Source organism: Eublepharis macularius, chromosome 3 (assembly GCF_028583425.1).
Source record: "Eublepharis macularius isolate TG4126 chromosome 3, MPM_Emac_v1.0, whole genome shotgun sequence".
NCBI lineage: Eukaryota > Metazoa > Chordata > Lepidosauria > Squamata > Eublepharidae > Eublepharis > Eublepharis macularius.
Window position 1 is genome coordinate 147,981,084 of NC_072792.1, and position 72,089 is coordinate 148,053,172.

Genomic DNA, 72,089 nt, shown 5'->3' on the forward strand with positions numbered 1-72,089 from the left:
AGTGTCCTCCTGAGTTAAAGAGCTGAACCTCCCTACCCTGTGTTGTGGCCTCAAATCAAATCACTTTTCCATAGCTGCTTTTAAAGAAACTGGGAAAGCTGCTGCATTTTTCTATAAGTCCCATTTTTAATGCATATGGACATACTGAAAAACTGCAAATCTTTGTCCATCACTTTGTCAAGAGATAGATCCAGAGGGGTAGCTGTGTTATTCAGGAGCAGTAGCACCTTAAAGACTACCAAAACGTATTCCAGCATACACTTTTTTGAGTCTGAGCTCACTTCATCAGAACATTGAACCCTATGAGTCCCAAAAGGTTATGTTGGAATGCATTGGGTTAGCTTCTAAGGTGCACTGGATTCCTGTTTTAGTTTAGTCAAGGAAGGTATAGCAAAATGTCTGCAGGCACTAAAACTGGCACTTGAGTGACTAGCTAAGGAGTCATGGAAAGACTATGCATGCAAATCCTATCCATATGATATCCACTCGCATTTGTTATTATTTCAAGGAGAAAATAACTAAGCAGCGACCACTAGAGTGGCTGTTCTGGAAACACACAAGTGCAGCATTATCCTGTACATCATAGAGATGAGTTGAGAATAATATAGAAATTGGGCCCATAGTTGATATTACAATCGAATATGACATGGTAGGAGCTGGATTTATCTGCAGTTGAGTTTTTTGGCACAAAGGTGATGATCAGGTTAATTACTTCTTTGGGGCTACAATATAGATATAGCTGTAAGCCATTCAAACACAGCAACACAGACAAAATTTACATTCACTAGGCTTGGCAAATGAACTCCAGCCATTTGTAAAACTCACCTTCATTATGTAGTGGTATGATTCCAGTCTTTTCTGACTTAGATTGCAAACCAACTAGAGAAGAAATTCTTTTCCCCTCACCTACCTTTCTCCCTCTCAGACCCATTTGCCCATGAAGGCTATTGTGACAGAAAGAGAAACCCAGCCCCATACTATTCCTTTCTCTTTGTCATCCTCCTGCCCCAGAGTCTCAAAGAGTTTTACAGCATCTGAAGTACCAGGAATGACAGGAAATGCAGCCACAAGGAAGTTTGACCTTAGAACTACATTTTCAAGAAATCATGGTGCCCTATATTCTGAGAATGGGGGATGATTCTGAGTAGGAGACTTTATTTGGGGAGTGAGTGGGAAGCAGAGGTAGTTGGGAAATAGTGGAGGTGTCTAGGGGCTGGCAAATCATAAGTGAGTTTGGGTTGAAAAATAGATTGTGTTTTTCCCCTAAAACTCTCCAGCACCATTTAGAATTTGCCAGGATGTTTCCATTTGAAGTCCTGGAAAGTTCATCCATTGCTATTCATATAAAGCTGCCACATACCAACACTTTAAAATGTGGATTAAACCTACAATCCTAGCTGCCTAATGCTAGGCATTTCACCCAGCATTAAGTTATGGAAGCACTCTCAAATAACTTGGGGCCTAAGACATCTGAGTTAAAACCATCACTGTCCATTCTTAGTCTTTTACTATAGTTGTTCCATGTTGTAGAAAAGGCTTTTGGAAGTTAGGAAAGCATCCATCCTCATGGGTGGAGAAACTGGAGCAAAATTGTATTCAAGAGGACATTTGAGGGTAGTTATATGATAAGAAGGCTGGCTTTATCATAGTGCTGTACTTTTATTGTTTTTCTGTTCTGGTATCTGTGTTGTTGTTAACTTTTTCCTATAATTGAGGAAAAATCGTTGAGGCACTTTACACACCAGGGGATATTACAACCAACTGAAAAAAAACAAAATGCTTAAAAGCAGCAGAAGTAAAATACGCACAAGCTTTAATCTAAGATTTATTTGAACAGCCAAATATAGATTATTTTTTAAACAGGAGAAGAACTGAGAAGAGAATGTAGCAGGGCTCTCCAAACATTAAAAAGCACCCCCAAACCCAAAATTGAGAACCCCCTGCCCTATGCAGGAGAATATGTAGTTGCATGGAATTTATATTACAATTAGCTTGATGCCTGTGCTTCGCTATGGTATTTAACTACTTTAAATCCAGTTATGATATTTATGGGTAAGTAATGTTTTTGGTTTGGGGGTGGGTGGGTGGGTCAAGTTGGTTTTGTTGTATAATAGGATAGTACCCAAGCTTCACAAAAGTGTTTGAATAAAGCGAAGAATGTTGATACCTAAAACTGATAAAGTAAATTTTGAAATGTAACATGTATTGAAGAGATTTTTAAAAGGAAAAGATTGTAGTGCAAGAAATAAAGTGAAAAATACGTCCAAACTTATTTTTCTACTGAAGGACCTCTTTGTAGACCTCACTGGTGGTTTCCCCCACTTTGGAGCCCCCACTTTGAGGAGAAGCTTGTGAGCTTGGAAGCCAGGAGGGTTGAGCATGTTGAGGAACTCCACAGGGTAGTGGACCGCACAACCAAGTCCACAGATCTGTACTCCATTTCTGCCCCTTCGAGGGAGTTAAGTTGTGTTTCATTAATGATGGCATTGTCTTTCTTGGGGGTCAGAGTGGCACACTTGCACAGTCTGTCCATGGATTTATTCATGATAGTGACGATATCAGGGTATATCATGGCTGTTAGGTCTGCTAGGGTCGTCACTCCTGTACCCAAGCATGCATGGATGGTCACCTTTCCCTTGGACTTAGGACTTGCTGGTACTTCCCCACTGCTGCTCATTGCACTGCAGGAGTACAATGTGCACATTTCTTTGCCGCAGCTCTAATTTGCTTCCTCCTTTTAGCATCAGTATATCTTGCACAACATCTGCCAGGAGGCTTCTTTGGGGCAGTAAAATGGAGGGGTGGTATGGCAGGCCCTTTGGCAGGTTCATATGAGAGGTTTGCATTGAAATGACCCCTAGAAAGGTCGTGCACCATCTCCCCATGAACATTTAAAAACTCAGCTGCCATACTGACTTGTATATAAAATCCCTTTTCAGGAGTCTTGTACTGTCTTTCTTCAACTGTCTGCAGTTTCTTTGACGTAATTTTTACCTCAGAACACAGAGTTCCACAGCTGACCCATCAGCCTGCCAGCCACACAGAAAAGCCAAGCCCCACAGGGAGATTGGCAACCCTAGAGGGGAGGTGTATTTTTTACCTCAGGACACTTTCAATGACTGGGATGTCATTGAATGTGTCCTGAGTACTGCATGTGTCCTGCCTGCTGTTTAGAATGTTGGGCTGATGGCCAATCAAGACTGCATATGCAAATGACCTCAAGGCAGAGTGGTTGAGTTGGCAGGGGGAGGGGGATGAGCAGCCACACAAGGAAGCTGTATTCCTATAGGAAAACACATTTGACCCATTTTTATCCCCTTAGGGGGCGAATTTCTTAAAATCCCTTCTTAGTGAGCCCTTACATCACAAAAGGAATGCCATGCCCAAATTTCACATTTCTAGGTCCAAAGGTTTGGGCTGGGCATTGATGAGTCATTCAGGAGGACACTTGTCTTTATATTTATATATAGCTATGCATCACGTCACGAAAAGCTAAAACCTTTCAAAAGCTTCATTTTAGATACATATATTATCAAAAGATAAATATGCATCCCGGGTTAAGTCGAGATTTTTTTCCCCAGAAAGTATTGCAACTGCAGGAGAGGAGGAGGAGTCCATGGAGAAATTTAGGACACCAACTTCAGTGCACTAATTCGGGAAGAGTTTCATTGAACTCTATGAACTATCTTTGAAGTAAGTGGTTCAAGGACTGCAGTCTTCAAGAATATTCCTCCTACACATTTGCAGACAAGCAAAATGATACCAATCAGTAAGTGACTGTAAGTAAAGTGAAGAGTTGGAAGCACACAAGGAAAAAGGTTGTCTATCCAACTTGCAGTTCAAAGAGTCTGAACAGCTGAAAATACTCATGGCAAATTTTCACTTAACCATTCTTTCTTCTTTCTTTCACTTGCACCTCCTTCACTGTATTGGTATCTGTGCTGCCTTTTCCTGGTTTATTCTTCCATTCGGCTGCTCTTGTGCCTTAGACCCCTCAATGTGATTAACATTTCAAATGCATTGTTGGTTTCTGCTGGCTTAAATGAACTAATCATCATTAGCACTTCAAAACCTGTTTTCCTTGTGGTGCTAGAATTACAGGTGCCTCTGTCAGCTGCATTCCCCCCCCCCAAATGAGGTGGCTCTTACCCAAGGGGGTAAGAGCATTCCAGGACATATCTCCTGTACTCTGGTTTTGAAGACAATGTCTGTTTCTTGGGTTGTCTTGTCTTGGGCCAGACCTTGATATAGGCAGTTCATGACAACTAACAAAATTTCCCCTGCGTTAAGAGGTGATATTGATTTGGGGCAGTCTGAGAACGAATGTATTTTGGACCCCCCCACCCCTTTCCTATTTGATCTCTCTGTTCATACTCTGTGACTTAGTAATTCACCAGCTTGAGAGGTAGAGTGCATATGGATAAAAATATACACTTGTTTACTTATGAAGCACAAGTATATCAACACTGTATGGATGTCACACAGCCCATTTTCTCAGAATTATGCTACTCTGGTGCAATGATGATAGTTTCTTATGGGTCACCGTGTTGGTCTGCAATAGAAAAGCAAGACTCGGGTCCAGTAGCACCTTAAAAACCAATGTGACGTACGGGCACGAGACGCCACACTGGAGGGGTGGGGTGGAGGCAGCAGGGTGGGAGCTTCAAAAGGAGGACACACAGCCCAGAGTGGGGTGGGCATTGGAGAATGGAGTGGTGGAGGTGGAAAGTGAGAGAGAGAGAGATGGAAAGGAGCAAGGAGGCAGAGGCGCAGAGCCAAAGCAGCTGCAAACAGTGGCACTCTGAAACGAGACAGCAGGGACGGAGGTGCGATCTCAGTTAGCCAGTGAGATGGGAGTGGAGCTGCTCATTGTGGGGCCCAGTCAGGCAACCCAGGACTCCTCATCCAGAATGAAACTACAGTCTTCCTGCTGGATAAGCAATCTGGCATTGAGCTCAAGAGGAGCACAGGTGATGGGAGCACGAGAAACACTAGAAGCCAGGACGCCCTAGTAAGGTCAGGTATGAGCCTGGAGGCTGCAGCTCTGTTAAAGGAGCCGCACCTACTCTGAGGCCACTGAGGCAAGCTTCACAACCAACCAGTGCAATGGAGATTGTTTATGCTTTGTACAGATGCACATGCATGCACATGCTCACACATAGCACACATACAGATGCACTAGTGTCAGCTTTCTATTCGCTAATCTTTACAAGGACAATATAATAATCACTAAAGTGATGTCAATATAGAGAAAAATTTCAGTGGGGAACAGGAAAATAGGAAGCAGCCGGGGCTGACTTATGTGTCTGGAAGATCAGAGGGTGGCTTCTAAAGTTTGTTTGTTTGTTAACATTCGTATGCCATCTTTCCACCCAATTAAGTCTCCCAAGGCAGCGAACAATAAATGAGATTAAAAACCAGCTTTTAAAAACAATACATATCTATAAAATTGAGAATTAAAAACAAACAAGAAGGAGGGTCAGTAAGGGTATGCCAGTGGAAAAAGGAAAGTTTTCTCCCACTGGTAGAAGGTAGTGATTGAGGGGGATAGTCAAATCTCTCTGGAGAGGGAATGCCACAATTTTGATGCCATTCATTCATTCATTCATTCATTCATTCATTCATTCATTCATTCATTCATTCATTCATTCATTCATTCATTCAGCCCCTACCACCCAAAGGTGCCTTGAAACATCAGATCACTCTTCCTCAGGATGCTTTGTTCTGTTTGGCTACAGAGCCAATGATTCACATTTCTGAGCAAAACTCCAGTCAGTACATCTATCCCCTCTTCCATGTCCTCCACTCTTTTACAGCCAGCTTTGTTCTCCCACCTCAAATAACCTAAAACAAAAATTGTGCTGTGAATCTGTAATTTATTTAAAGGGGCATGGGTACACCTGTTGCCTTGAGGTACTACAGGTTGAGCATTGCAACAAAGAACATGGATGAACACATGAAGCTTTCTTATACTGAACCAGATCATTGGTCCATCTAGGTTGGCATTGCCTACTCAGACCCCTTTAGGGTCTCTGGCAGAGGTCTTTCACACACCTGCTGTTTGATCCTTTTACCTGCAGATGTCAGGGATTGAAGTTGGGACTTCAGCATGCCAAACAGATGCTCTGACCCACAGCCCCTCTGCAAAGCATTGGAAAGGGCCAAGGAGACAGTCATACCTTATGCGACTCTATACAGAAATTTGGAACATTGGATCCCCCAGGGTTGAATATGGACATAGGATTTTTCTCACATTACAGATGCTAATTTTCTGCACTTCACATCCATGCTCTGACAAGCTAATTACAACATGTATTATAGCTAGTTTATTCTAATTTATAATACTCCTTCCACCCTCTGCCTGGATTATAAGGACTCCTTCCTTTTTCCATTCCTCATATCTAACAAAGGGAGCTTTGATGCTTGAAAGCTTATACCCTGGAAATCTAGTTAGTGTTTAAGGTGCTACTGGACCCAAATTGTGCTCTTATACAGAAGTAATAATAATAATGGTGGTGGAAGTATACAGCATTTATATAGTACTTTTTAAGTGTCCAAAGCACTTTGTATAAAGTAATTTTGACAACAACATTACACTAGGCAGTATTTTTATCTCTACATGGTGAAGATAGTAGCTTCCCTAAGGCCATGTAATCAAGTCATAGTATAAGTGAAATTTGACCCTCTGCTGCACTGAGCTCCTGGGCTTGCATGTATTGCCCCCCCTCCCATTCCCAGCTGTTGGCATCCACTTGAGGAAAAGTTGAAGGGCCAACCTTTAGGAACAGTTCCATTTCTCCCAAAGGGTGCAAAGCTGTCTTTCTAACCTACATCTGGAGTGCTTCCTTACTGCTGCACCTAGAATCATCCCTCGCTATCTCCTCCTTTGCCTCCTGATAGCTTTAGGCCGAAACAAATGCCACTGCCTGTAGCACAAGCAGCCTTTCACGATGAATTCCCCAAGGGCATGAGTCATCTTCTGCAACCCATCCATTCCGAACTGGAGAGAAATTGGGGAGGTTGTATCTGGCTGCATGGAGCATTTGCTGAGCCAACTGTGCTGAAGAAAGTCAATGCAGCCTGAGCCTCTGGCATTCCAAAGCTGTTGCACAATGCCAACAGAAGGGGGCAAAATGCAACTACAGTCAGAGATTGCTCTATGCTGTCAGACTTCCCCCTTCTCCCTCTCCATCTCTTACTTTCATGGATTTCGACCCTCTGAGCTGTCTGCCGAATGCGCAGAAGGAAGGGACATGTTTAGATTGACTTCTTTTAAAGACAATCAACACCCACATGAGCTGTCAAATGGGGGGGGCATCTCTCATTTTGTTCTAATTTACCATCTCTAGTGCAGAACATTCCAGCTTTGTAAGGTTAAGCAGTTCTTTCCAGCATGAGGTTAAACAAAGACTCCTGCCTGGCTTGTTCTTTCAGTGAATCAGAAGAAGCTCAAATAATTCTAGCCCACCCTCCATCCCAACCAGGAAAAAAAGTCTTATGCTAGGGAACATCGACCATAGGGAAGGCAGACGCATTCAGATATGTTTAGGGAGATATGTTTAGGGATGCTACTGAATTTTGCAGCCTCGCTGTTTCGAATAAAAAATCCGTGTTTCATTTTCACTTTTCTCTGTGTGAACCAAACCCTTTATCAATACTTTATTTGAAAATCATTTTCTATTTCCTTGCACTGAATTATTCTCCATACATTTGAAGAATTGTGATGATATAAAAGTGCCATAAAAGAATCTGTCAGGAATACCAGAAACAAACAGGGAAGCACAAAAAAAAAGTCTCTGGGAGGAAGGTGGAATAGAACAAGTGCATATTGGCGCATCCCTAGTTAAGTCTCCTAACTGTATCATAGCAGGACTTGAGTCCAGTGGCACTTTAGAGATCAACAAGGTTTTCAGGGTTTACCATGTACTAACTGCTAGTAGTTAAAGTTCCTTGGGGTAAATCTGTCCACTAGATAATTTTGAAAGGAAGGGAAAAAGTTGCTGATATCAGATATTTCTGATGTTGAATAATATGCAGGTCATTCCTGTATTTCATAGATACATGGGACCTTTGGTATGTCAGATGATGTCTAGAGTGAATTGGACTCCTCTGGCTTTTGCCTGGCTTCCCATGTGCATCCCGGCTCCCTTTTTAGTATCAGGGATGTCAGATTTTTATTTTTCTAATTCCAAAAGTCAGCAATTGTGCTTTAGAGAAGAAGCAAGAGGAAGAGGAGAAAGAGGGCATGTCACATCAGGAAGTAAGGAACGGCAGGCAGGAGATTCACCTTAAAAATTTTTCAGCCTCTTCCTATCTAGTTATGCAATGATAATCCACATCTACCAATTTTTAAACCAATCCATTTTCATTTCATTTTATTTTCAGTTCACAGAAACTTATTACATTTTCTAAGTAGAATTGCTGTAGTTTCTTTTAACAGCACTGAATATTCGCCAGTGATTTACATGATTTTGTATTAGATAAGTAGCAGGCCCAGCTCTGTATAATTGTGTTGAGATTAGTAACATTGTTATGCACCTTCCCCTCCACCAGACAAAGAGAAGTTCCGAGGCCAGCATTTACTTGGGTTGGTTCCTTATGAAAAGAAAGCATTGGAGACATAAGATATTTTTTCAACAAGTGTTTTATTGTCAAATGTGGAGGCAAAGAACTCTAGGGCAGCAGATCCATTACCTCACATCAGATCCCCAGAAAAAGAGACAGACGCCCCTTCAACCAACTGGCAGCCAACTCTGTCAGGTTTGTCTTTTCCAGAATCAGCTGGGACAAGTGTCTCCAAGCTCTGACAGGCACTTAGAGTCGTTTCCTAACACCTAAGGCCAGTTGAGGAGATATCTACAACACATCTGATGAAGAGAGCTGTGGTTCTTGAAAGCTTATGCCTCAATAAAATTGGTTAGTCTTAAAGGTGCTACTGGACTTTTTACTATTTTACAGTTATTAAGAAACTTTGCCATTTTTTGACCAAGCACATAGTATAGACCTATTTACAGCAACAGATTCACAACAGTATCAGTGGTCAATTGGTGATGAGGAAGTGGTGCACTGAAGGAATGGTCTGCTATTGGTTTGGTCCAGATGCTGGTGAGAAAAGGACATGCAAGAGGATGAGATACACCTCCTTTCATCTTCCCCTCTATTCAGATCTAATTCAGATTTAGGTTTCCCTCTTTACTCCTTAGTCTATCAGTGCAGCAAAATAAGGTGCTAGGATGGACCATACCACTTCAGGATGCAGGCAGACCTTCCCATTTTCAGACCTTCCCCTGTCTTAAAATACCTTTTTGCAAGGATAAAATAAGTACAGCAGGGACCAAGTAACTTAGGACATTTCCTGACAATCTGCTGATATTTACTTGCAGGGACTTAAAAAAAAACATAGTGAAGAATGCACCCCTCCAAATCTGCAGTAGTATAATCTACACTTCCATCTCAGGATTGGACTATCTCATCCTCCTGCATATGAAAATTATGTCTATGGTATAAGAGAAAAGGAAACTTTGTAACGTCAGAATATTTGTACAGTACCATCAAGTCACAGCCAAGTTATGATGACCCCATAGGATTTTCAAGGCAGGAGACAAACAGATGTGGTTTGCCATTGTTTATTTCTGCCTTGTAACGCTGAACTTCCTGGTGGTCTTCCATCCAAATACTAACCGTGGCCAACCCCACTTAACGTCTGAGATCTGATGAGATCAGGGTAGCCTGGGCCATCCAGATCAGGATAAAATAATCATGTGCAAATTGAACAACTAACAAAGATCTGGCCAGTCAGTTATGCATGTCAGGATCAAGGCTTAAAAATCAGCTTTCAAATGCTTTTCTGGGTTACAGAAAGATGAAGGAAGGGACGCTGTAGCTTCTCAGCTACAACAGCAGCTCTGTCCCAGATGAGTAAGTCCATTCAGGGACTTCTGCTTTCCCATTTGGCAGCTGTCATTCCTTGTGTCATAGTAGGAGATTTGGTGCTACCCTGCTCTGGGTTAGCATCAACCACCCATGTAACACGATGCCATCATTAAGCATTCACTTTCCTTCTGCTCGGTTGAGTTTAATTTGATAGGAAATGGTACTTTCTGAAATTATCATCATTATTCTAACCATATCAAAGCATAGTTATCATCACTATCAGAAAGCATCAGGGGACCTTGCTGTACAACCTCCATAGGATGGAATCAGAACAACAGTAAACAGCCCTAAAGCAATCCTGGTCTGAAGGTCAAGAGCTTCTATCCTCTTAAAGGCAGATTCTACATTATAGCCACTGTTTATTTCCACAACTCCTGCAGTGTGCTAACAGCATGCTTACTGCACAGATTAGGTGGAGTTTTTTTCCCACTGAAGTGTCATCTTAAATCTGGCCAAGTTCCATGGTGGTAAAAAAGTATTTACTGCCTTCATTTGTGGCACAAAGTAGGTGTGTTGTGCACAGCTTACATTTTAAGGTGATTTAGCAAACATTTCTCATTTTGTCAGTAAGCTTATTAGTTAATGTTGATCTAGCCACTCTGTCTCAGCCTAACCTACCTCTTGTTCACTCTGTCTTTCAAGATGCAAGTGCCAGTTCTCAATATTCTGTCATGTTTTATGATGAGCAAGAAGCATAACCCAAGAGGATGCTAGGTACATAGGAGTATGTCCATATAATAGGACCTTGCATAAAGAATGCATGCAGAATGCAAAGAAAAGGACGCCCTTGCAGTCAGATCCCTGACAGGGCATTTCACTAGAGGCATCCTTTCATCATTATGCTGGTTACTAGCAATTCTATCTGAGGGAGGATCAGTGGTGGATTGGTCCTTGAACGTACTGAGAACATTCTCAGTGGACTGTTGCCCCCAAGGATTAAGGGCAGCCAGAAGAAAGCTAAGCCAAGCTCCGTTGGTGCTGGAAGTGTGGCAGGGGCCACACTGCTGACAGTGTAGTCTCACTTATAGCTTCTACTGGTATTACCAGCCAGGACCAGGGCAGAAGAAATCCATGGGCATACCTGAGCTTTCTGTTATCATCATCTCAGCTAGGCAGGTCCAAGGTGAGTGGTCCATGCACACAGGCCTGCTTGGTTCAGACCTGGTTGTCAGGAACATGGGAGGAGGCAGTGGATGGACCAGCAACCACCAGTAGCTGGGTCCAGGTTCAGTGGCCCTGAGGTTTAGTTCAGATTATTCCCAGGCAGCCCAATCTGCCTCTAGGAATGGCACAAGGAATTCCTCCTCTAGTATCTTTCAAATACTACACTTTGTTAAATAAAAGAGCTCTTTCCACATCAGAAGGCAGGGAACATCTTCCTAGCAGTGCATCCAGCTACTCCTTCTAGCTGTTGTACAATATTGCTGCACAATTAACAGGCACTACACATACCCCACCCTGGACCATGAAAAAAAAACCTCACAGTGCTTTATTCACTAAAGTGAGATGATCTAATATCCTTTCACACAGAAAGTAAAGTATAGAGCAGCTCCTTTTTTTTTTTTAACCAAGCAAAGGAATTAGTGCAGTCTAAGTCCCTGCTTCCCACCATCTCCTCGGAGAGGTTTACAACAGATGGCAGACCAGGACCTCAGAAGTGAAAATGAACACAATTAATACTGTGACAAATCCATGGCCATCCAGGAATTTTACAGTTAGCACATTACATCCTCTGTACTTCAAGCTGAGAATGAGAGGAGAGAAGCTCCCAAGTTTCCTGTTCGAAAGGCATCATCCTTAAGAGAGTAGAATGAAAAGTAAAATGTGCACGCACTCCTGTGATAGTCCTGTTAGCAAATGCTTGCAAGAATCATGCTCTAGAGAGATGTAATGCTGTGGAGTCATCTGAAACAGCCTTACAAACAAACACCCAAAACTAGTGAGCACCACCATGAATTCTAGAAGCCACTCTGAATTGGGGGGGGGGGGTATACATATTTTACATAACAAAATTACAACTCAATAAACAAAGTAAATTAAAATTCAATAAAAGGCATTAATTTTTTACTCTGTCATGTTAACAGTCTGGGAGAAAAATGTTGCTGAGTGTAACAACTGGCTCATGAAAACTGAACTCTGTTTGTCTAATATTGGTTGTACAAGGAATTGCTTTTACAAGGATAAGTACATGCGGCACCTAAGGATGGATTCACACACATGTAGTAGGCATAAATTGGTCTCTCGTTGCTGCCTCCACACAGTGAGGTGATAACTTATTGATAAAGCATCTGCTTGCATGCAGAAGGTCCCAGATTCAGCCCCTGGCATCTCCAGCTAAAAGGACCAGGCAGTAGGTGATGTGAAAGACCTTCACACGAGGCTCCAGAGAGCTGCTACCAGTCAGAGTAGACAATACTGACTTGCTAGAGTGATAGCCTGACTCACTATGAGACACCTTCATACCAGTTTGGTGTAGTGGTTAAGAGTGATGGGACTCTAATCTGGAAATCCAGCTTTGATTCCCCACTCCTCCGCTTGAAGCCAGTAGGGTGACTAGACATGGGCCCGATCCCAAAAAAAATTCCGATTCAGCCGTTCGTGGATCTGGGCTGCTGCTGAACGCAGGCCACTGATTCTAAACGATCAACTCTCGTTTCCGATCCGCAATCGGGAATCGGGGAGGCCAGCGCCCAGGGCAATCGTAGTCAGGCTCTTGCGCGCATACGCGCACTCCTGAGTCACCCCCGCTCATGCAGCAAGCCGGCTGTCCTGGTGTGCTGCGGAGCTGGTGGCAGCACGAGTGGCTTGGAGGCTGCCCGCGCTGTTCACCTGCCCCGCAAGACAAGGGGCGGCCGGCTTGCCCACGCACCTCTTGTCCTGGGGAAAGGCGAACGGCGCAGGCAGCCTCCCAGCCACCCACACTGCCTTTTGCCTTTTGCCTTTCCCCAGGACAAGGGGCGGCCAGCTTGTCCACGTGCCCCTTGTCCTCGGGAAAGGCGAACGGCGCAGGCGGCCTCCCAGCCACCCGCACTGCCTTTTGCCTTTTGCCTTTCCCCAGGACAAGGGGCGGCCAGCTTGTCCACGTGCCCCTTGTCCTCGGGAAAGGCGAACGGCACAGGAGGCCTCCCAGCCTCCCACACTGCCTTTTGCCTTTCCTTTGTGCCCACCCCCTTCCCCCTCCCTCCCCTGGGTTGCTGCTTCGTGGTTGGAAGGAAGCCTGCTAATCAAGGAAAGCTGGGCTTCCATTCGTGTTTCGAGGGCGACAGAAGGAGGGCAAACACAGCTCATTTCCCCGACTCCGTTGCCCCGGGAATAAATTACTAGCGCCAGATTGTCTGCAATTCCGAACAGAAACTGACCCATCCGATCAAGTCCCGAACAAGCAAACTCCTGACCGCTGGATTGGTTGCCATGGACAGAACCAATTAGCTGAGTCATGATGGTGAAAACGCCAAAATCGGGGTTTTTTTGAAATCGTAATTCAGATCGTGCCCATCTCTAAGGGTGACCTTGGGCCAGTCACACAGCTTCTAGGAGCTCTCTCAGCCCCACCCACCTCACAGGGTGTTTATTGTTGTGGGGATAATAATGACATACTTAATAAATTGCTCTGAGTGGGCGTTATGTTGTCCTGAAGGGTGGTATATAAATCGAATGTTATTATTGTTATTCATGTGTTTACATGTGTTTGAAGTGAAGTCAAATGACACTTAAGATGAAAGGATGCTTTGCCACTTACAAAAAGTTTAAAAAATGAATGTACCAATACAGTTTATAATAAAAAAAATATAAAATAATATCCCCCACACACTTTATGAGGGCTGATGTAAGCAGAGACATTAAGAAAATGAGGTGTGTTAAGGACGCAGTGATGTGACTGTTCTCCCATGAACTCACTAGGTAGCCTCACAGTTATTTCTAGCATGGTATAGTGGTTGGCGTATCTAACCAGGACAAATTCCTACTATGCCATTAAGCTGAGTGGGTGACTTTGGACCTCTCTCTCTCTCACACACACACACACACACCCTGATCTACCTCACAGATAAAGGGAGAACCATATCTGCTGTCCTGAGATCTTAGAGGAAAGGTCGGTTACCTGTGTACTAGATAGATAGATACTTCCCTGATACCAACAGTATCCTACCCTATCAGGCTATTGTAAAGATTCTCAGATTTTATCTGGAAAAAGCTCTGAAATGGCTATATAAATATTAAGATGGGTAGCAGCCTGTCTGTAGCAGCAGAAAAGAGCAAGAGTCCAGTAGTACCTATAAGACTAACCAAATTTGTGGTAGGGTATGAACTTTCGTGAGTCACAACTCACTTCTTCAGATATTCACAAAAGCTTGTACCCTACCACAAATTTGGTTAGTCTTATAGGTACTACTTGACTCTTGTTCTTTCTACTATTTAAATATTAAGTATCCATATAATATGCAGATTGTACAAAGCCTCAGTCTGTTTTTCATTCATTGACTGGTAAAGAATGTACAAACATGATCAGAGTCTAGGAAAGAATAACATGTTTACAAGTAGCAGACTCAAACTAGATGTTATAAAAGGGAAAAAAAGTGAAAGGTATGTCCTGTAACATCAGTGCGCTTAGAGACCTCGTCCATCCCACCCGAGAATGATTAGCCAAGGAAGTGGAGGTGGGGCAGGGAAACCCTGAACACACTGACATCACATCACACATTTTGTTTTACTAGACATTTCTAGAAAGATCATACGCTACACCATCTATGGGTTAACTGTAATGTCTGGCTTGTCCCTACAGTGAATCCTGAAGCAAGGCCCACCAAGGGTGTCAAGATAAAAATAAAAGGCTGCAGCAAGCAGATGCTTTCTCCAGCCATGCCCAAACTGAAGTAGATCTCCTGGGCTGGTTCTAAGCTTTCCTGTTTGTACAGTCTGTTTGTATAAAGATTTAGGAAGGAAAGGGCTAACGACTAAAATCGTAACATTGCAACACTCAGGGCCATGCGTGAATTGCATAACGGACACAGGTTAGTCAACTGGGTGTCAAATTCATCTCTAACCATCCTGACAATACCTCAAAGACTCAGATCTCTGACCATTCTTGATTCTGCTTCCCTGCTGGCATCATCCCCAAGAAGCATGCCAGCAAAACAGCTTAACTTGTTGTTAAACTTGCCCATTGCCTTCAAGGGAGTGACACAGCCTGTGCAAATCAAGTAAGCATCAAAAGAACAGATTGATTTATTGATCAGGGAAAGACACCATATCCTTGACAGAAACTTGCTGTCAAATGACAAGCAGGTCATGCTGCTAAAAGCCTCCTGATGGATCACCCAACTTGGCACCTGATCTTTTTACCTTTTACTGCTCAGGCCCCAGCAGAAGTTGATCACTGAGAGATTTACATTATCATATAGGATGAGGCATGTAAGTAAGATCTGTGGATCTGGCTGATGCTCAGATACCATAGATTCCCCTCTAGCTTTCAAGAATTTAAACTGGTAGGAAGCCCAGGAGCAACCAAAGCCAGCTAGAAATGTATAGCAAGTGGTAGAAAGTGGCACCTGTGAATCCTTGAAAGCTGTGAGTTTCCTTCTCCGTCTGCTCCTGCGTCTAAGATTAAATCACCCCCTTTATGGATAATTATATCCTTGGAGTGTGCCAGAAAAGAATGAGAGCAACTTAGTCTATACGATGCACCCCCCTTCCCATCAGCATAGCATGTTCATATTTGCATTCCTTCCAGCATAAGGGATGCTATCAAGAAAGCTCATAGTAATGCCTTTGGCATTAGCTACACAACGGTGCTTTTATAACTAAGTGATCTATTTCCCAAACAAACAACCTGTCCCATGCCTTCAATGGCTTGGTTCAAAAGTAACATCAAAGCATGGTCTGTGGCAATGTGAACAAGCCTCAAGAAAGCTTTGGGCCTGCTTACATGACTCCTCCTTTCTCTTCTCCTTGCACATCCCTAGCTTATTAGTTGCTTTCATTTTGACAGCAAACCACCCTTTGGCCTTACTTTCAAACCACCGAACAATAGCAAGTCTGCAAACCAAGATAACAAGCAGTGGTTTTTCTTCACTTTGCAGTCTTCATTTGCAGGGCAAGTACGAAACATTGACTTGAATCCTGCAGTAAATATCAACTATTCTCACTCTTCAGCAGAATGGGTCTTCCTCATCTCCCCCCACTCTCTGAAATGCTGCTCCTGGGGAACAGGCGACCCCCCAAGAACAGCATGAGGGATGAATCAGATGGAGAAATGGGAGAAAATCACTTTTCCTTTAGCAAAAATTGACCAACCAATAGTTTGCTGGTTTGGATGTCCAAACAATAGATTGTTGTGGAAAAGATGTTCACAGACTCACTGCGGGCTCTGTTGCTGATGAGGGCAGGCTGGGGCGAGGTGAAGGACAATGGCTGTGGAAGATGAGGAGCTGAGAAAGGGATTGCTCCTCCTAAGATCACCTTGTGGGCGCCACCATTCCAAGGTGACAGCGGCACAAGCAGGACATTTTCCTGCCCAGCCGCCCTCTGTGGCAGGAGGTACTGGGGGTTTAGTCACAACTTTGGGTGGTTTGGTGGTTTTTGAGGCACTGGGCAAGATCCACCAGGGTGGGCAGTACGGAAAGAGCAGCTCTTCTGCCTGCCAAGGGGATGGCAAGGGCTGTCCAGCAGCTGTTGGCAGCAGAACATCACTTGCCATTCTTCCACCCCCATCACAACTCACCTGGCTGGTGGGGGAGAAGGGTGTGGGAATGTGCCTCGCAGGCATGCTCCTGGGGGCACCACAATAACGTCACTCCTGTGAGTGACATTATTGCGCCACCCCAAGAGCACCCATTGCAAAGTGTGTGCATGCGTGCTCCTGCACCCATGCATTGACATTGCCTGGAAGTGTGACGCCACTGCATTGTCACCCAGCAGTGATGTCATCACATGGGAGTGGGGCCGCGCATGCTTTGCGTATGTGAAGGACACATGCTGGGGGCACTAGACAGGTAAGCACCAGGTCTTAAGCCTCCTGCCAGGACAGTAAGGAGACCTGGCAACCGTACCTGGAATTACAACTGATCTTCAGACTGCAGGGATCAGTTCCCCTGCAGAAAATGGCTGTTTGGCCAATAGACTTGGGCATTATACTCCACTGAGGTCCCTCCACTCCCCAAATCCCAGCCTTCCCAGGCTCCACTCTCAGATCTCCAGGAATTTTCCACCCCATATGAGGCAACCCTACACATCCCACCCCCTGCCAGCCCATTCATGGTTTTGTGTTCAACAGTCCATTATAGGGAAATACAGATTGTTTAACAAGTTTCTGCTTTAGCTGCAAAAAGTGAAACACAAAGCTGGGTCTTTTACTACTTAAAATACTGGGGGGAAAGACGCACTGGAAGATCTTTAAAAAAAGGAAACACGCAATGGATACTCTTTGTTTTCCATGCCGTTGCATCAAAGAGTTGGAAAGCACTGAAAGGACATCCAGTCTAATTCACTAACATAAAGTAGCATAATCCACTGATATCAACTCAGAGAGATAAATAAATCTATACACTCAATAGTTCAGTGAACTACACAGGCATACAGTGAGTGTACAGAAAAGAGTAATCCATCGAGTACATAGCAGATAGAGGCAATAGAGGAAAGCAAACTCACATACTAGCCAACTTGACCTGAGAGGGAAATCCCTTTCCAGTTTCAAATATGACAACCCCAGACCTTGAACATGACCAGAACTAAGGATGTACAAATGTTTGTTTGTTATTTACAAGATTCAAAACACATATAATAAAAACATCTTAAGAGCAAACAAAACCACATCATTAAAACAACTAAACCAACTAGGCTGAGAGTGGTTGACTGGCCCAAGGTCACCGAGTGAGCTTCTATGGCAAAAGGGCTTCCAGACCTGGGTCTCCCAGATCTTAGCCTAGCACTCTCACTACTACACCACGCTGGTTTTGCATTAATCTAACGTAGATGTAACCAGAGCAAGCACCACAATGGCCTGATCTTTTCAGTTCAACAAAGGCCACAGTTGGCTAACCAGTTGAAATTGGTAAAAGCCACTCTCCTGGCCACAGCTGCAACTTGCTTGTCCAGCAGTATCCCCTCTCCCTTTTTTGGGGGGGGTACGTGGTCAAATAATTTCCTTCCCCCGCCTTTGGCTAATTTCTACCACTTTATATTATGCACCATTTACATACAACTGATGCAAAAGCAAATGTCAACAGCACTCTGCTGAGTTTTATGTGTTTTTATGGTCAGGAATACTAAACAGTGCCAGTTGTCTGGATCACAGGGAAAACATAAAGTTGAACATTCAAATCAAGCCAGAGCTGTCATGAAACTTGGCAACATCCTTGAGCAAAAACCCAGCTACTGCATCACTCCAGGGCAAAATTTTAACACAGTACAGTATAATGCTCCAGTTTGTATGTGAGAGTATCCCAATCACCCAGAGAAAGGGGGAGAGGCTCAGAATTTGTATTTAAATTTCCAAACATTTATAGCCAGAATGTAATTTCACAGATTAAAGAAATACTGTAACAGGAGGCATATTTGGGCCTCACAGGTGGGGAGGGGGAACTCTTCCAGTTAAGAAGTACCAGCCACTGAGTTTTTAATGGTGCGACTAGCCCAACAGGCTCTGGGAGCAATCCTAAGCAGTCTAATCAGCAGTTTCATTTTATTCACTGGGGCTTTCTTCCAGGAAAACATTCTTAGCTTTACACCCTTTGATCACTACAATTCAGCCACAAGACTTTCACTCATGCAGCAGATTCTGAATGCTGGAAGTTGACCCTCCAGGTGGAATGAAAAAGCAGACACAAGTGATGGGAACTAAGGACCATTTATTTGAGAACAATATACATTAAACATAATATGATGAGAGCCTAATTAGAAGAGGTCAAGCCCTGGGGTCACCCTAGGGTCACCTTGACCTGTCTGGGCAAGCCCTTCTGCCCTGGGCATAAGACATCCAAGGCATGGCTAGGACCCAGTGGGCCAGGCATATGGAACCTCCACCACACCTAATAACACGCCCCTCTGTCAAACATGAGGGGCCATACTTGTACAGGAGGTCCCATGTGGCAGACTGCCCTCTCAGCTGGCAGCTGTCAAACAATACTAGCGATCCTGACAGACCCCAATTCCCCCTCAAATAGGGGCATTTCTTCCCACCCCTATCCTACCAGGGAGAACCTACTTACAGCTCCACCACAAAGACAATTACCACAACCCATGCAAGAAGTGCATGGTAGGCGAAAAACTCCGTACTCCATCAGCCAATTAAAGAGAAAAAATTCCTACCTGGCCCTGGTAACCAGCGACCAGCTAAACCTGCATTACTGTAGGGCAGGTGGGTGGGCCAAGTTTGAGACAACTGCTGGGGAGAGCTGGCCAGAGTTGCCTATATGCACTTGGCTCCGCCCCTCCCCAGATCCCCAGATGTCTGGGAAGAGCACACTGCATCTCCTTCTCTGCCGGGGCAGCAAAGGACAGCCCTCAGCTCAAAATAGCTTCACTGCTAGCTGGGAAGACCACAGTACTTTGTAACACATTCATCCTCTAATTAAATCCTGTCTGGTCCACAGATGAAATGAGCAAATGCATAAGTCCCGGTGAATCGACTGATCAACTTTGCAGCAGACAGTGATTATCAGAAAGACTAGGCAGCAAGCAAGTTTCTATATTATATTACATATTAACATATGTCGTGGGTGGATGCCAACCATGTTAATGTTTTCTCTCTTTCAAACCACATGGAAAGTTGGATTCAAACATATGTATTTCACACTGTGTGGTATTCTGAGCATTATTGCAACTGAAATGAACCAGTGTTCATTGCTGTTGGATTAGGATCTGGGAGACCCACTTTGACAGAGAAGCTTGTTAAGTGACCTTGGGCCCGTCACTCTCTCTCTCTTTTTCTTTTGCTCTCTGTTTGTCTAATCATGCTTTATTGGGTCATTGTGGGGGGAAATGAAAAAGGAGCATAAATATCAAAGAAGAAGAAGAAAATTTACCAAATTGCAAAGAGAAATTAAGATTGGAGGGAGTAGATATCATTTCTGCTCATGTCCACACGCCTCATAGCCTTATGCCACTATATGTACAATTCAGATTTTTACAAACAGTGCAAACCAAGAAAGCCATCTTGATATGATTGCATGTGCCTCTGCTTTGAGATTCTTTTTGTGAGTTGATTTGTTGTGCTCCAATGTGTTGGCATAACATCACCTGAAAAGAACTGTGATACAATTGTATGTGCAATCTCAGTAGTAATTTTTATTCGTAGTGTCTAATCTATGCACAAGTGTACACTGGTTACATGGGGAGGGGGATACATACAAATGAACTGAAGGAGTGGAAAGTCCCAGCACACCGAATGGACCAAGTGTTCTGTACAAAATTCAGAAATGTAACAGTATGGGATTACTAATGCATTTGCTTGACTTTGGAAATAAGACCTGTTATTCCCATCTTCCAAATGAGATTTTGTAGAATTTCTGAAATTTTGCATGCTGGTATCTTAAGTGTAACACTGGTAGGTTCACTGAATATTTGATGAATCCTGCCATTTAGACTTTGGAAGCATAGGATAGCCAATTTTTCTGTGTTAAGAAGGTATGATTGCAATGGTGATCAACCATATCTGAATCCATTTATCAAGCAAACGTGTCAACCCATTATTTGTATATCCCATGTTTTAGATATCTTTGAGTTGAATTACCTTTCTAGAACGTGATCTAGTTAGTAGGGCCAATGCTCCTTTCCTCGTCTCCCTCTATCTAAATAGGCAGGCAGGCAAATTAGTGAGGAGTTGTGGCTTAATGGTACAGCATCTGTTGTGCAAGAAGAAAGCCCCAGGTTCACCCCCCACCATCTCCAGCTGAAAGGATCATGAAGTAGATGATGGAAGAGAACCCGGCCCGAGTCCCTGCGGAGCCATTGCCAGTTAGTGGACAATGCCGACCTTGATAGACCAACAGTCTGACTCAGTATAAGACAGTTTACATATGTTCTGCTGGGAACTCTTGTTCGTTCCTCAAGCCTAGTTTATAATGATGTGATTAGTGCTGTACATTACCTATCTGTTAAATGAGCAGCAGGAAATAAAGCAGTCAAGTAGAATACAGTTGCCTCGTCTCTAGAGGCTGAAGGAAGGAAACATCACAGGGGCAATTTTCATCACTGCTAAGTGACGAGATTGCAAGACAAGTTCCCCAGTTTATGAGCATCAGGGGTAGAGGAGAAGGAGGGTCTGTTATCATATTTAATGGTGCTTCTTATACTACAGTTTCAATAATTAAAGGAGATTCACCCAAGTAGAACCAGAGAGAAGAGAGGGGGGAAATCTTAGACAGTTGTGTAATTATTTTTCCCTCTGGGCCTGGGAAATGTTTACAATGAGTAATCCAAGATGCTGCTTAAGATTCAAACTACCACTTGCTGAGGAAAAAGGGGGAGAATACAGCAACAGTGTCTGAGTGCAGCTGTTACCCAGCGATTATTCCAGCACAGAGACGTAGAAATAAATCTGACTGACATCACTGAGGCTGCATGTCTGGGAGCAGGAATTAGCTCAGAGGTCTTGAAGGATGCTCTGACATCCTGGGCAAAGTGGGGAGCGAGCTCAGGGGGTGCCTCCTAGGTTGAAGAGACAGGAGGAAACCGGGCACAGTGGAATGCATTTAATAGCAACCCAGAGGGCAGGCCCCATGATTGCCAAACCTGATTTCTGTAATTGGTGTGATTACTTCTATTGTAACTTAGCCACAATAGCAAATCACTTCCCTTAATTGAATTTGCTTTCTGCATGTGCATGTGCTTCAGAGGCAAGGACATAACTTGCATTTAGAAGACTCAAAGAAGCATTTGAACTGCACTCAAAAAAGTCAACAACAGATGGCGCTGTGGAGTTGAGACTGGTTGCAAATGAATAGTGTTCTAGGATGGACTCAGTGACAAGTGCTATCAATTAGTCATGGTGGACTCACTTGAGTCCAGTCCTTACATGATCCAAAAATGTTGCATTAATTAAGAGCATGTCTAGTGAATGTCCATAGTTAAGTCTTTATTTAAAGGGGATTATTGGAAAACATGGGGCCTCTGGGCTCTGTCATATTTCTAGTGATATCATTGCACATGTGAAGAAGCCTAGAGGATTCAGTTCCTTCCGCCCAGATTAGAATCCCTCAGTCATTCTCATGCATATGCTTCATACTGACATTGGGAGTCCTTTGTATTTTGCAGGAATGGATTAAAGCCAATTGGATTTGGGAAACTCAGATTTAAATACCATTGAAGCTTGCTTCCTTGGACCAGTCTTACACTCACAGCCTTACCTACCTACCAGGGCTGTTGTGAGAATAAAATGGAGAGGAAGAATAGCCACTGTAGGTACCAAGTGGAGAGAAAGATGAGGAGTGTATGTGTGTCTGTCTCTGTGTGTGTGATTCCAAGCTCTGTGCCCACCAGTTGCCCATAGAGATGGGCATGAAATGAATTATGACTCAAAAAACACACAAACCAGGCTGGTTTGTGGTTCGCGAACCAGTGGTTCGTGGAAGCTTGTTTCCACGAACTTCCACAAACTGGTCTACTGGTTCATTTGGGTCATATTAAAGGGGCAGTTTAAATGGCCACTTCCCCAGGGAAATGGCCATGTAAACTTTTCCTGCCGCTTGCAAGTGGCAGGGCCCTTTAAGCTATCAGCTGGCAGGCGGCGGGGGGGGGGATCCCCCACTCACTTCCTGCCAGCTGATAGTTTAAAGGAACCTGCTGCATGCAAACAGCAGGGCCGTTTAAACTGCCTAAACTCCAGCTCCCATCCCTACCCCCACTCACCCCCACCCCACAGCACCCCACACTTACTTTTCCCTGCGGGCCCACAGCATCCTCCCCCTCCTCCTGCGAGGGGCTGAAAGGCTGTTTTTGGCCTCTTCCACCACTGTGTGGGCCCACAGGGTGGTGGAGGAAGCTGGAAACAGCCTTCCCGCCCCTCAAATGGACATGGCAGCGGCTGCAGTGGCGGCCATTTGAGAGGCACGAAGGCAGTTTTTAGCTTTCTCCACCACTGTGTGTGCCCGCAGGGCGGCAGAGAAGGCTGAAAATGGCCTCCCTGCCCCTCAAATGGCCACAGTAGCAGCCATTTGAGGGGTGGGAAAGCCATTTTCGGCTTCCGCTGCCACCCTGTGGGCCCATGCAGTGGCGAAAAAGGCCAAAAATGGCCTTCCCACCCCTCATGAGGAGGGGGAGGACGCTGCCGGCTCCCAGAGCAATGTAAGTGTGGGGCTGGGGGCTGTGGTTTGGGCAGTTTAAAGGGCCCTGCCGCTTGCAAGAAGCAGATCCCATTAAACTATCTGCTGGCAGGCAGCGAGGGGGATCCCCCCTGCCGCCTACCAGCTGATAGTTTAAAGGGACCTGCCACTTGCAAGGCAGGAAATGGCTCTTTAAACTGTCAAATGCCCCTTTCCCTGCCACTGCTAAGCGGCCAGAATGGGGCATTAAACCCTACGAACCACGAACTGGTTCGTAAACTTGCCTCAGTTCGTGCCAGTTTGTGGTTCCTAGTCTGTGAAAACTCACGAACCACGAACCTCATGGTTCGTTTTTTTCTGGTTCGTGCCCATCTCTAGTTGCCAGCTGAAAAGGTCCAACACACCCAGCTCAAAAGGAACAATACCCTAAGGCATACACAACACTTTATTTGGCCAGGAGGCTGGATTAGGTGGTCTTTTGATCCTTTCCAGGTCTCTAACAGGCCTCCTGTCCTCTGCACTTACATAAGGGACCTGAAACGAAATTGATTTGAAGAAGAAAGGTGAGGAAAATCTGAATGAGGCTATGAGACATTTTCTATCATATTTATGTTTATGTTCATACATAACACTTCCATGTATCATCTGTTATCTTCTTCTAGTGCCTTTCTGTCACTACATATTTCTCTCCCCTGAAAAGAAGCTCCCAAGCTGACATGTAGACAATATAGTGTTCTGAGTTGCAGGGAACAGAATTTTTTTCCCACTTTGACTCCGCTTGCACTGCTGTGCACTCCGTCACAGCCTCCTCCTTTCCTATTGCTACATCACAGACTCTCTCATTCCTCAAGCCTACGCATTCAATAAAACTGCATGGCTTGATATATGGGAGAGGGGGGGTCTGTTTCTGCTGATGGTAGCCGTGATGAGTTTGGGGAAATGAGCTGCATTCAGGTCAAGCCGGCTGAAGGCAAAAAAGTTAATCTGTTTTGATCGGGTGCTAAGGTCTTTATGATGGTATCAACACACACCAGGAAAGGTGATCAGTATGAAGAAGTGTCTTTCAGATCAAATTTGGGAAATGAGTCTTCAGAAATACTTGCCATTCAGCTGGGAAATGTGAGAACATGGGCCATTTATCACCTTCCTGATTTTTCACTGTCTCGATAAATGTCTGTATTGAGTGAAATAGATTCCGAAGATCCAAACAAAATCCCCTGTCGTTTTAACTAATCACTTCAGAGGTTCTTCAGAGCTTGGATGTTATTTAGTCAGACTTTAATGACTTGAGCTTTTAACAAGAATAGAATAGAGTGCATCTGGTTAAATATTTTTTTAAAACACTAGTTGTAAAGTTGCACTTGTACATTTTTTTCCCTAGTCAAACCCAGAACAGGCTCAAATAAGCAAGGGATTCCATAGATATCACATGTAAATGTGACAGGTTATGTTTTATCCCAAAGTTTTGAAAGTACATTATTTTGCATACTGCATAATCATGTTGCTTTAATGAAGCCATTACAAAAATAAGTGAAATTCACAAAAACAGTATTAACTTCCCTCATTTCCCCTATCATCAGTGCAGTGCTCATCATCAGACAAAACAGCATTTTACTGTTCTTTGCTGTCCAACATAATGGTTTCCATTTTGTGCTAGGTGTTACAAGGCCTAGAGATATTGGCCATTTCCACATGCCCTTAAAGGGACAGCCCACTCACCGAACACTGGTGGCTTTTCCCCAGGAATCCAGAGGTCTCTGTTTGCAAAACCTTTGCAGGCTGTTTGGCTTCCATCTTTTTGGTGCTTTTTCTGGGAATGCACTTTCCACAGTCACAGAAAAGGCATTGAAAAAATGGAAGCAAAACGGCTGGCAAACATTTTGCAAATGGAGACGTCACCAGCGTTCTGTGAGTGGGCCGATCCTTTAAGGGTGTGTGGAAACAGCCATTGTTTTGTAGCAGCTGCATAATACATTTTATATGCTACAGATGCTGCTACAGATTCCATTGATCACCTGCTGGTCAGGTCAGCTAATGGGGGTCCATTTAGGGGCCATGTGTCACGGCTTCTACCCACAGTAAATGTTCAAATGATGGTCAGAGTGTTGTCGGTAAAGATGGGTGAACTCCCGTCAGCTCCCCTTGATATCCAGCTCAAAGGAAGCAAACTTTTTGAAGATAAATTGTCAAAGAACTCATTCTATTAAAACTGAAATCTCTCAGAGCTTGGGACACTGTAACACACCCAATAATGCATCAAGAGTCCCACTATTTTCTATGCAAGCCACTTCATTCTCCCTCTCTTCTTCCTCACCTCAATGTATCTGCCTTCTAGATGGGGAACAATGCAGTGGCAGCTGAGAAGAAGAAAAAATATTTGCAGTGTCTCCCTCTGTTTTCTTTCTTTTTTCTTCTCCCTACCCTCACAAGCATATTCTGAGAATTCTAGTTTCCTTAATAATAGCTGTCTTTTAGGTATTCTGGGAACTACAGTTCATAGAAGAGGTGAAGAGACTGCACACTGCTACTTTGATGGAGATGATACCCAGCACGGAAGAGGGGAAGAACAGTATCTGTGTCCTTATGAACAAGCTATTGCAAAGAGGGGTGGCCTAGTTCAGCACCGCCTTTCACATTGTCCCAACAGGTCCAAGAGTCCAAATGACCTTCCCCTCCTAAAATCTTTCTTAAGAAGTATAGCTTACTTGCTGGGGCAGTTGGAAGATGTATTCTTTGGGGTCCCAGACTACCCTCCATTTGGTCCCATTCTCAGGTACACAAGAGCCAGTTCACTTCTGACACCAATGTGGGCCATGCAAAGCACACAAGAGGATTTCTGCAGTGACCATAGTCTAAAGACCCATGATCTAGCTTAGATTATTGTAATGTGTTACAGGGATGCCCAAATGCCCTCTTTCCCTACTGTGTAACACTGCCTTTTTGTGGAGACAAATGCCTTCCAGAACCTGTCTTCAAAATGTTTCTCTGTGTCTATCTGTAAAACTCAGTCATCTCTAGGCAGATGTTGTCTCGCACATATTGCTTGGCCACTGTTGCAATTGCAATAGTAAAAGGAAGCTATGGAGATCCTATAAATACACTCATAATGAAAAAAGTAGTCATCATTACAACACTGCTCCTGCTTATATGGAATCCAAACCCTCTTCCCAAGCTACCACAGAAGAGCCTTGATGGAAACACTGTACACGGAAAGTTATCAGAAGATTTCTCTTTGGGGGCATGATCAGTGTATGTCTGCTGGCTGATCAATGTCCCTGCCACTTGCATTATCTGCTCACTCACTCTCCCTTCTCCCCCTCCTGCTGCCACTGTCAAACTTTGAAGCAGCATCAGCATGGCACCAGAATGCAACTTTTGCTCATTATTTCCAAAGGTCATTTTTAAAAGAAAAAAAAATCACAGTACTATTAAAAATGGTATACTTGTGTTGTTGTTGTTGTTGCTGTTAGATCAGAGCTGTGTCAGCTGAGCAGTGAAATGAGTACAGGAGTGGGCTTCAGGAGATTTGAGTGTTTTTCTTTCCCTTTCCTAAACTGCCAGGGTAATAAATGATTGAGGCTTGCTCTCTCTCTCTCTCTCTCTCTCTCTCTCTCTCTCTCTGTGTGTGTGTGTGTGTGTGTGTGTGAGAGAGAGAGAGAGAGGGTTGAGAGGGAGGTGATGCTTTTGGCCTGAGAGTGAGTAGTGAGCTTAGCTTGTAAAGGGGGAGCTTTTCTCCTTGTTTCTCCCTATGTGTAGTGTGGCTAACTGAGGATGCTACCACTAGAACCCAATCAGCTGTTCATGAACAAGCTGTTCCTGAGGCCCCATTCTAAATGAAAAGGTGGTCATTGCAAGCCTCCTTCATTGCTGTTCATCAAGCCAGACAATCTGGCTCCTGCAATCAATTCCCTGCCTGAACTCTGTCTGAACTCCCAATGTTGCCCTGGAAACCCCAATCTAAACCCTATTTCGCTTCATAGACAGGTCTTCCTTTCAAGTGTGGAGCTCCAAATTTGTTACAAGGAAGCAAAGAGCAGGGGGGAGGGGGCTCCCAGCCCTGGTTTTGCAGACAGTGAGGGAGAGACAGTTGATGTTGGCATTTTGATAAAGAGACAGGGAGAGTGCATTGGAGCTTGAATTTTCTTTGTGTGTGGTGGGATAGAGATCTCTTCATGTTCCAGGGCTGCTGCCAGGCTCTGGGCCAAGCTATTATTTATTACTGGTACCTTTCCTGCTGCCCGCTCAGGTAAGGTTTCTGGGAGTGGTGCGGTAGGGATCTTGATGGCTGGAGGAGAGCCTGCTGGCCCTCACGAACAACTAACATGTTTGTGAACAGGTCATGTTTGGCAATGTTCGTTGTTCATTTATCGTGGATAGCAACGAACAACGAACACCATGTTCATTTTTTTCTGTTTGTGCCCATGTCTAGCTACCACATGCTCTGCTGCTGCTATTGTCAGACAGGGGCTGTGAGGCTTTGAACTTTAAAGGCTTCCTCCTCGCCGGAGGCACGAGCATTTGGAGCGAGCCTGAGGGCAAGTGCCCAAGGGCTCTTGGCTTGTGGCTCTTGGTCTGGGGATCATGCTTGGGAACCTTGTAAGGTTCCTCCCTACTTTCTTTAATATATAGACTTCTCTGGTTGTATTACCACTTTTGTTCTCAGGAGACATTATATCAGGTTTTTGAACCACAGGTTCCTCACAGGAAGCAGATTCCAGGGAGAAAAAAATCTATTTTGTATGGCAAACTTCTTTTTGGGAAGAAGATGATGACTACTGAAGGGCCTTTTCCAGTGACCTGCCAGGGGTGTGCTATGTTTGTCTTCCACCCTGAGGACAAGAAGGACTTCATGAGCAGCTGAACAGGGTATCCAAGAAACACAACCTTGTAGTTATGGGAGACTTCAACTTCCTTGATGTTTTGTATGCTACTTTTGTGCTTTTTAGTGGTAATGTGGCTTAGAAAATTTCTAAATAGATAAAGACATTTAATTTTCATCATGTGGACCACTATTCAGAAATAGGAGTAGGAAACTGGAGTCTGCAAGTTCCAGATCACTCTTCTTGTGCACAACTGAAGAAGACTCATAAAATAAAACACATACACAATTAGACCTTGAAACCAAGTTCCTGAAAGCAAGGAGATATTCTGGTAGCTAAGATTGTGTAGCAGACCCTTTTTATAAAATAATTATGAAGGAACATGTATTTCACACAGCAAATCAGAGTGGAAGAAAACTGACATTCTGTGCCACCAGCTTAATGTTGCAAGACAAAACTTAACCTTTGGAATAATCTGAATTTGGATGCTTGTTTTCATAACTTTAATATTATTAGCTAGCTTTTTATGCACTGTTTCTTTCTAAAAAGGAATAAGAAGTAATATCCAGAGGTTTTATGGCTTGTGCAATTTGTAAGCTTCAGTTAATAAGTGAAACTTTCAGACCTCATTCACCTTAACTACTATAAGCACCAAATGCCCAAACCATAAAGGTCAGATCTGAATGGATTGCAGCATCAGAAGCTTGTGGTCTGGTCACAGCCCAACCATCTGATCCATAACAAAAATTATGTGATGATTTCCAATTGCACACAGCATTTCATTACATTGCTTAAACAGCATCAATTTTGATGGCAGGATTGTTCCCAGAATTGTTCATCTCCCTAATCAGGTCTCAATATAAGCAAGGTTTTGTTCATCTTTGCATTTTGACATTTTCTTTACAGATTTATTTGCATTGTGTATGCATTTAGTATGGCTTTTATACATCATTTGTACAGCATTTACATATACGGAATATTATATGTACATATAGCATAGCATAATGTATCATGCTGATTTACTGATGACTAAATTACATTTAAATGTGTGTGTTTAATGGGAAAATAGGGACAAAGAAACAAAACGTTGCAAAAATAAAGAAATGTGGGTTATATTTTGCACAAGGGAGAAATAAAACTAAAATGGGGATTCAGGGGTCAAAACTGCAGGGAATTATCCATAATCTTGAGGGATAATCTCTTTCTTACCCAACCAAGTTTTTTTCCAGGAATGTCTTGCCCGTATCCATAAAATATAACGGAAAATGTATGGAGACATATGGAAAGGATAAGGGCAGTGTCTTCTACCTGTTCCTAATCACGTGTTTATTCCTATATTTCTAATTATTATGGGGTACAAAAACATGAAATTTTAAAAATTAAACCAAATTCTTTGTTGGTGGTTGTGGCATGGAGGAACCTCTAATGTGTTACAGAAATGCCATTCAAATGCGCTAAATGGAAAAAGAACACTCATTTTGCAAAGTACTGGTAACAGTTACTTTGGCATACAGTCAGCATATACCATGTGTATTTGTTTAGACCCCATGTGCATTTGTTTTACCCCATTCCTCTTGAAAGATGGCTTGGCTTATTGGCTAATCCTCTCGTCACTGAGGCACTTAGGAGAAAATGTGGAAGCACATAATTGTTGAACTTGTCAGGGAGAAGATATTTGATAAATGCCATTGGAATAAAAGACAGTATAAATTAAAAAGAATTCTCACCCATTCTCTCTCTCCTTTCAGTAAATGTACCTTAATAGTCACATTGCCTGCGGTAAAATCTGACAAGATAAGCAGAGCAAAGGGATTGATGGTACTTGAAAAGGAGACACCCCCTCCTATCCCAAGGAAACTCCTAGCATTACAAATGATAATTGAGTAGGCAGAGTTCTTCCATCTCAGATGCCACATCCCATTGGTATACCTGTATACCTTTTTTAAAAAAACGTTGCAGTATTATTTCATATAGTAAATCATTTACTGAGGTTACAAATAGGATTATAGACAATGTTCATAGTGTGGGATTTCCTGGTTAGGAAACAGTGTTACTCAAAGTGAAGGTCTCCTTGTGAGTTGGGGGAATTAACAGCAAGGAGAAGGCAGTGAGAACAGGTAACTGAGGGATCTCCACCAATGTAAATGAGGATTGTTCCAGCTAGAGAACTCTTTTCAATAACCAGATAAATATTTAACTAAAAAGGGGATTTTTACTGAAAACAACAAGGATTGACAGCACACAACACACACACATATTTCTGCACTGGATACAGAAACAAGAACCTCCCAGCAAGTAAACCGTTATATGTGTGCTGTTATTTGGTATGTCAATTGTAATATAATAAAAATGGCTTCCCTAAATTTATCATCATGAGCTATGACTGGATAACTAAGCAGGATACTGGAGATAACCACTTTGCCTAATGCTTACCTGTACACTGTAGTAAGGTACCACTTGCTAAATAAACACTTAGATTCACACTTTGCTTCTAAGTAAACCAGAGTAGCCAAGAAAGGCAAGGTATACATGAATTGAAAACAGAGGGCTATGATATAGTAGGAATTACTGAGACTTGGTGGGATGATTCCCATGACTGGAATGTGCTTCTACAGATATGTGAGAAGCAAACACAAGGTAAAAGAGGTGATTGGACCACTGTTGGGAGTAGATGGAGAAACTCTGATGCAGGACAGAGAAAAAGCAGACAGGCTTAATGACTTTTTTGCCTCTGTTTTCTCCCTGAAGAACTCAGGCACATCTAGAGATAGTAGAAAATGTGGCAGGACACCTGAGTGGCTAATTGACATTGACAGAGAGGTAGTGGAGAGGCATCTGGCTGCACTGGATGAATACAAATCCCCTGGGCCGGATGGGGTGCACCCAAGAGTGCTGAAAGAACTTTCCAGAGAACTTGCAGAACCCCTGTCCATCATCTTCAAGGCCTCCTGGAGGACTGGGGATGTGCCACAAGATTGGAGAAGAGCGAATGTTATCCCAATCTTTAAGAAAGGGAGGAAGGATGACCCGGGAAACTACAGGCCGGTCAGTCTGAATTCTTTTTCTGGGAAGATATTAGAACAGATTTTAAAGGGATCAATCTGTAAGCATCTGAAGGACCGCTCAGTGATCCGGGGAAGTCAGCATGGTTTTGTTCCTAACAGATCCTGCCAGACCAACCTGGTTTCCTTCTTTGATCGAGTGACCAGCTTACTGGATCAGGGGAAGTCTGTTGACGTGATTTATCTGGATTTCAGTAAAGCTTTTGATAAGGTCCCCCATGACATTCTGATGGGCAAACTGGAAGACTGTGGAGTAGACTATAGGACAGTTTGGTGGATAGGGAACTGGTTGGAGGACCGCACTCAAAGAGTGGTGGTCAACAGCATTTCATCAGATTGGAGGGAGGTGTCCAGTGGGGTGCCGCAGGGCTCGGTTTTGGGCCTGGTACTTTTCAATATTTTTATCAATGATCTGGATGAAGGAGTGGAAGGGCTGCTCATTAAATTTGCTGATGATACCAAATTGGGAGGGGTAGCAAACACCCAAGAAGATAGAATTAAAATTCAACAAGACCTGAATACTCTGGAGAAATGGGCAGCTGTGAATAGGATGCAATTCAACAAAGACAAGTGCACAGTATTACATCTGGGCCACAAAAATGAGAAGCACAAATACTGGATGGGGGATACACTTCTGGGCAGTAGTATATGTGAAAGGGATCTTGGGGTAAGAGTGGACTGTAAACTGAATGTGTGATGTGGTGGCAAAAAAGGCTAATTCAATCCTGGGTTGTATCAAAGGGGCCATAGCATCGAAATCGCAAGAGGTCATAGCCCCTCTATACTGCCTTGGTCAGGCCACACGTGGAGTTTTGTGTGCAGTTCTGGAGGCCTCACTTCAAAAAGGATGTGGACAAAATCGAGAGGGTGCAGAGGAGAGTGATGAGGATGATCAGGGGTCTGGAGACAGCCCTATGAGGAAAGGCTGAGGGCCTTGGGAATGTTTAGTTTGGAGAAGAGGAGGTTGAGGGGGGACATGATTGTTCTCTTTAAATATTTGAAAGGCTGTCATTTGGAGGAGGGCAAAGAGCTGTTCCAGTTGGCAGCAGAGGGTAGGACGCGAAGCAATGGGCTAAAACTACATGCACAAAGGTACCGACTAGATATTAGGAAAAACTTTTTCACCATCAGAGTAGTTCAAAAGTGGAATCAGCTGCCTAGGGAGGTGGTGAGCTCCCTCTCACTGTCAGTTTTCAAGATGAGGCTGGATGAATACTTGTCAGAGATGCTTTAGGCTGATCCTGCACTGGGCAGGGGGTTGGACTAGATGGTCTGTATGGCCCCTTCCAACTCTATGATTCTATGATTCTATGATTCTATGAATTAAAGGCAGAGTATAAATGAACTAAATTCTACTATATAAAAGGCTAAGCATATTCAAGACAACTCACTTCCTACCCTGGTGCACCACCAGAGGGCACTGCTGTGGAGGGAAGCCCAGATGAGGTAGCCAGAACTCTAGAGAGCACACCAGGGTGGGAAGCTCAGGCCAGGATCAGGTGCAGAGCAAGCAGCAATGCCCATCCCCCACCTTCACCTGGCTGGGATCAGAAGCAGAGCAGGTGGCAATGCCTGTCCTCTGCCTTCATCCAGCTAGGATCAGGAGCAAAGCAGGTGGCAATGCCCATCCCCTGCTTTCACACAGCTGGGATCAGGAGCAGAGCAGGGGCAATGCCCGACCCCTGCCTTCACCCAGCTTGGATAAGGAGCAAAGTAGATGGCAATGCCCACCCTCTGCCTTCAGCAGCTGGGATCAGGAGCAGAGCAGGTGGCAATGCCCACCCTGTATCTTCATCCAGCTGGGATCAGAAGCAGAGCAGGTGGCAATTCCTGCCTGCCCTTCACCTAGCTGTTATCAGGAAGGGAGAAGGTGGCAATGTCCGCAGCCCATCTTCACCCAGCTGGGACCAGGATTAAAGCAGGTGGCAATGCCCATCCCCTGCCTTCATACAGCTGGGATAAGGAGCAAAGCAGGTGGCAATGCTCATCCCCCACCCTCACCCAGCTGGGATCAGGAGCAAAGCAGGGGCAATGCCCTCCCCCCACCTTCACCCAGCTGGGATAAGGAGCAAAGCAGGAGGCAATGCCCACCACCTGCCTTCACACAGCTGGGATAAGGAACAAAGCAGGTGGCAATGCCATCTCCCACTTTCACCCAGCTGGAATAAAGAGCAAAGCAGGTGGCAATGCCAATCTCCTGCCTTCACACAGCTGGGATCAGGAGCAAAGCAGGTAGCAGTGCCCATCCTTCACTTTCACCCAGCTGGGATAAGGAGCAAAGCAGGTGGCAATGCCCGTCCCCCACCTTCACACAGCTGGGATAAGAAGCAAAGCAGGTGTAAATGCCCATCCCCCACTTTCACCCAGCTGGGATCAGAGCAGAACAGGTAGCAATGCCCACCTGCCCTTCACCCAGCTGGGGTCAGGAGGGGAGCAGGTAGCAATGCTCACCCCCCACCTTCACCCAGCTTGGATCAGGAGCAAAGCAGGTGGGAATGCCTACTCTCCCCTTCACCCGGCCAAGAACAGGAGTGGAACAGGTGGCAATACATGCACCTCGCCTTCACCCAGCTGGTATTAAGAGTGGAGCAGGTGGTTACGCCCACTTCATTCATCTTTCCTGGATCAGCCACAGAACAGGAGGAAATGCCTGCTCCCTTCACTTGGAAGCTGGTCCAATGCTGATGTCCAATGGACCCACCCTCCAACTCTCCCACTAGTTATAAGGTTTAGCCTGGCAATCCTATGGGTAAACTGCAAGCCTCCTTGAACTGCAGCACAAATGCCAGGGATAGAAGTAAAAGGCACATCTTCCCCCCTTCCTCGTTTACCTCTGAATTCTCATCCCAGCACCCAGATGGCAGATGGGAGAAGAAAAAGCTGGCCACAAAGAAGGGTACAATCACTGCCATGGTCATTACCCAGGAAAAGAGCAAGCTGGCCACCCAGGGATGTCACATGTCCAGCTTGCTCCCTTCTTGGTGCCTCGGCAACTTCACTCTCTTGCTTGAACTGCTATGCCTCATGGTAAGGAAAGAGTAGGAAGGCAGAGGAAACCCCTTCTCCTCACTCCGGATACACAATGGCAGGAAAAGTTTCAACAATGGTGGGGAGAGACAACCCTTTAGGCTGAAAGGAATCTGGTAGTTAAAATATGTTATTGCCATGGTTATACATTTAATATTAGTAGTACATATTATTGCATGTATGTGTTTGGTTTGGTGATGGCTAAAGTATACAACGAGATGTGACTCTTTGTGTTGATGGTAATTGCAAGAGTAGCTCTCTGCAAGCAGTAGAGCAGGTACTATTGAAGTAAGCAAATAACCTCTAAACATGTTGATTCAGTTTAGGTGGTGTACTTCTATTTTATGTTATTTCATAACACTAAAATATCATCTGTAGCCATATGTGCCTTTGGTTTTTCTTCTCCCCAATTATTATTTTTCCTCCAAAGTGCATCATTGTGGTTTTCTCAATTCATTTAGCATTTTGAATAAGGGAGATAAACTTACAAGAGATGAGCTGCTAAATCAAAATATAGCTCCTAATATTTATTTATTTATGTCATTTATGTCATGTATAGTTTGCATTTCTCACTGAGACTCAAGGCGGATTACATAGTGTGAGATTAGTACAATCAGTATTAAGGAGATTTCCATACAGTATCAAGAACATTTCCATAGACATAGGTTCCAATACAGAGCTGAAGAATTGCTGAAACAGAACAGAACATAATCAATTCTAGGACTGACATTAGACAACATGAAGCACAGATAGCATATAGGAGTACAAATTTAAAACAACAGATAGTATGTAAGGCAGTATAGTGGTGAAGTCTATGGTTCCTAACTCATTAGCAAAGCATCTGAGACCCCCTCCCTACAATACTACCCTCCTATTTGAGTAAAAAAGCTTTTTTGAATAATTCAGTTTTGCATCATTTACAGAAAGCCAGGAGAGTGGGGGCTCTCCTGACCTCCTCAGGCAGGTTGTTCCACAGGGTAGGGGCCATGACAGAGAAAGCCCCTGTATAATTTTGCCCATGTGCAGGCTGACACCTGCAAGAGACCCTGTTCAGATGAGAGAATCTGCCATGGAGGGACATATGAGGGGAGGCGGTCCTGTAGGTATGCTGGAACAAGGCAGTGAAGAGCTTTGTATGTAATAACCGATAACTTACATTGAGCACGGTAACTGATAGTTAGCCAATGGAGTGACTGTAGGATGGGAGTGATGTTCATGCTCCTGCTAACAGTCAATCTGCAGCATTTTGCACCAATTGGAACCTTCTAGTTAACTTAGATGGGAGACCAATGTATAGAGCATTACAATAGTCAAGTTTTGATGTACTATAGCATGGATCCAGGTAGCCAGGTCGGCTGTGTTGAGGTAAGAAGCCATCTTCCAGGCTAGAGTAAGACTGTAGTAAGCATTTTTTGCAGCTGCCTTAACTTGTTTTTCTAGCAGTAATGCTGGATCCAGTATAACCCCTAGGCTCTTAACTGAGTCTGCAAGGGTCAGATGAATGCCATTAAAAATGAGGAGTACAATGTCTTTGAAGATCTCTGCCTTCCCAACAAGTATCACTTCAGTCTTGTCTGGGTTCAGTTTCAATTTGTTATTTTTCAGCCATTTCACCATGGCTGTTAGGCAGCAATCTAAGATTCCTACTGCATCCTGTGGGGACATGGATAGCAAGATATAGAGTTGGGTGTCATCTGCATCCTGATGTCATCCCACTCCCATAATAATAAAGTATGGCTACGTAATATACTAACCTATGGGATGACTACTTCTGAGAGCTTTGGCATCTCATGATGGTGTGACATCACTTCCAGTTGCATAACTGAAAATGATGTCACAAGTTGATGTGATGCTCTAGCAATTTCCAACATTTCTATGGTAAAACCATAGAAATTTGGGAGACTGATAGAGCATCATCTTAACATGTGGCATTATTTCCCATTTATGTGACTAGAAGTGATGTTGTGGCATTGCTGTGCAGGCCACACACCCTGCAAATTTCTCCCACTTCTGCACCAGGTAGTAGCAGCTGCTGGAGCAGGATGCCTAGTCACCCTAACATCACACCTTAAAAGTAAGCAGGCCTTTCTGCTGAATAGGCATGCATCAGGGTGTATGAAAAAATGCATTATATTTGGCAGAGCAACAGGCTTAAAAAAGAGGAGCCTTAATGTTTTTCAACATACTTTTTGGAAGGGCATTTAAACAAATCTGAAGTTAGAATACCTGTAATGATTTTAGAGACCTTGACTGAAACCAAAGTTTGGATTCAAAGCATTGCCAGTGGAGTGAAGGCAGCAAAGCAGAACTTTCCCACTTCCATCCTCCTGCGAGGACCCACAAATCCTCTTGAAAATCTATTCATGGAAGTCAAGGAATCATGGGGGGGGGGTGGAGGAGAATTAACTATTATGAACATTTGGAAAAACCATTATTGATTGCACTCGATATACTGTTGAACAAGAGCCATTGGTACCATCATAAGAATTGTGTCTTTTGACTTTTTTTTTTGAGAAATGATATTGAATCTTTTGAGGTTGTCTTTCTAATTTATACCCAAACAAGATTTTTGGGTGCATCTTTTGCAGTTTTTTAAACTTTTAAATAGTTTTTATTTATAATATGCTCTTCAAATAAAATGCAGATATTAAAACAGAATGCTCAGGAACATCACATGAGACAAAGTAGGAACCTGTAGTACACAGCAAAAATTGTTCTATTCTCTCCCACCATAGGAAGTGCTGCTTCACCAGAAGAATATATCTTTAGATCCAAACTAAGGCATTCTATCTTCATAAATTTAGAATTCAAGACTATTCATACTTATTTGAAAACTCCACTGAACTCAGTGGGACTTCAAAAGGAAGCATGCATACAACATGGGCTGAGTGTCTTGTTCATTTGAATTCTCAAACATTAGTAAATATGTGCCAGTGGCAGAAATTTCTGACTTGGGCTTTCTAAAACACTTCCCACTCCAGGTCACCCACACAGTAACAGGAGTACTTAATGTCATCCAGGTCAAAAGAGAATTGTCAAGACAAAACACATGGAGATCACAATAGGAACTACTAAAGGCATGTTCAGGAGGATTAAAGGTGTTCATCTTGCAGCCAATGTCCAACTAAGATCTTTGACACATTCAACAATTCCCGGCGTTTTGCTGCTTACAAAATCCTAACAACACTCTAGTAATCTTCAGTGTAGCCAAATACATGAATGACTATTTTGAGATTGTTCACATGTCCCAGCCAGAAATAAAATTCCATTTATGCTCTCAGGCCTTACAACAACCCAGCCAAACAAACAATTTGGTATGGTTGTCTAGCTACATTGTACGTCTTGCAAACAACGCTCTTTTGTGATCAGAACTGGCTGTGCCTCTTACATGTTCCACCTGTCCCATTCTTTATAATCAAACTTGTCAGGATATTCTTTATTTTCTGTCTGAAAAAAAGCTTCATCAAATTGTACCTTCCATTGAAACAGTTGCTATAGTTTCTCTCTGCTGAAGAAGGTGGCTGTCATTCCACTATATAAACAGAGCCCTAACATTGCTGAATTAGTCTCTGGTTTTGCTTTCACACTGGCTTTTCTCCTGTATAAATTCCAGACTTCGCCTCTTTGTTTCAAGTCTGAGACAAAGCAAACAGAATAACCGATCATTTTGTTTTGCAAAAGGTGGGGGAGGGGGGACCCTCACTCTGTATTTCCCAACTGGTCATTCTTCTATCCACCCACGTTCTGTGACTCACACGTTCAAGAATGTAACTACAGGAGGAATCAGAACAGGGGAATAGTAAGACTCCAGTTTGGTCCTGCTTTGATCAGTTTCTGATGGGGAAAAAGCCTATGCAGTAGCAGTACCCATGCTCCAGTGGGCATTTTTAGAGGCTTTGATCTGCTTGTTTCTTCCATCCATTTAAACAGCACTTCCCAAGTGAGTGCAGGTACTTTATGCCCTGGAATATATCTAGGCCATTTGTTCCTCTCTCTCTTGGATACATACCTTAACATTGTTAGAGGGTTTGAGTGTGTCAGTGAAGCTGAGAGCAACACCATCAGGAGCATAGGCTTGATCAAGAGTTTAAACTCCTGGAAGAGTCACTCAAGGTGGAATGGTCAATGCTGCAACACTAGACAAAGATGCATCCACCCTCTTAAGGAATCAACGGTCACATCAGCAGAAGAAAATTGACTGTTCCAATTGTGATGGGAGTGGAGGAATTCTTGAAGGCTATCTACTGGGCAGCAGCAGTAGGGGAAGGTGACACTGAAGGAGGATCTTTCACAGGCAATGGCAGTGTCACTTCAGCTAACCCTGGTCAGTTCTGTGCAGAAGAAGGCAATGGTAAACCACTTCTGCTAATATCTTACATTGAAAACCCTATGATGAGATAATTTAAAATGAAAGAAGATAGTGGTCTTTTTTGCACTAGGACTTTAAAATGTTTCAGTAACTGTTCTGCTTCCCATGTTTGCAAGAGTGTCACACTTGCAAGGTAGTCATGGGACACAGTACTGATGATTGTCCACAGTATGGTTGTTGTGGGTTTTCCGGGCTGTATTGCCGTGGTCTTGGCATTGTAGTTCCTGACGTTTCGCCAGCGGCTGTGGCTGGCATCTTCAGAGGTGTAGCACCAAAAGACAGAGATCTCTCAGTGTCACAGTGTGGAAAAGTCCACACTGTGACACTGAGAGATCTCTGTCTTTTGGTGCTACACCTCTGAAGATGCCAGCCACAGCCGCTGGTGAAACGTCAGGAACTACAATGCCAAGACCACGGCAATACAGCCCGGAAAACCCACAACAGCCATCATTCTCCGGCCGTGAAAGCCTTCGACAATACATTGTCCACAGTATCCTCGATCCCACCCCCCAGGGACATACAGTGATTTTATTTTGAAGCCGCTGCCAATTAAAGTCAGTGCAAACTCTATACTCCCCCAGGAGCTGATTGGTCTTTGTGGAATGAACCACTCCCACCCTCCTCAGCTCTCTGAACTCCTTTCCCACCATTTTTATGAGTAAAGTGAGATAAGGGTCATAAGGCTGCTTCTCCGGTGGCTTCCTTCCTCCCGGGTATGCAAGCACTCCCTTATTTTTTCCCCCCAAAGCCAGGAACAATTCCTAATGTTGCTGATTATTTCTTGCTGGCTTTAAAAGCCAAGAAAGAGTTAGATAGCTGCTTTTTCCCTTCCTCCCTTAGGATATGCACACATTCTCTTTTTTTCCCCAAAGGTAAGAATGGGTTGTAACTTGTAACATTGTAACATTATAACATTACTGTACATTCCTCCTGGTTTTAAAAGCCAAGAAAGGATTATATGGCTGCTTTTGCCAAAGAGAAAAAAGGCATTTTGCATAGCCCTTTGGAATCAAAGTGACAGGGAAGCATCCAAGAGGGCAGCAGCATTTTAACCCTTTCTTGGTTTGGCTTAAAAAAAAGAGAGAGTGGAACAAGCAGGAAAAGTGCATGTTTTCTCCCAGAACTCTGTCACCAATTGCCTCTCCAGTGGGCAGGGGAGAGCCCAATCAGCAAATATAGGGGAGATGGGTTCCAACATTGCAATGTTACTACACCTGCTCAAAGTTAAAAAACAAAAAGTGTGATGTGAATTGCAAAGCCCCGAAAGCCTGAAACTTCACCAAGGCTTCAAAGCCTGTCTAAAATGAAAAGCAAGGTGCCAAATTGAAACTGCCTTGGACAGTGTGGAATGTGGGGGTGCCATGCGGAAGCCATTGTGATTGTGGTGAATGCTCATAAATGGCGGTTTAAACGGTAAGTGCGAAAGGGCCATAGTGCTGGAAGACAGGACCCCCAGGTTAGACGGCACTCAATTGGCTACTGGGGAAGAGCTGAGGACAAGTACGAATAGCACTATACTTAATGATGGGACTTGATTAAAGCCAAAAGGACATTCTGTTGCGGATGTGAATAGATGCAAAAGGAACATCCAAAGTTGTGTGACACACATAATAGGTAGGAACATGGAACTTGGAAAGTATGAAGCCAGGCAAGCTAGAAATCATAAAAAGAAATGGAACATTTAAACATTGCATTCCTGGGTGTGAGTGAACTAATGTGGATTGACTCAGGACATTTTCAGTAGGAAAACCACGAAGTGTTTTACTATGGAAATATCAAACTCAAAAGAAACAGTGTTGCTCTATTAGTGAGACGAGACATACCGCAAGAAGTCAAGAGCTAAAATGCTATTTCTGACTGCTTAATATCAATCAGACTTCATGGAAGGCCTTCCATGAAGTCTGATTGATATTAAGCAGTCAGAAATGTAATGTAACCATCACTCAATTTATTTCCCAACTACAGATGCCAATGAGGAAGAAATTAAAAACTTTTATGCAAGTGGCCAAGAAGATATTGATCATACACCTAAGCAACATATGCTGATAATCATAGGTGACTGGAACACAAAAGTAGGAGGCAAAGCAGAATCAAACATTGTTGGAAGATTTGCACTAGTATCATGAAATGAAGCATGAGTGTAACCAGGGATTTTTTTCAGGGAGAACGCGGGGGAATGGACTTCCGGAACCTCTTGAAAATGGTCACATGGCTGGTGGCCCCCACCCCTTGCTCTCCAGACAGTGGAGAGTTTAGATTGAGCGGCGCGGAGGGCAATTTAAACTCCCCTCTGTCTGGAGATCAGTAGGCGGGGCCACCAGCCATGTGACCATTTTCTCTAAGGGCAACCCACTGAGTTCCACCACCTCTTTTCCCAGAAAAAAAGCCCTGAGAGTAACCCATAGAATTTTGTGAAGGCCAACAGCCTGTTCACCACTAACACATGCTTCGGATCCCCATTCCCCCTCCAATTATGGGACAAACAAAAGCAGCATTTTTAGGACTGTGTTTCTGCAGTGCAACATTGTTTTATATTTTTAGTCTCCCTTGTATTTCACATTTTTCTAAACTTGTATCTTCTTAAAGGAATAAAGATGTTTTCATTTGACATTCTCTGTCTTGTTTTTCCATCTTAACTGGAATACTATATCATATTGGGACTCTGGTACACTAGACTGATCAGTCCCAAATATTTGTGTTTGTTACATGTACACACATGAAGTTGCCTTATAGTGAATCAGACCATCAGTTCATTATGGTCAGTGTTGTCTACTCAGACTAGCAATGGCTCTCCAAAGTCTCAGGTCTTTTGCCTCACCCACTGCCTGGTTCTTTTAACTGGAGGTGCTGGGGATTGAACCTGGGGCCTTCTGCATATAAATCTGTCTCTCTTCCATGGAACAACAGCCTGTCCCTTGACATGGTCTGACACAAATAATATAGTGGATACTTTGCATGTTGCAACCCCAACACATGAACCAATTTGGGTAACAGGATGTTCGCTTTGCATCATCTTTGTTATTTTTTAGTCACTAAGTGAAGCCTTAATTTGCATTATTTTTGTTCCAGGCATGGCAGTATTGTGATATGAACCTTTAATTAATTTAATTAATTCTGCTGTTTTTATTGCTAAAGTGATTTGTATTGTTTTATTCTGTTTTTATGCACTTCACTATATGAATTGGAAGCCAACGTGAATTCCCATTGGGACAGACAGGCAACTTATACTAGAAAAAATAATCCAATGTGCTGAGCATATTTTTCTTCAAGGATATGCATTTTTTTGAAGTATAACACATTCTCCCATCAGTGAATAAATGTAAAAGCCGATTAAATCACAACCAGAGTTTCTCAGACTGCTCATCAGATCAAATCCCATTCCAAGTGAATTCCTATGAGGAGTAAAAACAAGTTCACATTTTTTGTTTACCCATTTTTCCCCAGTGACTCTGTTCTGGGATCCTGAGGGATACCATGGAAACACATTTACCAAGGTCAATACATTGTGAGATGTGCTGCTATGATACAAAGAATCCCCCCTCCCCCACTGTCCATGATGGCTACAGATGCTAAGGGGAAAATGGTTTTTAAAGAGTGAGAGAAGGAGAAGAAAAGGAGTGACCATTCTTTCTCTATTCCTAGGGTTTGATCCTTAGGTCAAACCCTTAGGAATGGTTTGACTCCTAAATGAAGTAGATCAATGGGAATCTACTCATTCCTACTTTCAAAACTACAAAGAACACTGTAATGTGTAGTTCAATTTGGATTCCTTCCCAAACGTGCTAGAGCTATTGTTATTTGGTGTGTTTTCTGAGATGTTATTGTAAAAATGCTGTGGTCAAGAGACTGTATCTACTCTGTGGTTTTTTAAGAGGGCAAAAAAAATTTAAAAAGCAAGGTAAACTAAAACGGGAGACAAGATAAGCTGAATGCTACATAAATATGCAAATTAATCAAAAACTGTATGACTTCTCTCATGAATAATTTATTCTGCAATCTTTATACTTTGCATAATTTAATCTACCTCCTAGTCATGCAATTGGGCAAGAAGCCATGAAAGAACTAATGTCCCGCCCTCTGGAAATCTCATTTAGAACCTTGCTGGTTCTGAGACATCACTAAGCATTTCTCACACAGAAATATTAGGGGTGCTGCCAATTTTTCTGCAAGTATGTTTGACCATCAAATGCACCACGTTCAAAAGTGATGCATGATGGCATCACTTCCATGTTATGCCAGAAGTGATGTCATTTTCCTGGGGACGTTGATCATCCCTCCTGAACTGAAGTCTCTGCCTACCTGTTCCTATTGATTTCCAAGCCATGATGACTGGCAACACTAACACAAACACTTGCAAAACCAGTCCATTTCCCTAAATCTCACATATTAGTTCTGTCCCAGAATGCCTGGGCAGTTCGGGGCCCAAATTGCCAAGGTCCAAAGTAGGTTACCTCAGTTGCTATATTAACAGAAATAAGATTTTATGCTATCCTGTATTTTCTGTCTTCCTGTTCTTTTATTAATCCAGAAAAATTACCATAAGGGGATTTTTATGTTCCTTGGCCCTGTTAGCTTATATCTCATTTGCCCTTTCTGCTGGATAATCTTGCATTTGAGGGTTCTCTTTGGGGTGGCAATAGAAGTAGCCTCCTTGAAAAGTACACTGAGGTCAGAACAAGAATTTGTATCCATTATGCAGCTGTTAAAACAGCAATAAGTATGTGTTATTAGCCTATTGTAACTTCAATTATGGTTCAGCAGATAATAACAGTTTAAATGTCCTATTTACTATTCTTTAACCACTTTGATTGTGAAGGTGAGCATGACAGAGAAGTTAAAAGATGTCAAAGAGTAACTATGACAAAAAGCTGCCTTTTCACATTAAAAACATTATGAGTAAATGTATACAGTCCAAATCAGCATAGTGTCCTGAACTTGTTGGTTTTACTGGCCGTTACACCATTACCCCCCCTTCCCCAAGACTATTAATATACTGTAGGCAGAACTATCAGAAGTCCATTCTAGCTAGAGATGTGTGTAAAGCCTGGCACTTTATTTCCATGGAGTTTATTGCTCTGTTTCTGCACCCTCTCAGATATCAAGGGAAAACCTGTGGAGTGTTTCAGATGACTTTCAGTGCAATGGGCTGAGACAGGAGTAACTCCTCATGACTGCACCATTTTTCTGTTTTGTTTGTTTGTTTCCAAATGTGGGGTTCATAATTTTTCTCTCTGAAAAAGCTGTTGTACAAACTGAAGAGTATTATACCAAGAGGTTGGCACATGCATGTTAACTAGTGGCAGTAGCTGTATATACGAATGCATGTTTGAATGTGCATCAGAATGTGCATTCCATCAAGGGCCAAAACAACATGAGAGGGATCACAGATTTCAATCAGTCTGTAAAATATAAATCGTGCACATATGCAGTGATTTACATTGGAGTCACACGGGAAAAAGAAGGGATTTATCCTTTCAAAGACCCCTTCGTTTTGCTAATTAAAACGGAGTTCCCTGCATTTTTATCATAATTTTAATGGAGGAAAGACAGATATTTGAAGGAAAGTTTCATTTGTCCTTTGAAAATAACAGCAGTGCAGGGAGCCTTGTTATGGTTAGTAAAATTGACCATAGGTTGAAGGGTTAAATCCCCTCTCTCATCATTTTTATGGGTTTACCCACCCTGCCCCAGCCAACTTAAGTAAGGAGTCTATAAATCAGCATATGATGGACCTAAATAATTGAATAAATAAACATGAAATTATCCATAGCTAGACCTAAACAGATTAATAAAATAGCACCAATTCTGAATAAATGAAGGAAGCCATATTTCAGGACCATCCATGTTTTCAGTTTTTCATAATCTTGATTGAATTTATTTGTACAGCAACAGAATTCACAGGATCTGGATGACTGTGTTGTAGCAGACAAAACAGATCTGGTCCCTGCCCTGAAATGTCACCATCAACCAATTTCATGTTGACTCTGTTTAGATCTTCAGGTATAATTAGCAAAGCTCCAGTTCTTAATCAGCTGGCTAATTACAAGCAGCAGGAAATCCAGTAGAAGTGATCCTCGAGGAAGGCTTTGAATGACGACAGCAGAGGAGTGGTGGAGGTCCTTTGTAATGTAGCAGAAAAGTTAACAATATGATCTAAGGAAGAGGCAGGAACCAGGCAACATGCCATGTGCCAAGTGGGCCATTTAAGAAAATGCATTGAGTGTAGCCTGGGTAATAAAATGCTGATGTTTTTTCTCCTTCTTAGCCTTAATGCTTCAGATGAAAGATGATGTCAACCATCAGTGAAAAAACTAAGAAGCCGCTGCATAACAAACTAATGTAATCTCAGTTTACAGAGTGCAAGATGTATTTGAAAAAATTAACAAGCTTCAAAATATTTATAATAGCTTCTTTTCTAATAACCTTTTGGTCCATTAACAATAGGAAAAGTTGAAATTCCACAAGGGAAGTTTTTGCTTGCATGGAGATGTGATGAGATAGCTTCAGTTCTCAGGTGTGGAAGCTTGAAGATCTACCAGTCTAGTTTGGCTTGTTGTGTCCTGTTTGCTGGTTGCAGAGACCTGACTTGTCGACAACCAGTTTGATAGTTCATCAATCTGTTTGTGAGTGTTAAAGACATAGTTTCTTATTAACCATATGTTCCTTACTAACAATGCAGTACAACACAACTGGATTTTTGCACATGCACATTCTCACACAGCCTGATTGAGTTCTACTACTCCCACGTGCTTGCTGTGTAACTATTCCACTCAGCAGGTATTGTTTAAGTAGACAATTAGATCACTGATAAATTATATGCCATGTTTCAATAAAATCCTACCCTTCAGTGTCCACCTAACTAGTCCTTAGTGACACTAATGGCAGCCAATCAGTTTGAATTGGCAGCATATTGTGCATGTACACTTTTGAGGAAGCCCAATTCAAACCAGTTTGGCAGGCATTCACAGCTGCTCTGTATGAACCAAACACATTTGTGTGATCAACTCACATCTGATCACCATAACTGAACATAGTAAGTTCACCAGTTGAATGTGTTTATAGGAAAATTTGCAACATTCCTACTCTCAAGCCCTTTTCATATCTTTACTGTGGTCAGAATAGGGGGGTAAGGGAGAAGAATTACAACAGCAAGCTCTGTTGCTGGGGCTGGGGTTTGTGGGGTTTGGGCTGTTTAAAGTGCCCTGCCGCTTGCAAGCAGCAGGAAAGGGCCCTTTAAATGCTGCTAAGCAGCTGGAAAGGGACATTTAATCTCCACGAACCACAAACTGGTTTGGGAACTTGCCCCAGTTCGTGGGAGTTTGTGGTTGCTGGTTCGTGGAAACTCACAAACCACGAACTGCATGGTTCAGGTTTTTTGTGGTTTGTGCCCATGTCTAGTCTCCAATCTACATGTATTCATTGGAAACAGCGTAAAAAGACTACATAGATATGGGTAGAGACCACCTTGCATAGTGTATGTACTTTTTAAGGAATGTGTGCAGGTCTAGGTGGGAGCTTGGCACCACAATAATGCTCTACCCACACATTTTCATTCTAGTGACAATGAACACCTGAAAATGATATCAAAGGCCTACAAACCTTAACAGAAAAAAGAGGAGGCAACCCAAGTAATGGCATTATGATAGGGTTGCCGGGTCCCCTGACCTCCCGGGTGGGAGGTTGGAGGTCCAGTAACTACCTTGCCTCTTCTTCCTAATGCACACTTTCAGACTGGGCGATGACATCACTTCCAGGAAGTGACATCACCATCTGGGTCACATGCCACCCTGGGAGCACTCGCACTCCATAGGGGACCAAATCGGGACCAAATTGGGCCATTGCAGAGCGTGAGAGAGCCCCCACACCCTGCAGGGGCCTGATTTGGCCTGAATTGGCCCAAATTGAGCTGAATCCATCCTGATTTGGGACAAATTGAGCCTGAATCCAACCAATTCTGGGCCAAAACGGGCCACTGTGGTGCATCAGAGCGTGTCGTGCCACCTGGGAGCGTGTCCTAGGAAGTGAATTCCTCCCTGCCGGGTAAGCGGAAGTGGGGGGTGGAGGATTGGAGTGAGGTATTCCCTCCTCCTTAGCAGGGGACTGGCAACCCTACATTACAATAAGCCATCCATTAGGACAGAGCTCAGCGTGTGGCTGATTGGGGTCTAGATCTTGACCATCCATGTTTTACAGAATACTAATCTACTACAGCTTTTCAAGGTACTGGAATGCTCAGGTGCAGATCACAGGGGCACTGCTTTCACACCTGTTAGACCTGTATGAAACAGTTCACACAGTTGCTCTAATAGTGACTTTCCTTGAGGTGAAATAAATTTGCCTTTTAACATTAACTCTTTGAGTTTTCTTCTGTGAATGTAAATATTGATTATTATTATGCAGTCTTCAACATTAGTATTTGACATGCGGTATGTGCCAAATATTTTATTTCAGTATGTTTAATTTTGACAGTATTCAGTACTTTTAACATGTAGTGGTAATAGTGTTTGATACTATCACTGATAACTGACTTTATAACAATTGATGGGGGATATCATAGCTGACTGTATTGAACAAATGATATCTATTCATTTTATTTTGCAGAATTGAAATCTGGCCTTTCTGCCTTCATAAAAGTCATTGGGCCAGCTAATAAATTAAAAACACACATAATAAAATCACATCTTAAAAACCATTAAACCCTCCCCCTAACACGTGATCAAAACAATTAAAACGAGCTAAAATATACATACAAAAACATAAAAATAACAAAAAACACGGCAGAGATTACTGAAGGAACACCAAAGGTAACAAAAAAGTCTTCATCCACAGGTGGAAGACAGCAACAGAAGGGGACAGATGAGTCTCTCTAGAGAGGGAGTTCCAGCGTTTTGGTGCCACCACTGAGAAAGCCCTCTTTCAGGTTGCCTCTTGCCTAATCACAGAAGGCAGAGGCTCCTGACTCAGGGCCTCAGAAGATGACCATAGTGGGAAGGGAGTAGGTGGTTCTTCAGGTATTTTGGTCCCAAACAATACAGGGCTTTAAAGGTCAGCAGCATCAGCTCCTTGAATTGTGCCCAGAAACAGATTGGGAGCCAGTGTAGATTGATTAAGACTGGAGTGATATGATCTCTGTGTCCTATGTTTCCAGGCAAAACACCATGGATGCTACATTCTACACTAACTGAAGTTTCTGAATACTTAAATATATAATATCTAATGTTTATGACTTTCAATATTTGGTATTTGACAGTAAGTAGCAAATACAGTCAAATTTTCAGTAGCGCAATTTGTTAATAATCAGGAAATAGCCCCATCTAGAAAGAAGAGATGATCCTGGGACAAATTTAAATAATTAAAGGCTAGTTGATTTTCAAAGTCAGCATTTGGAAATTGATCTTTAAACCTCCAGCAAATATGTTTATCCAATACAGTTGATCCTAAATTAGTCACACAGAGATATAGTACTGATAGAATTAATACTGAGCATATTTCAGATTAATTTTACAATCTGCAGTGGATTGTATTAATTTTTTTTCTGTTAATTTATAAATGTAACTTAAACAATGTTGTTTTAAAAATGGGAAATATTGTTTAAAAAACTGAAAATTAACACTTGCAGCTGTTGAAGATGGCGATTTTTTTCAGCTTAAACGCTAGTCTTCACTAACTTCACCCATTTCTAATTAATTACAACCTGAAGACAGATACACAGTTTTATATGCACTTATTATATGAGATGCTTAATCAACTGCCAAGTCTACTTTCATTTTGTCTGCTCAGCACTTGTGCCTTTGTCTACTTTGGACAATATGCTAGACCTCCAGTTTCGATACAGTTCCAAGCACCACATATTCCATATCTTGGATTATGCTACATCTCTTGTTTGCAGATTTAGGAAGATTGGTCTCTCTGGTAGGATTAAGAAATTCAGCAGCTGGAGCTAAATATACTGGGCCTGATTCCAACACCTATTAGAGTCAACACAAACCTTTACGCTGGCCTCACTGGGCAATGGATTCATAGTACTGCAAAAAAGTGTCTTTAGCTCTGCTGGCACATCCGAAACCATATAAATTCAGTTTAATTATCATAGCTTGCCTGGTCCCTAAGAGGGTCCCCAATACATGCCATTAATGTATCTATTTGTGTTTTTATTTGCACTTCATGTCATTAAAACAAAATAGATTCATTAAGTGACCATTGCTTGACATCCAGGCTAGATTTATCTTATAGGTTAAGACATTAAGCTGAAACATCAACTGCAACATACTGTTAATGGACTGCCTTAAGAATTTTTAGCCCAGAGTTGAAAGATCATTACTAGCTTCCAGTTTGTTCTTGGGGTCAAATCAAAGTAATATTTTAAATCTTGGAATCTACAGATCCTCCTTCTTCTACATGAACCTGTTCATTAAGTTAATTTTAATTATCATGGGGCTTATTTCAATATACCCTTTCTTTGAGAAGTGACATGGGCGACTACTAGAAAGAAGGCTTTTGTGATATGGCTACCTAATTTTGGTATGCTTTACCTAATTATTAATTTATTTAGAAAATTTAGATGTTGCCTCTTCAGAGTCCTTCCCCAGGGAGTGTATAACTAATAAAACAAAACCATTAAAACACAGCCATTAAAATACAAAACAAAGCCATTATAACAAGTCACTGAGAACAAGATGAGCTGTTTTTGTCAGGTGAAAATACCATTAACACATAAAAGTCATGTAAAGTCCATCCTGGTGTCTTATGCACTTGGAAACCTTATAGTAGATAAGGAAATCATATTACAGGCAGTGGTGTAGGGTTGCCATGATGGACCAGTTGTAACCAGTGGGAGGGCTGGAGGGTGGAGATATGGTAGGGTGTGTGATGTTGGTGATGCTGGCATTGACAACCGGGAAGTGACAATGAGTAGCTCTAGGAATTGCTGTAGAGTTCTCAACAATTCCTAGAGCTACCCACAGTTACTTCCAGGTTGTACCCAGAACTAACATGCCAGCATGGAGGATGCAGTTTAAGTAATTAAACTGTGGCATTCACTGCTAGTGGCTGTCATGAGTGTGTGTATATGCGTGTGTATGTGTACTGTCAAGTTGCACATGAGACTAGATGTCTTTAAAAGTGGGTTAGACAGATTCATGATCTATCAATGGCCACTAGCCATGGTGACTGAAGGGTGGAAACAAGCCTCTGAAGATGAGTGCTGAGAAAGCTGCAGGGACTGGCTCAGTTTCTATGCCCTGTTTATTTGGCCCTCCAGGGCAACCAGTTGACCATTTTGTGAACAATCTGCCAGACGAGATGGACCCGTGGCCTGATCCAACAGGCTATACTTATGGGTCTTGTATGGTGCAGAAAGTAGGGAACCAGTGATTTGAAGCACATACCAGAAGGCCCATGAAAGAATATTGTTTGAAAGGGCACTATCTATTACGGATTTTTTTCTGCACAGACCCTACTGCTGTTAATGATATTTGCACAGGAACAAAGTTGAGAGCCAGTTAGATGTAGTGGTTAAGAGCGTGGGACTCTAATTTGGAGAGCCGGGTTTGATTCCCCACTCCTCCACCTGAAGCCAGCTGGGTGACCTTGGGTCAGTCAGCTTCTAGCTCTCTCAGCCCCACCCACCTCACAGGGTGTTTTGTTGTGGGGATAATAATAACATACTTTGTAAACTGCTCTGAGTGGGCATTAAGTTGTCCTGAAGGGCGGTATATAAATCAAATGTTATTACTATTCCACATCTCCTATTCATTTCCAAGGGAATTGCTTTTGAGAAGTAGTCAGTGATTTGTGGCCTCAAACAACAGCTATTTTGTAAAGATGTGTAATGTAACAAGTGACCAAAGACCTCTCTCTCTCTCTCTTTCTCTCTATCCTCATGCAGTATTTATAGTGTTTCCTTCTTTCCTTCCTTCCTCCTTCCTTCCTTCCCACAATGCATTATTATAAAAAACTACAGGCTTGCATTTCTTGCTGGAACATATAACCTTAAAGATAAATAGCAGAGTTGCTCTGGATTTTTTCTTTCTTTCATTCTTTCTTTTTCTTTTTACACTTCACTTTTAAACAAATAAACAGTCCTTGGCACTATTTGCAGCAAGGCCTGGTGTATAATTCACAATGAATAATTGATTTGTTCAGTATAGCCACTTTTTCGGCTTGTGTAATATCCATGAGCAGATGGAGACTGCATTGGTTGTATTTGTTTTTCAAATTTGCTTGATGGATTTCCCCCACCCCCTTCCAATTTTTACTCTATTGGTTGATGGTGAAATTCAAAAGGTCTACTGGAACTGCACATTTGTTTTATATATAGTTCATATGGTTCTCTCTGTGTTTCATGATTGGATGATTGCTGAAAATGTTGTGACTGAATGGTCACAAGTTTAAATTTAAACTTCAGTGTTGAGAATGCTCATAACATGCCTCAATCTTTCTAGCTACTATAACTAGATGCATCAAAGATTTGCAAGGAAAAGTTCTCAAAGGAGGACAAGTGCACAAAAAGTAAATGAATTAATATATACATATTTTAGTGGGAGCCTTGGTGGTATAGCCGTTAGCCAGAGTAGGAACAGGAAAGTCCTTACCTAGATATGAAATTCATGGAGTGACTTTGAGCTAGTTACTCAGTTTAACAGCCTGCCCAGACTGTTGTTAGGATAAAACCATCTCCTATGAGCTAAAATAAATAAATAAAAAGACCTAGATAGATAGCTTCATTCTATTGACTACTAGAAGCAGCATTATATTCCTGACATTTCTTTTCATTATCTTCAGTGGCAGGAAGTAGTTTTTGTTTGTTTGTTTGTTTGTGTAGGTTTCAGTCGGCAAAACATTTACAATGTAATCTAGCTGATACTCTGGAACAGCACTGTTGGCAAGGGTTGCCAGACAACAGCTGGTAAGTGACGGGAATTAGGGGGGCAGGGACATGGGGGGGTGCCATCTGTGCAATGGTGCTATGTCACTTCTAAGGAAAATCTGGAAGTGATGTTACTCCACTCTAGGAAATACCAGCAATTCCTAAAGCAGAGTGACATCACTTCCGGTGATGTAATACTATCATTCTATTCTTTTCTCCTGCTGGCTGCGGTTGTGACAGTGGGCAATGGGAGCTGGAGCAAGAAATCTCCCGCCCCCACTGGGAACCTGGCATCCCTACTTTTGGTACTAAATTATTTTCAAAACATGCTATGGATTGCATGTATAACAATATTTATTTATTTTAAACATTTATATCCCATCTTTCAATCCAGTTAGGGCCGTCGGGCAGCAATAAAGGCCTACCACATTCTGGAAACAAATCTGAAATGCAGGTACATTTTTTTTACTTGATTTCAAGAAAAAGAAAAAAAATGTTCAGGATTTACTGTATTGTCTGTTTCTGGAGTTCAACTGCCTTCAGCTCGGCAGCCCTGGCAAGCAGATGTTTATCTTTGTGACATCTGTTTAGGCATTTGAAAGCAGCTATCAGGTCTCCCTTGCCCTTTAGCCATCGTCTCTTGAAGCTGAACATATCCAATTACTCTCCAACCTTTCCTCATCATGTCTAGAGATAGCAGGTTCCATTTGTATATCTCTGAAGTTCTTCTTTGATTGTCCTTCATAAAATGCAGTAAGTAGATCAGGGTGCAATATTACCTCTGTTGCCAAGTTAGAGCCAACCAAAGCTGTACAGCCACCTCCTGTCTCTTGCATACAACAATCCTTGTGTTTATTCAACCCCAAGTGTCATTTTCTTTTCAATAAACACTGAAGGGAGTGGGAAATGTGGAATTTAGAATATATATTTAAATGCAGCTACAAAAGATGAACAGTAACCAAACAGTATGGCAATAAAAAGTTAATCAGATTTTTTAAATCCTTTAGGTTTTAATGAACAGCCTCAATTACTCTAATCAAAGTTAATGAGAATTTTCCTTTGACTTCACTGGATGCAAGGCCCTAATGTAGCCCACAAAATGAACACATCTGTGAAGTAAAGGAGCTATGAAAACTTGATAAATGTTGAAGGCTTTGACTGAGATCTGTGAAGAAGTAGGGAAATTATTTATTATGGAAGCAGATTTTAAAATGTTGCCTTCTCAGATACTTTTCTATCACCAGTAAAATAGAGGCCTTTTTGTGTTTGGGAGAGACCATTATCATGAATGAACGTGTCCTTCATGAATAGTTCTCTCTGCCTATGTCCCTTTCCTGTCAGATTATGTTCCCTGATCACAGTTTTATGTTCTCATTAGTTTAGCTGTGTTGATGTTACAGATGATAGACTAAAACAAAAGGTGAATATACAAATGGTATGAAATAAATACAAAATAAAAACAAAAGTGACTGTACCAATCCATGGGACATAAAGGTGAAATGCGTTTACATACAATAATTAAGACAAAATTCTCCTTGATGAATCCTGATGGCAAAGATTTCTTGACTAGTTCTTATCCTTACCTTTCTGCACTAGGTTTTGACGCTCATTTGATTTCTGGGAAATGGTGAGAGGAATACAGTGACTTAATTAGGTGGTGTCAATGTGGCTCAGTGGTAGAAAGCAGATTCTTTGCATACAGAAGATCTCAAATGCGGTACCTTGCATCTTCAGTTGAAGAACCTCAGGCAACAAGTCTTGGGAAAGATCGGATTCCTGGAAAGTCACTGCCAGTCAGAGGGCTAGAGTGAAGATGTGCTGGAGTGGCCAATGGTCTGACTCATATCAGGTAGCTTGGTATATTTTATGCACTGGAGGGGCTGAGTTTTGCTCCACTTGCCCACACACTACATTTTTGTAAAATATCCAGACTCTCTCCCACACACATACACCTGCTGGAAAATCCCAAGACAGGAAAGCAGGAAAAACTACATACTAGTTCATGCTTCCCTCTCCAAATAAGAGCTTTAGTTGCCTCTAAAGAAGATATTCTTTCTCTAGTCTATCAGAAATTTAGGAGAGATTCATTGGGTGGATCCATCAAAATTTCATCACAACTGAGGGCCAAGCTACACATGACGAATGACACTTGAACAGCAAGTGTATTTCTCCCTGTTCACTTGCCCTCCACTCAATCCACTTGCTGTTCAAGTGTCATTCGTCATGTGTAGCTTGGCCCTGAGTGGCTCAGGAGTTCCATCCAGAAGAGAAAATGAGTTATCCCACTGAAATCAATCCAATAGTTATTTTTCAGTGTTTTTAATGGGAAACACATTTCTCCTTCAGGGTGGAAATCCCCAGTCACTCATGTAAGAAATCATAAACTACATTTAATTCAGATTTTATGTTAAAAGTTCAAATTTTTAAAACAACACCGGAATAAAATCTGAATTCAACTTTTTTTGTATCCTCACTAGTAGTAGCCACCACCAGTACTTGACAATCTCTATCAGCTGAAATCCAGTGCTGTTAAAAGATGATAGTATTTGACATGTAGCAGACAGTCTATATTTGATAAGTTTTGACAGCTCACATGCACTAGCAATCAGCTTTAAATATTTGACACACTTTGGTAGATATTATTCCATAATATTCAGCCTATAACAGTCCCATGCATGCATGCTACCAATACTGTATGGCAATGAAAGCAAACATGCAATAGCAAACATTATTTCAAAGCTGACCTGTAACAGGGTTGAGTAATTTTTACAGTAAATCATTCATTTAGCCAGTCACGCACAATCTCAATTTGGGAAGAGTTTTGTTTGTTTGTTTTGAAAATTTTAATCCTCCCCCCAAAATTAATGCTAAATTTTATGATCAGATATTGGCTTAAAAATACCTATTTTCAATTTTAGAAATTTCGAGGACACAGATTTTGTGAACATTTTCCTTAGCTCTAACGAAAGGCCTGGATCACCAGTGTTTCAGTGATGACTGGAGACCTCAGAATTTGAATTCCAAATTCTTGACCAACACTTGGCTAACTACAAACTATGGCAGCAGTACCATGCAATTTCAAAAGTTGTATTTGTTGATTCAGATCTATTGAGCAGTTGTTGGTTTTTTGGAACCAATCATTTTTTTATCTTTTGGATGATTTTTGTTTTGGCAGACTAAGCAATATATTCAGGCAGGTAACCATATTGGTCTGCAGACAAAGAGCAAGATCCAGGCCCAATAACACCTTAAAGACCAACTAGATTTCCAAGTTATGAGATTTCGAGAGCCAAAGCTCCCTTCGTCAAATACAGAGAGTGGAAAAAGAAAAAAGTCTTTATAATCCAGGGAGAGAGTGGTAGGGGTATTGTAAATCAGAGTGTCAGGAAGCTAGCTATAATACGTTTTAATTAGCTTGACAAAGGAAGGGCACAAAGTGCAGAAAATTAGTATCTGTATGTGAGAAACCTCCTATGTCCTGATCTACCCCTGGGGGATCCACTGTTCCAAACTTGCAAATCAACTCTATTTCAGCAATCTCAAGTTGTAATTTTCCTTTGAAGTTTCTCTGCTTGAGAACTGCTGCCCTTAAATCATCGATAGAATGTCCTCGGAGATTAAAATGTTCTCCCACTCATTTTTGAATGTTGTGATTTATTATCTCAGATTTATACCATTCATTCTTTTGCAAAAGGACTGAGCTGTTTGTTCAACATAGACAGTTGAATAGCATTGCTGACACTTGATGGCATATCACTGGGAAATGAACAAGTGAATGAGCCTGAGAGGGTATAGCTGGTGTTGTTAGTAGAGATGGGCACTAACTGAAATACAAACCAAAATTAAGCACAAACCAGGCTGGTTTGTGGTTCACGAACCAGCGGTTCATCAAATCCCATTTCTGATGAACCACTATGAACTTTAGGCGGGTTCATTTGGTTCATTTTTTGGTTCGTTACTGCAGACAGCCTGGTGCCAATCAATCAGTTTCCTAGGCAACAGGGGATGGACTTCCTGCAGACCGTCTGCTGACCCAGAAGTAAACTTTTGCTGGCCAGGAAGTGACCTTCTGCTGACTTGGAAGTGATGGTTTTCTCACCTGGAGGTGCCGTTTTCATGAACCAAACGAACTGGTTCACGAACCAGGGGCAGGTTCATGAAAGTTCATGGTTCATGATTTCTGAAATTTAACAAAACACGAACCACATGGTTCAGTTTTTTTCCAGTTCGTGCCCATCTCTAGTTGTTAGGTCCAGTGATTGTGTGTTTGGAGTGAATATGAGGACAGAGTCAGTATCTTGTTTTACTGCAGGCCCTGGTTCCATACTTTGTGTCCATGTTGGGATGCACATTGTTGTGAACGAAGAGTTGTTTAAGTCTGGAAGGCTGTCAGAAACTCAGAAATTTATTTTCTTTTTTTCATATATAGTCTACCTTTCTCATTTGAGACTCATGGCTGATTACAGTCAGTTTCAAAGACATTTCAATAAACAATGTAATAGGGTATATAAATACATATTTGGAAAGATCTTAAATCAGCAGAAATCTTATATAGAGTTGAAGAAATGCTGAAACAGCACATAAGCAATTCTAAGACTGACATATTAAACAACACAGAAACTTACCAGTAGGATCATGCTTACCACAACAGACAGTACATAGTACATAATAGTAAAGCCTATAGTCCCAACCTTTTTACTGATGTATCTCTTTGAGACCACTTATTTACAGTACAGCCCTTTAGTATTCTTTAATGGAAACTAGGCGTGTGAACTTTAGGGGGCCATGGTGAAACAAGACCCAACTGAAATTTTCCAGGGAAATTATGTCCCTTCCCAGGCTTGTGAGGTTGTCTGCCTCTGCTTGCTTCTGGATTGGGCTACCTGTGAAAACAACAGGTACAAAAGAGCTTTCCCCATCTAGAGGGGGGGAGAGGATCTTAACTGATTCTAGTTGGCCAAGGAAAGCTACTGGTTCCCCCACTGATTCTTGGTCTATCAGGGTAAATGGCTAGGTTACTGGCTTATATACTGGCATCATAACATTTCTCTGTTATGCAATATAATACCTGCAAGTTGAACCATCTTAATTAAACTATGAGCATTTCACTAAGGGTGATAAAATTCACTACAGTCCATCTTTCCAACTGTATTGAGCCGACATTGGAATGGTTTGTGGGAAATGAAGGACTTGGATGCCATCTGTTTTTCCTCAGTTTTAACTTATTGAAGCAGTTGGGTATTTATAATTAAATTATCACAGTAGCACTATCACAAGGGGAAGGAGGAGATTACCATGGAGGCTAAGAGCTAAGCTACAAGTGACGCCTGACACAGGTTGGACACTTGTCAGCTTACCTCAAGTTTTGATGGGAAATGTAGGCATCCTGGTCTTGCAGCTGTAATGGAGAGCCAGGCTGTAAAACCAGGATGCCTACATTTCCCATCAAAACTTGAGGGAAGCTGACAAGTGTCCAACCTATGTAAGGCGTCACTTGTAGCTTGGCTCTCAAGCTCCAACACCCTTCCCATGTTTATACTGATACTACAGGGAAAAACAATTAGAAGAAATACAATCACAGTGCAGTCCTAAAAAGATTTCAGTGGACACAGGGCCAATGTAGACAAAACGGTGTCCTTGTGTCCAAGGGTTCTTTCTGTGTGGTTTAAAAATATTGCAAGGGCCTGATTACCTGGAGCATGGTGGGCTCAGGCACTCTCCTTTACTGAACCTTTTAAAGTGTTGAAATGGCCACAAACACACACACACTTCATGGTTGTTTTGGCATTTGAAAAGGTGTGAGGGGGGAGGGAACACAAGAGCACCCCAGCCCTCTGTTCTGCAGACTCAATCAGGATTGGGCCTTCGTAGCATTGTCAAATCACTTTAAAATGGTGGTGGCATCCCCATGGCAGACAAGAGGATGTTGCCACATCTAGTTTGGCCTTTGGAAGGATGTAACTCTGTTTTGAACGGCTGTGTCAGCATGGAAGAATTCTAGCACTGAATGTATTCTTTCCACCTTGTGCTTTCTAGTTAGCTATAATACATTTATTTTTAATTTATCTAATGAAGAACTGATTTTTGTGATTATTTGGAACTCTTTTGTTGGACGTAGCTTTTGGTTCAAGGTTTGGCATTACCACTTTCTCAGATTTGCCCTACCCCTCACCCATCAGAAAAAGAAATGGAAAAGCTTATGCTCCCATAGGGATCGTTCGGTCCTCTATAATCACTTGTTGTGATTCTGTGCACATATATCAATTACACCATTGGCTCTTACAGGTATATACACAGATGGAAGACTGAAGCCATTAATTGTTCTGAAGACACAATGCCAATGCAATAAGTTCCATTTGTGCACAACTTAACCCTGAATTACCCAACAAGCCTTTTGGCATGACTCTGGTCAATAATATGTAGTACAAATTAAAGTGAAGTCAGAACATGCATTAAGTATTTGAACCATGCCAAAGCCATCATTAATTTATTTCCCATCATCATTATGTAGTTCTTCTCTTCTTGTTTGTTTCTTGTTTGTTCAATTATAAAACATCTTGTCATTCAACTGAATTTCTTGGACAAGATCCACCTACACTTTTAGGAAACCTTATTCTATTCTTTCATATTATAGAATTCACTTTGTCCAATATTCTATTTAAGATGACTATCCAAGTATCTCTGGAGCTTTTTTTTAATCTGCAAAATGGGTATAATAATATTGACCTACCTACCTTTAAGAGATTTTGCAAGGATTACTTTCTTAGATAATGATATGCTTTGAATATTCCATCATGCTATTCAGCGCTGCAATATATGTATAAAAAGGTAAAGGTAGTCCCCTGTGCAAGCACCGAGTCATTATTGACCCATGGGGGGACGTCGCATCACGACGTTTTCTTGGCAGACTTTATTATTGGGGGGGGGGGTGCCAGTGCCTTCTCCAGTTATCTACACTTTACCCCCAGGAAACTGGGTACTCATTTTTTACCAACCTCAGAAGGATGAAAGGCTGAGTCAACCTTGAGCCAGCTACCTGAACCCGGCTTCCACTGGCATTGAACTCAGATCGTGAGCAGAGCTTTGGCTGCAGTACTGCAGCTTACCATTCTGTGTCATGGGGCTCTTGCAATATACATATACTTATACATATATGTATATGTGTGTATAGGGGTTGCCATAAGTCAGATATATCTTGATGGCACTTTCCACCACATCTATATCTACAGCTATATCTATATCTATCCATCTTAAGTAATGTCATATGCAATACCATATAAGATCTGGTACACATAAGCAAAATACAAGTTGGTATAACTCACAGGCATTGTGTTTAACTCTGTGAAAGACTCCAGTTGAAGAGTGGAGAACTACTATCAGGATATACAAAGCTCTTTATCTAACCCATACAACCTCAACTCTTCATCTATCTGTATATTGGGGCAGATAGCCCTAGGTATTAAAGGTCCTTGTGGTCCTCTGCCCTGGAGGCTTGCTGACTGTTGCATTCATAGATTGTCAGGAACAAGCTGACTCAATTCCCAGCAGTGCTCTTGATGCCAGAAGGCCTGTTTGGCTCATACTCAGCTGGTGGTTACATAATTACAGGCAAAGGCAGTGTTCAGGAGGAGGTAGTAGGTAAGCCTATGGCTGTTACTGAAACTGTGGACCTGGTCCAAACTGAACAGCTTCTGTGGGGTTACAACCAGACCCACAGGGGCCATGAAGCTTGGCTCAGTCCTACACCATTTAAATGTTCCAATCTGTCCTTCCATATATTCCAGCCCTAACAGTTTTAGGTGTGCTTTGAATTTTGACATGAATGCAACCACCGTGTGAGCTTACTGTGCTCAACTCCATTCATTACATACTTGGCAAACTGATGTCTGGACTGCCTTGGTGGCTATTGATGAAGTTCATCGTAAGCAGCTTTGCACCTGCACAGTAGTCACTTGTTGTACAGGGCAAGGTTGTTGCAGTTTGTGGCTACTTTTGGCCTCCCTAAGAACTAAATGTTCTCAATTGCCAATTGAGGCACGTATCCCTCTGAGTCATGGTTGGATTACTGAAGTGCCTGCTATATTGTCCCCTGTTCATGTCTGCACAATCAGATGCCTTCTTTAAATGACCAACATTGTCTTAAATGCATCACTTGCTTTTTGCAGCTGCACAGTCAGGGACAAGTATTCAAAAAAGTGAATACAATAAATGATTACAGATATCAAAGACACATATGGACACTAGTGGTAAGTTTGTCCAACTGCCCTTTTTTGAGCTTTTGGAAATTGGAGGTGGCAGCAGTTGTAGGGTTGGCTGTGGCAAACAGCATAGCAATTATGTGAGAAAGCATGCAAATGGACACATCCAAAAAATGTATCAACTTGGCTCCCTGCTTGTGGCTAGCAAGGAGGATGAGAGCCAAACCCTTGGATAGTCAAGCACGCCAAACATCATTAAGTATGCTCAGCTAGAGAGTACCATATGTAAATGTGCATACATTTCTTAACTTACATCTTTTGCAAACAGAGATTATACGTTTTCTTTTTAGCACAATAAAAACAAATCTGATTTATATAGCCCAGGAAATAAATATCAATAAAAAATACAACTGTCTTCAATGATTGATAGCAAACTCTCTCTTTTCCAGCAACTTTATTACTTGGTTCATAATTAATCACATCAGGAGAGCTGACTACTACTGTCAATAAATCTATCATTTTTCATAACTTTATGCCAAAACTTTAAAAAAAACACCAAAACCAAAAAACCTCTCCTATTGTTGGTTGAATTAGATTGCCTCAAGAGACAGTGTGGTGCAGAAGCAAAGTGTTGGACTTGCCTAGATTAAAACTGAATGGATTTCCCTAGTATTGTTCCTCTGTTGCTATGGAACCTCTCTGTGATGTGTTCCTTTGCTCCATAATTCTAGTTTAACTGGGAAAATTTCTAAAAAAAAAATTTCTGGAACTATGTGATTTCAGTTAGTTCAATAGAATCAATTGCCTACATTACTGAGGAGTACATGCACCCTAACAAACCCTACAGAAAAGCAGCTTGATAGAATCTTTAGTATGATTAAATCGAGATTCTTTTTGTGCAATGTCTATGAAAAAACATCACACAAAAAGGATATTGATACAACTGTATGAAAAATCACACCACAAACAATTTTTTTGGATTGTTTTATCAATGCATCTTTGTCCACTGTTATTACAGAAGAGGGAAATATCTATATCTATATCTATATCTATATCTATATCTATATCTATATCTATATCTATATCTATATCTATATCTATATCTATATCTATATCTATATCTATATCTATATCTATATATAAAGTAAAAGGGGAAAAGTTCTGGAAAACAGCACAGATAATGGAAATATGTGGGAATAATGGAAATATGTGGGAATAATGGAAATATGTGGGAATAATGGAAAATGAAATAATTTCTCATTGGAAACAAGACTCATTCAGAAAACCTTAATTTGGAAATAATTTTAACTTAAGGGAATTTTGGAAGCATCCCTAATTCATATGGCCACTAAGCTATAAAAAATCACTGGATTGAGAAATTAAAATGAGTTATCACATATATGCTGCTTTGACATTTCTGGAGAAAGACTGAAATGAGCTAAACAGATAAAGTCAAAAACCTTTACAGTTGCTACTTGAAATGTGTAACGATATTTTGTTAGTGGTTGCTTTATATTAGGGGGAATCTTTCTATGCCCACATTGCCTGAGCACATGTGAACTGTATCTTAGCTATGTCAACCCATGCGATAGTGCAAATTGTCCACTGGCTTGTGAAATCTGCACCAAATGGTGGCTTATCGCGAAACTGATATGCAGCATCTCAACCACAAACCTCACCACTCAGGCCTGAAAGAGCTCTTGAAAAAGGACAATACTGAATTCTCTCAGGGCTGAAGCTGGAAATACATTGACAGCCCTTAGATCACTTCCTGCCATGGCAGCAAAAGAAAAGGTCCAGATACGGCCTAGGGTTGCCAGCTCCAAGTTGAGAAATTCCTGGAGATCTCGAGGGTGAAACCTGGAGAAAGTGGGGTTTGGGGACGGACAGGGCCTTGGCATGACATAATTCCATAGAATCCACCCCCCAAAGTAGCCATTTTCTCCAGGTGAACTGATCTCTGTGGCCTGGAAACCAGTTGTAATTCCAGGAGATCTCCAGCCACTATCTGGAGGCTGGCAACCCTAATACGGCCTTATGCAGCCGTATCCCTGCTGGGGTATGGTTTCACGCATTCCTGCAGATGACTACCACATTCTTCCACATGACTCAGGATTACCTTTAATCTCTTTCTGCCATCATTTCCTTTTCTGCATTTCCTTCTTTCCTTCTTTTTTTCTGTTTCTTTTCTCCCTCCACCATGCCTCAATGTGATAGAATTTGAAAAAGCCAGTATTTCAATAAGGCTGAGCAAAAAGGTCCTGGATTTTTTCCCCATGCTGTTTTGTCTTATCAAGAGCTTTACGCTCAGTTTCCCAGTGCTTGAAAAGCAGGCCTGCACTGGAAGAAGTCTGCACTCAGGCCTACCTTGGGGACAGGCGAGACGTAGTGAACACCTGCTACAAGATTCATCCTTCCAAAGGGTCCTGACACAAAGGAACACTTGGCTCAATGAAGTGAGTGCAGAAGACTGAGCTCAGGCACATCTCTGTGGCACACTTTTATAACACAAGCCGTTTGGCAGGTACATTGAGCATTCATGCCAGGATTTGAGGAGCACTGGCAGAACTGAATTTGGGGGTGCACGGGACTGGAATAGCAAGAAGAATTGCAAATCAGAAGCACTGGCAAAACTAAAGGCAAGGGGACTAGGAAAACAGATGGTGCCGTTATCAGCCCCCATTAGATCACAGAAATAATGGCTCGCAGCCCCCCATGTTTTTCGTATCTCCCATCATGTTCATTTATCTCCTCCAAGCTGGCACCAATCATCCAAACTGGTACTTTCAGTCAGCCGCATTCCCGTGGCATCTTTATGGGCTGGCTTCTGAGCAAAAGCCTTGGATATGGTCCGCAGCTCTTCCCTCAGCTTGTTGTGTGCCTCTTTCCTATGTATACTCCAGTGCCTACGTGTGATCATGTGCGCGTATGCACACAACCACACACACGCCTCTGCTGCATATGCCAAGCTGCTTCACAAAAGTACAGACACACAGCACAAAAGCCCTTTAAACACACACACATAAGCAGGGCGGATGTATGGGGAGCCTCGATGCTCACTCGCTCATTCCTCCCTCCCTCTCCCTTTTATTTCCCCTCACCCCAAGTGGATTGCGTTGCAGCCCTGGAACAAACCCGACAAGGTCACATTGTTTGATTCTGATGTCAGTTTCAATTACGCCGCAGCTTTTATACCCAAATCAAAATACAAAAGGCTAAAAAAGAGAGACAGTGAGGAGACGATGCAGGATCCAGCTGCAGGCTGGGAAATGACATTTCAATTTGTCAATTGATCCATTTCCCCTTTTGAGTTTTTTTCTCCCCTTTTCTGTCCTCTAAGATTTTAATTAGCTTGTTTACAATGTGGATAACCAAGAAGGGAAATGGACCATTCACCAACAGGGAATGCAAATCTGACTGTTCCCTAGATACTGATGGACCATCAGGAATCCTGTTCTCTCTACCTGGTGAACAGAAAAATCCAGACAATTAATAATTATGATAGGGCAATATTTTAAAAAAAAATGTGCGTCCAGTCTCCGTAGGACTGAGTCATGGATAACTTCCTGGGCTCAAGTCCAGTGATTTGTATTAAGCAGTGGGAATCAATGGGCGAAAAGAAAAAGGCAGGTATGCTGTGGCCTAAGTGGATAGGCATTATGGCAGTGGGGAGGGGAGTGCTGGAGCAATATTTTCTCATATATTAACCCCAATGGCATCTGATTCCCAGAATGGCAGTTCTCATTCAGACCTTCATCTGTCACAAACACTGATATAGCCGCATAAGTGATTTGTGCACATCATCCTCTGATGGTCCCTTCACAGGCTGTCTAGGGCCATTTCACAGTCTCTCTGGTCTAATGACAAAGGAGCTGATCATTGTTGCAGAACCCCCTTCTGGAATGGCTTGCTGTTAAGACAGGCCTCTCTGGACTTGTAACCACGGAATGGGAGGCTACTCAGACACACTCTGGTGCCATAAAGACCAAACAGTTGCTTACCTTTACAGAACACAGCTATACCGATGGATTTGGGGGACACATCTGATTTCCAAAGGTAAAGGATTTCTTCAAAGTCTATTAAAAATAATGCTAAGAGCTTTGAACAGTAGGATATCTGATATACTGGGCAGGGGAAGCTTATAAAATTAAGCATGGGATAGAGAGAATGGATAGAGAGAGCTTTTTCTTCCTCTCCCATCATGTATATGTCACACCTTCCAGTCTCAGACTTGGTTTCCAGCCCCTTTGTTCAGGGCAGGTTTTTCCTGGGCCCACAGATTCCAATATTCCCTTTGTTCTGGCCTCTTTTTATAGAACCTGCCACCTCAGGGATCCCTCACACCATCATGCCTGTGCAAGTACACTGTTCAAGTACTACCCACCTCCCAGGTAAGCACACAGTCCAAGTAGGTGTTTCACTTTGGGGGGGTCACCCTTGCAGTGCCCACTCTTTCTTGCGGGTCACTGGGCTCCTGCTGCCTTCCCTGGGCTTCCTGCTCTAGAGCTCCCTCTACCTCTTGCTGGTCTGTGCAGGACTTCCCTCCTGTGCTGCCAGTGAGAACCCCCAAAACTGCTTCCATCCAAGGCTGTTCTGGTGCTGTTGTGAGCTTTGCCATGCCCACTGTTCCTTGCCCTCATTAGCCCTGGGTCTCTTCAGGCCTCTGTGGCCACTGGTCCATTGCTGGTCTTTGAAGGCCATGATGGCTGGGTTATGCCACTTCTGTTCTGGCCATGTTTACTTCTGGCTGGGCTGTCCAAAGTGCCCTACTGTGAACTCAGCTAGGGGTGTGACCAGGAAAGTCCGTGTTTCAGTTTCAGCTACAGGGGATTCTGGAATAATTCTTTTCCATTACTAGTTTGTTCTGCATTGGCCATTGCCAGCTCAGAACTGATCCATTTGGTTGTGTTTTTTTTTTGGTCTGTTTTATGCATGTTAGCTGCACATGCGTAAACCTACGCTGTACTTTTCAAGGGGAGCTGGGGAAAATAAGGCTCTGGGGCAGCTGTTTTTGTGCTTAACCAAAAACAATATCAACCATTAGTCCCCCTCCTAGTCTAAACCATTGCTCCACTGAATTTTTCCTCAAGCACAATAACACACAAAGCAACAACAATGGACCCGTAGAAGGTGAGCATCCACAACTGGAGCAGTGAGGCATTCCCAAGGAGGAGAGCACTCCAACCAGGGCAGTAAACCAACATTAAAAACAAGCCTGCTTCATGTTCACTTTTTCTATAGTGCCAATAACTTACTACCTCTGCATTCTGTTGTTGCTTAATGTTTTCATGTTTCCTTGTGCTTTGTTCCCACAATGAGGAGTGAATCCAAATAATTCCTTTTGCTGTTCAGCATTCCACTGCAAAATGGGGCATTCTCGCTGCCAATCCTCTCTATGGCCCAAGTGCAGACAGGCAGGATGATTGGCTGAATCCTCCCCGCCCCTAATTTCCCCATAAGTTTTCCTTTTGCTAAAGGGGCAGGCAGGACTAGGTACATATTTGCTATATGACTCAGAAAAAGAGAGTGCCATGAAGGACTATGAAAGCAAGCCTAAGCAGGTCTACTCAGATGTAAGTTCCATGTTATTCAATAGTGCTTATGTCCAGAGAAGTGTCCTTTGAATTTTAGCCTATGATTGAGGTCTACTTTCCAAACATTTCCAAAGTTGTTAAGAAAGGAGAGGAGGGGTCTCCCCTTGTGGGGACTGGATGGGAGGCAGAGAATGCCAATTCCCAGGTAATTATGGGGTGGGGGTGGGGAGATTCACTCAGATTAATTAGTCTTATTCCTCTTTATAGCCAACAGAGCTAATTGATAATGTACTGTCTTTCTCCCCTTGGGATCTGATTGTGCTGTTTAGGAAAATAAGCTGTGAGCCCCGTGCCTGCCTGCTGCTGGAATGTATGAACTGAAACAAAACACACAAACTTTTTGGCAGGAGGGGCTTATTACAATTTAGTTTCCTGGATTTGGGAAGCTGCTTTAACGAGCCGAACCCAGCGAGTTCTGTGTGTAATTTAAGTTTGTTTTTTCCATTATGCACACTCCTAATCTCAGCCACACAGTGCTGCCCAGCTGGCCATACTAGAGTTTAGGAGCACCCTATGAAGTTCATGGGGAATAGGTTCAAGACAACAAAGGAAAATATTTCTTTAGTCAGTGGGTCACTACGTTGTTGAATTCAACAGCCAGTGGAGGTAGTGATGGCAACAAGAATAGATGGCTTTAAAAGGGGATGGGACAGATTAATAGAAGTAAGGTCCATCCATGGCTACCAGATATAAATGTCTAAGGGAACCTCCATATACAGAGGCAAAAATCCTTTGACTATCGGTGTTAGGAGGCAACATCACGGAAGGGACTAGGCCTGTGTACCTTGTCTGTTTGGCCCTTCAGGGCAACTGGTTGGCCACTGTGTGAAACAGGATGAGGAACTAGATAGACTACTGGTCTGATCCAACATGACTATTATATTGCATAGTTAACAACCCATTCCCGTCCAATTCAGGCCTATATTATGGCTTAACACAAACCAATTTTATAGTCCCAGGCAGACAACAACAACTGGAGGTTTTCCAAGATCTTGGTCTGCTATATGGGACTGTAAATGTCACTCGTTTTGGTGTGTGCCACCCCGTGCCCCATACAGTCACATTCCTTTAGCTGAACCTACCTCACAGGGATGTTGTAATAATAGATCAAATAATTCTATGAATGCCTTTCTGAGGGTCTTGGAGAAAAGATCAGATTGAAGTGTAAGAAGAAAGACTAAAAAAAAAAAACTGATTGTCTGAAATGACATTTCCCCCCATGGGCATGAACTACAAGTTCATCAGCAAGTTCATTCGAAATTGCACAAAATCCTGATTTGTAAATTTGTGCAATTTTGGGGGAAGGGGGTTTCTCCTCACTGAAATTTCACAGTTTTAAAAATCTGTGGCATTGGCTGCTTTCATACAAAGGGTTTCTCATGTTTCAGCACCATGACTTGTGCAATTCCCTTCCCCGTGTTTCCTCGTTTCCTCTATTTGGGTCAAACTAGATGCACATATTTTTAAAGAGTTGGTTCCATTATTCCCAGCATGCACACAGCAGCTGTGGGAAATGGCTGTTAAAAAATAAAGGAGAATCCAAATGGCCTCAGAATGCCACCAAGGGGTGGGGGAGTACTCCTGCTTCCCCCTTACCAAGCCACTTTCCAAAATAGCAAGGAGACCCCAATACTATATTCAGCACCCTGTTAACAAAGGCAGAAATATTAGCAAAATAAAAGAAAGTTTATTTGAGTTTACAGACCCAAATAAACTGATGCACAGCAGATATCTCTGACAAACCCTGACCACACAGGGTATGCCCACTATCTTATATAGCTTCTTACAAACAAGCTATCAGAAAAGTTATTTAGAATATCAAGTTTTATGTCTACAAGAATGAAAAAAAACATTTATTCAGAAAACTTCTAAAAAGATTGACAGGTAGTATAGTCTGGAAAGCGTTATATTTGACCCTCTTATTATCTCTGTGCCTACCAAGAAGGGTATGTTCATGAGACAATGTGGGGAGAGATGTGTGCATTTTTGCAGAAGTAATTTGATATACTAACTTTCTAATGGCTTGTTTGTAAGAAGGTATATAAGTTAGTGGGCATGACCTGCGTGTCATGCAGGGTCAGAGACATCTGCTGTGAATCAGTTTATTTGGGTCTTCTTACTCCAATAAACTTTTATACTTTGCCAATATTTCTGCCTTGGTTAATTCTGGTGCTGGATTCTGTTTTGGGGTCTCCCTCTGTTGGGATACTGATGAGTCCCCTCTCAATATCCTCCTCCCACGCTATTTTGATATTGGGAAATGGCCTGGAGTGTTGCCAAGTAGGCCCCCTCTCATGCTTTAAAGCCTGCCATGAACTGTGTTAAAGTTTCCTGCATTACTGTTTTACTGCTGCACCGAAGACTGCCCTGCACGTGTGTGTTCTGATACACGTGTCAGTTTCCTGCCTGCGTGTTAATTGCCTTGCTGTTGCAAAAGGCTGTGTTAGTTTCCTGCATCCATGTTTGGTTAACTGCACAAAGGACTCTTTTTCTGGGCAGCCCTGCCCAGACCTGTATCTGGACTTCCCAGTGTGTGTTTGGACTGTGTTACAAGTGTGCCCCGTGCCTGCATTGCCACCTGCCACGGACCGTGCCTGTTCCCTGCTTTGGACTGTGTTTTACGTGCTGTTCCCCCTGCCTCCATGGAAGCCTGCCTCATATGGGCCCAAGCCGCTGCTAGCAGCCGGGCGCCTGCCGGGGAAACCTCCAGCGAGCCTGGCTAGGCGCTCCCTGGTCAGTTCCCGCCTGGAGCCTCCCGCGGGCCGGTCGCCGAGCTTGCCCTCGCTACCGGGCAGCCTGCTATCCAGCCCCAGCCATGCCCAGCCGGCATCCATGTTCCTAGGCAGCCAGAAGACCCTGAGGAAGAGACTGCTTTGAGAAGCCATTTCAGCGAAGCGGGCACACCACGTCCGCAGCGAGAGCACCTCGCCCCGCTCTGCATATCTTAGGAGCCGCCCCGGAGAAGGAACTAAGTGCCGACCATCCCAAGCACTTAGAGAATGCATCTCAAAGAAACCTCTGCATTCCAGAGCTGATGACATCAGGACAAGCCCTGTCCGCTGGAACATCCATTCAGCCCACTCGGATTTCCCCCTCCCTCTTTTGTCCCCTCTTCCTGAGGTGTCACTTATCACAATCAGATTACCAAAGTGGCCCATCCAAGCCATTCAGTAACCCATTAGAACCTTTGTCTTAATCTGTGAGAACCACCAAGTACAGCACCAGCCCCAGGGTACGTTTTGGGGTATTTAAGCTGGTCTCTCAGACCACTCGGTGCTTAGGCCATTCCTATCCAGACCCCCCCCCCCTTGCTGTCCGTGGCTCAGGCCATCCTATCCAGAACCCCTTGCTGTCCGTCTGTGGTCCCAGTGCTGGCATTGGGCCACCTTGCTGTTGTGTCTCTGCTTCGCTTCAGGATAAGTGAGTATTCCCTCTACCATCGTTGGGAACCAGCTAATGCGAAAGTCTCTGTATTTCCTACTCTGTATTTCCTAGTCCTTGTATGTTTTCTTGTATGTATGTGCAAGCTCAGGCTTATGCCACACTATTAGCAAATACACGTGATTGAAACTATTTGTAGTCTGCCTCTTTTTCACTAGAGTGTCTGGAATCGGGACCTCCGTAGACATAGGTTAAGATCCGCGCTAATTTTAAGTTACAGACTGCTAAAGCTAATTTCCACCTTATAATAAAAAGCAGTTCTGGTAACAGGAGGGGGATGGAGGAGCTATAATGTCTATGCAGGAGTGTGTTACCTGTGCTCCTCAAAATAATAATAAAATAAATAATAAATAATAAAAACCCAGGGTGGGTGAAGAATCCTGAGAGTTAAATGAGAACACAGAAAGGCAAGGCCTGCATCTGCTAAAAGTGAAGACAAAATGGAGACAGGGGCTGTCTGGATTCTTGACTGCAAGGGCAATTTCACATAGAATCATATCAGCAACCAGACTCCCACAGAAAATCACTTTGATGTGGAACTAGCCCTTGTGTTAGCATGTCAGAGAATCCCAAATCTTGCCACTGGATTTGGGTTTCTCGGAAAGCTTTGCCAGCTTTATGGACTCTAAATATGAATTTTCAAAGAAAAATAGATGGGATAAGGCAACACTGACTCTCACAAATACTATTCCATACAGTCTCTTCTGAAGAAGGCAAAGGGTATGCAAAATACATCTTTCTGCAACATTTCTTAATTTGATTCAATAAGTAACATCTAAGGATAATCACATAATTCAGAGAGGAATGGAAACTCTTATGTCAGTTTGAAGTTCCAAGGTCCTTTGTTTGTCCTCCACCACAGGTAGTCACACTACCTCAAAAGACACAGCCAGATTCGTCAGCCCTTTTCTCTCCGGCAACAAAAGGCATCATTAAAAAGAAAAATTAAACATTTCTCTGGTTTTATCACATTCTGCCATTTCTCTCAGTCTGAAGTGGTCCTTCTGCAAGCCATATACAAATAATAAAAGAAATTGTTTTCTGTAGCTGCAGAAGAACCACCAACCCAGCAGAAATCCCCTGAAGAGAAAATATGAAAGAAGAGGGGGTGGGGTAAGAAAAGAAAGATCTGTTCCTTTAGAACTCAACAGACGGTTAAAGAAAAAGTAAGGATGATTTCAGCTTCCACTACAATAATGGCCTAAACTCAACTCAACTTCACACCATTTTGTAAGAATCTATTATATAAGCCTCTTAACCTGACCTATGAAGGGAGTTCGTATTCGGCCAGAGAAGTATGAAAACTGAGGAATACAATGGGGGTATTGATTGCCCTGAGCTGGAAAAGGATCAATCACAGCCTGCTATGCATTGCTATATAGGTCCTGTAGTCCTGGAAATTCTTAGGTTAATGTTTCTGTAAAGATTTTTGAGTCAACTGTCCTGTTCTTAGGCTGAAAGCCAGAACTTCACCTCATGTTCCACTGTTTTAGTCATGAAAACAATCCTATTCTCATGAGAAAAAAATCATAACATGGACATCTTATTGTTGGATAGATTCAGGGGTATCGAGAATGCATGGAGTTGTTATGTAGGTTGCTAAACACGTCTTGTTTTTTATGCTTCTGGATTTTTATTGGCTAAGGTTAACAGTTGTTGAATTGATAATTTTGTGATTTTTATTATTCTACCTTGTTTTGCTTTATATGGTGTCTTGAGCAGGTCTTTTGTAAAAATAAAATTATAAATGTCTTCAGGGAGTGCCAACGTAACAATGGTTATGGCTGTCTTTGGCTCAGTGTCATTTGAGTTCTAAGGGTTCTTCTGAGATAGCAGCAGTTCAAGTAAGCTCAAAGCCAAACAAGCAGATTACAGATGGCTTCTTTTCTTACTGTATTTTGCTTCAAACCCCCCCCCTCTCCCAGTCTTTCCTTTAAAGGAACATAAATGTTTCCATGCATCCCAGAAAAGCTGCTTTGACAGTATGTCGGCAATCACTTCTGATGCAGGTGACACATGCATGGCCTCCCATAAAGTCAAAGTTTTAGCTGAAAACAAGCCTAAAGTTTGACACTTCCTTTGGCAACAGGCTAAACTGTAGGAGCCGCAGGTGCACTCGGTAAGGCTTTTCAGACCCTGATGTCTGGTGGGTGTAAGGAGAGACAGCTGAGACTGCAATGGCCATAGGAGTCCCAAGAGGAAGCCCTAATAATTGAAGCCGTTTTGAAATGCAGCTGCCAAGAGTAGGAGAGCAACTACCAAGTGACTATAAAGAGAGATTTATAGGGAATGACACTGTCTGCTAATGCTGAACAAGGAGCTACAGTGCACTGGGGGAACACATTTTAAACATAAATCTATGTGAACTCTCTCTACACTGCAAAGTGTCTTTCTAGGTCCCCTTTCTCTTGGTTTCCTAATACAGATTAGAAAACATCAAGCCAGAAAAGAGCAGTAAATTAATATACATGCAGTTTCAACCCAAGCAAAAAATGAAAAGGTCCCTGACATTGCAGAGTGAGATGTTTGGATCTTTCAAAGTCTGCAGAGAAATGTTCCTAGGGGCATGAGACATAAAGATAATAGATTAAGGCCAGGTCTACAGGGAAAAAAAACAGGAGGTGGTAGAGTAATTACTAGATTCTGACCAAAATGTTTTGGAGACTAAAATAGGTTAAACAAGAAAACAACAACAATCCCATAAGTTGAAAACATTTCTCACAAATGGGCTATTTTTATTTGCAGATAATTTCTTTAGATAGGGGAGCATTTGAAAATACCATTTATTATTGGGGTTTCCAGGAGCCCTGGCAGTCCTATTTCACCAAGATAATCAGAAGTGGTCTAGCCCATTCTACCCCCTCAGGATTCTTCAATCTCATGCCACTTCATCTGTACACAAGGTCTATAGGCTGAACCTGGTAACTGGCAGGAGGTTTGAGGAAAGGTGTGCAATGTTGGTGATGTCATCATGTCCCTTCCAGGTAGGGTTGCCAGGTCCCCTTACACTTCTGGTGGGAGCAGGGGACCTGGCACTTACCTCAAGTTTCTACTCACACACATGCTTCTGGTGTGGTGTGATGACATCACTTCCAGGAGTGATGTCATCATGCAGGCCCTGAAAGAGCTTCCAGGCTTCACACCAGGCTGATTTGGGCTCTCAAATGGGAGGACCCCAGGAGGCCTGTTCCTGTGCCTTTTACTCTGCTGGCCAGGTGAGTGGTGGCAGGTAGAGGCAGCTGGTAATGGGGGACCGGCAACCCTACTTCTAGGGAGAATCCAGAGGTAACGTAAGCCACCTCTAGGAATCACCAGAAACTCTATGGTATACAACAGAGTTTCTGACAATTCCTAGAGCTGCCTTATGTCACTTCCCAGTTTCCCCTGGAAAAGACGTAGTGACATCACTGACGTCAACCCCCCCCCCTTGCAGCTGCCATAGTGGGAGGCCTGGTAACAATATATATATATATATATAGTGGGAGGCCTGTCAGTCCTATTTACACTAGTATAAACAGCAG